The 72,089-nt window shown below is 37.5% G+C and overlaps 2 protein-coding genes across 2 annotated transcripts; both read left to right on the top strand.

Annotated features, from left to right (window-relative positions):
• Positions 1–15,830: 15,830 nt before the first annotated feature.
• LOC149848450 (Polyketide cyclase/dehydrase and lipid transport superfamily protein) lies at positions 15,831–17,326 on the top strand. Its single transcript, XM_090004366.1, has 4 exons — positions 15,831–16,139; positions 16,244–16,402; positions 16,903–17,049; positions 17,183–17,326. Exons 1-4 carry the CDS (start codon positions 15,831–15,833, stop codon positions 17,306–17,308), a joined length of 741 nt encoding a protein of 246 aa, XP_089860492.1. The 3' UTR covers positions 17,309–17,326.
• A 4,654-nt stretch (positions 17,327–21,980) lies between these two features.
• On the top strand, positions 21,981–65,689 carry LOC149848449 (E3 ubiquitin-protein ligase CHIP-like). The gene is made up of 8 exons (XM_090011573.1): positions 21,981–22,502; positions 22,619–22,686; positions 22,799–22,862; positions 33,942–34,013; positions 64,526–64,656; positions 64,815–64,968; positions 65,066–65,176; positions 65,268–65,689. The coding sequence occupies exons 1-8, from the start codon at positions 22,392–22,394 to the stop codon at positions 65,391–65,393; spliced, it is 837 nt and encodes a 278-aa protein (XP_089867699.1). The 5' UTR covers positions 21,981–22,391; the 3' UTR covers positions 65,394–65,689.
• The last annotated feature ends 6,400 nt before the right edge of the window (positions 65,690–72,089 follow it).

Here is a 72,089-nt window from a genome sequence, read left to right as displayed (position 1 = left end):
CCTATGAATATGAACCAAAATGAGAATTTTGTTGGGGCGTTCCCTACTGAGCGACGTGTTGTACTCTATAGGCCCGGAGGCAGTGATAAATGGGCAAGGGTTGCTTGGTCGTCGTCCAGAAGCGACGCGTCACACCGATGTCCGGGTGTGGTGTCAAATGGGCAAGGGTTCCCTCACTTTGTTAGACGGGTGGGGGTAAAGAAGTTAGTCCAAGACCATAAAATTAGGTTAGCTACTTGGAACATAGGGTCTTTAACTGGTAAGTTTGTAGATTTAGTAGATGTTATGTGTAGGAGAAAGATTGATATTTTATGTCTACAAGAGACCAAATGGGTAGGTGAGAAAGCAAAAGTGATAGAACCTTGGGAATATAAGATTTGGTATACAGGAATAAATAGAAATAGGAATGGAGTAGGGATTGTTATGAGTCGTGAGTTTATAGATAATGTAGTTGAGGTCCGTAGGAAGGGTGATAGGATTTTACTTATTAAATTAGTATTAGGTACGGATATTGTTAATATTATTAGTGTTTATGTACCTCAAGTAGGTTTAGATGATTCCATTAAGCATCAATTTTGGGAAGATTTAGATGGAGTAGTACAAGCGATATCTTATCGAGAAAAGCTTTTCATCGGTGGTGACCTTAATGGACATGTAGGCATTAGTAGGGATGAATTTGAGAGTATCCATGGAGGGTATGGTATAGGAGAAATAAACGAAAGTGGAGAAAGGATTATAGATTTTGGTTTGTCCTATGATCTAATCTTAGCAAACACTTGGTTTAGGAAGATGGTGTCTCACCTAGTAACATTTAAAAGTGGGGTTAATACGAGTCAGATAGATTTTTTCCTACTTAGAAAGAGAGATAGGGGTTGTTGCATCGATTGTAAGGTTATACCAGGAGAAAGTGTAGCTACACAATATAGAGTCTTAATTTTAGATCTTAGAATTAGACAATACCGCAAAAAGGATAGACATAGGATAGATCCTAGAATTAAGTGGTGGGCACTGAAAGGAGCTAAACAAGGAATGTTTGTAGAGCAGATAGTTAAGAAAGATGATTAGTGTCTCGAAGAGGATTTAGAATCAATATGGAATAGGATAGCGGGTGACATGAAAAAGGTGGCTAGGAAGGTATTGGGTGAGTCTAAAGGTGGTGCACCGCTAGGTAAGGATACATCATGGTGGAACAAAGATGTCAAATTAGCTATTAAGGTTAAAAGAGAGTGTTATAAAAATATTAGTAAGAGTTGTGATAATGAGAATTTGGAAAAGTATATGATAGCAAAACAGAAAGCTAAAAAACAGTTCGAAACGCGAGGGATAAGGTATATAAGGAGGTTTATGACAAGTTGGATACCAAAGAAAGCGAGAAGGATATTTATAGGCTTGCAAAGATGAGAGATCGATAATCGAGGGATCTGGGCATAGTTAGATGTATCAAAGATGAAACACAAAGGGTTTTAGTCAAAGATGAGGAGATTAAGGAAAAATGGAAATATTATTTTGATAATCTTTTTAATGGAAGTCATGCTCAGGATCTTGGAAACTTCTCCGTTCCTTTTCATGAGATGAATCATGACTTCATGCGCAAGATTCAAAAGAAAGAAATTGCAGAGGCTTTGAAGAAAATTAAATCAAGAAGGGCAGTTGGCTCAGATGGTACACCTATCGAGGCTTGGAAATGCTTGGGAGAGAAAGGTTTAGAATGGTTTACAAATCTTTTTAACAAGATTTAGCAGACAAATAAGATGCCTAATGAGTGGAGGAAGAGTACTTTGGTGCCTTTATATAAGAATAAGGGTGATATACAAGATTGCACAAACTATCGTGGTATAAAACTCATGAGTCATACTATGAAACTTTGGGAGAGGGTGATTGAGTCTAGGTTGAGGAAGGTTGTCATGATATCGGAGAATCAATTTGGTTTTATGCCTGGAAGATCAACTATGGAAGCTATACATCTTCTTAGACAACTTATTGAGAGAAATAGAGAGAGGAACAAAAATTTGCATATGGTTTTTATTGATTTGGAAAAGGCATATGATAAAGTACCTAGGGACGTTCTCTAGTGGACAATGATAGAGAAAGGTGTTTCTCTCAAGTACATTAGTATAATTAAAGATATGTATGAAGGAGTAGTAACCAATGTCCTCACTTGTGGAAGGGTGACAACCAATTTTCCTATAACGGTTGGGTTACATCAAGGATCTGCTTTAAGCCCTTTTCTATTTGCTATAGTGATGAATGAGCTTACGAGATCAATTCAAGAAAATGTGTCATGGTGTATGTTGTTTGTTGATGATATTGTTTTGATTGATGAGTCTAGAAATTGGGTTAATGCTAAGTTAGAATTATGGAGACAAACCTTGGAAGCAAGAGGTTTTAAGTTGAGTAAGAGTAAGACAGAATATATGGAATGTCGGTTTAGTAAACAACGAAGTAGTGATGGGAGTGTAGTGAAGCTTGGTGAGCAAGAAATATCGGTGGATGATTGTTTCAAATATTTGGGATTTATCATTCAAAAGTATGGAGAAATTGATGGAGATGTACATCATAGGATAAAGATTAGGTGGATGAAATGAAAAAGTGCAACTGGAGTGTTGTGCTATCGTAGAATGTCATTGTGGTTGAAGAGAAAGTTTTATAGGATGACTATTAGGCCCGCTTTACTATATGGTACGAAATGTTGAGCTGTCAAGAGACATCATATTCAAAAAATGAGTGTAACTGAGATCGTATGCTTAGATGGATGTGTGAAAATACAATAAAAGATAAGATTTAGAACGAGGAGATATGTAAGAAAGTATGCATTGCACCCATTGAAAATAAGATGAGAGAGAATCGTTTACGGTGGTTTGGACATATTCGACGAAGGCCTAATGATGCTCCAGTTAGAAGGATGGAGAAATGGGAAAATATATTAGTTAAAAGAGGTCGGGGTAGGCCTAGGAAGACATGGATGGAGATGATAGGAAAGGATATGAATGCTTTGAACCTCACCGAGGACATGGCATTGGATATAAATGATTTTAAGAGAAGGATTCATGTGGATGACCCAGAATGATTTTCTTTTTTGGTTCATATCGCCGACCCCAATTGTTTTGGGATGAAGGTGTAGTTGTTTGTTGTTGTTGTTGTTATTTGGCGCAGCTCTAGTGAAAACAGCCTGCGCAGCAAAGACATTGGCCAAATTTATGCAGCCCATCGTTGTAGGTTGGTTGCTGGAGAGCATCCTGGCAATGCATTACCAGCAAGTGTTGACCGATAGTGGGCTCGAAGTTCTCCAATCCAAGCTCGGGGGAGGAAGTGAGCCTCCCGGTTGGTGGTGGCTGTTCGACCGCTAGCCAAGGTATGGTCCCATCGGTTGTAAAACCACACCACAACGCCATCTGCTCCTAAAAAAAATTTGGCCATGGTGTCTGATTGCAACGCTCTGTGGCCGCCATGGGTAAGGCCATGGAACAATCATGCGGCCATGTTGAGTTGGTGATTAGGGATGGCAGTGGACCGGGGGAAAGCGGGGGCCCACCCCGCCTCGCCCCGTTTGGACCGGGGATGAAACGGGGATGGAGGTGGGGACGAAGGTTAGAATCCATCCCTGTCCGGGGTGGAGGCGGGGATGGACATGCACTTTTCCCCGCCCCGCCCCGCCTCATCCCCGTTTGAACCGGGATGGAGGACATGAAACGGGGATGAAGGCGGGGGTGGAGGATAAAATCCATCCCTGCCAGGGAGGCGGGGCGGGGGTGGAGACCTTGTCCCCCGCCCCGCCCCGCCCCACTGCCATCCCTATTGGTGATTGACTACCAAGGAAGCGGCGAATCTGGTGATACATCGGAGTAGCTGAAAGATGTGTGATCAATGGATGGTGATCTTCAGGTTATGCAGTTCATGATCTCAACACAACAGGATCGTTCGATCGAATGAATCAAAGGGTAGATCTTGCTCTGATATCAATTTTGATGCAACCCACACGAGGTTACCAAGACGATCTATCAACTACTACTATGATCTATGAGTTTAACTATTACCATCTAGATTGGGTTGGAAATCTCTGAACTGGATCAGTGTTCACATGGATCCGATGGATATTGGATTTGAATTTTCAGAAAATACGAATTAGAGTGATCATGGGTTGTAATCACGCTTTCTTTCTGCACCCTCTAGTTGCCCTGTTAGATCTATAGACAGTTTGTTCCACTTGACTTGATTCTGATCCAGTAATGAATCCATATGAGAATTCAGATTGCCTTGTTCATTTGGATCTAGAATGCAAGATTCATCTGGATCTTGGATGTAGCTATTTTAGATTGTCTCTGATTCAGTATGGTACGGAGTACCGATCACTAAAAGAGAGAGGGGCATCCCTCTTGCGGAGACACGTATGGAAAGAAACGTACCTCATGTACAAGCAGCAGAGCTTTTCTTTTGGGTTATTTACAAGAACATACCTGATTATTTCTTAATGCAAATTCATGCTTACAGACTTGTAATTTTGAAGTACCTAGTTTTACTCTTGCTATTCAAATTTGGATATATTTTTGCTATAATCGATTGTACCGGCAATCTAGCTTGGGATCTCGTAGCAAAGTTCTTTTCACTCAATTTAAGCTCGTAAATCTGTGTTGGGCATGATTGATTTAGAGTGAATAACCATTTGATCATGGTTTTTTGATGAAAATACATGTATTTTTGAATAAAATTTTAGTACATTTATGCTCATTGATCTTTGCATCATCGTAAAACCTTTGCACACATCAAATTTTAGTAAATCCAAATGTCAAATCTTACTAAACAGAATATGTAGATCAGGTTAGATTTAGTCCCCAAAAAATAAAATGATGGGTTATGCTAAGTTGATTGTAGGTATAATCAATTGTAGCAAAGCATATATCCTTCAAATTAATTTATACAGGTGGTAACTTGTATCCGTCATTTAATTTTGGTGTAGTTAATAAATGATGTATTGAACCAATTTTACCCTCATTAAAATTTTCTCTTTACCTACTTTACCAATATCTCTCTCTCATGTTGTATTGTTTTCTTGTCTAGACAATACAAGATGCTTCTTGAAACATGTTAAATGGTTTTTCCACTTTTTTGTTGCTTCTTTCACAATTCCGACCCCATAGATGTGTTTGACATGATCGATTTACTAAGAATCAATGCTCAAACCATGTGTTTTGGATGGAAAAAAAATGATATTTGAAGCCTAAAAAATTTACCAAGAATTTGGACCATTGGTTTTTTCAAACCATATAAAAACCCACCCATGTGTTGGAATAGAATTCTCCAAGAGCTTATCCCTATAAAATTGAGTACATAGGTCACATATGTATGTTTAAAATTTAAAAATAAAACAAGAAAATCCTAGAAAAACCCATTTAACATATTTCCCTCGCGCTATTGAAACCACATAACTATTGAGCTAAAAAATCATAGGTTCAAGCTTTATGAACTCAATCTGACCACGTAGATGTGTTCAACATATATAGTTTGTTTGCTAAAGATCAAACCTTGTATCTTGTTATTTGGATCTAAAATTATGATTTTTTGGGTGATAAAAAATGTATTGCATTTTAGGCCATTGATTTTATAAGCCCTTAAAATACTTGCTTACACATCATAAATTCAAAACTCATTTTTTTTATAAAAAAGACTTTGTAGATCACATCAATAAGGTTTAATCTACAAAACATCTAAAAATAAAAGTAGGTAATTTATACACAATAGTTTATGGTCTTCAATAACACTAAATATTAACCATATACACACACATGCATACAATCTCATGGATGAATCGACTATTGGATCGGTTTAAAAGTTTGGTGCATTGAATTTTTAACCCTCATAAAATCTAACGTATAGGTAAAAAAAAACGTGATGCAAAGATCAATTTCTACTAATTAAACTTATTACGTACATTACATTTGCAGGGTAAATGTTAAAAAAAGCAAAAATATTATTTTTTTACTAAGGAGTTCCTTAACCACTAGGGTAGCAAACACTAACCCATCCACACACGTGCGCATGCACACATATATATATATATGAATGATCTCTATGGTAAAAAAACCTAAGAACCAACTCTTGTAGCAATTTTTTTCACATGTACATTGAATTTTATAATGTGTTAAAATCAACGGATTGAAAATTTTGAAGTTTTCTAAATAATAAAACTCTGATTTATTTATAAAAAAAATACGCAATAAGAGTTGGTTCATAAGTTTTTCATTACGAGGATGATATCAGTACGGTCAGATTGGCCAAAAGGCTCAATTAAATATGATTTTTAAAAAATGGTTTGGACAGTTTTGTACATTCCTTTGGTTAGACGTGTTGTTGCCTGTCAGCCTGACATGTCCAGCCTGCCAAAAACGTACACGATAGGCTCCAAAAGGTCAGCTCAAGCTTAACCGAATCAGGCCATAAATAGTTGGCTCATGGGCTCAGCCCACCAAATCTGGGTAAGGGCTACTAGGTTTGGTTTGGATGAGGCCAGTTTCCAAAAGCTTGGGCTTTTGCCTCATGGTTTATGTCCCACGAATCACCCTGTCCAGTGTCCGCCCTACCTTTCTGCAACCTTACAGGCTTACACTATATTTGACAGAGGGCCCTCCAATAGCTAGAAAAGGGTCAGCTGTCTTTCCAGACAGGGTGGGGCCCACAATCACCCTGTCTGACGTGACCCATCTTTAAAAGCTATGGACACACCCATAAGCCAGCAGGGTTTGATCCGGTGCCTTCATCTCAGCAGGGCAGCCCCCACGGTGATATCATGGGGGGTGGGGCTCAGAGTGTTTCATAGGAGCTGTGACGTTGTAAGTTCAAAACCCACTGGTGGAGGTCTGCCTAAACCCCAGCTGGACTAAAAAAAACAAAAACAAAGTTAATAGATAGTCATCCAAAGTCCGAACAACAAGACCATATGCTTTCAGAATTTATACACATTAGGTCAAAAGCTAGGTTTTCAAAATCAAGTTTTACAACGTGTCATCCAAATGCCTTGCTAAAGTCTCACGTTACCTCGGTACCAAAGCATCCAATAAAGGGCACAAACCTTTGCTGCTCTCATCGAGGCAGGCAAGTGAAGAGGGGCTGCCCTCCATCTCTGAACTACAGCTTGTCAGCTGTGGGGCCCAACAAAAGATGGAGGGCAGATAAGGTGCAGCGGCCTACTAAAGTGTGCAAAAATGAGGGTTCATAAGACCGAGAACTGAGGTTTTAAAATCTGATCCTGCTGATGGGGATGAGACTTCTGAACCAGATATCTTTCCAGATTAGCGTTCACCTGATCACCTAGACTACTCGGCTCATGTCTGATATGCTGTAGCATGGGGCCTAGGTCTATCTGAATTGGGCCTAGGTCGATGGGAATTGGGCCAAGGCTTGTGCAGCAAAAAACAACAAGCTGGCCTATTTATGCAGTGATCAGGAGGATTGCTCTTGAGGCCCACAAAATCGATATCCTAGCACAACTATAAAATTATGGAACTAAGAAAAAATGAGAAAAATTATATAAAAATTAACTAAAAATCAATAATAATTCATCACCAAAGTTCTATTTCTCCTCTCTATAAAGAATATATATAACACTAAATAAACCTTAAAAATCTTAATTCTACTACGGATTTGAAATAGATCCAAAACTCAACTAAGATCTGAATATGATAAAAAAATCAACATCTAATTAGAATAATTAAAAAAAATACAAATAATTAAGATGAATTCAAATTGAAGAAAAACACAAATAATTAAATAGACCCTAAGGACCGACCCCTAAGGGCCTGGTAGTGTCTATCATCTTTGCACTTCAAATTAATTAAGGAGACCTTTTAAGTGAGAGTTCTGCAAGCTTATGGTGTTTTGCATTCTAACACTAACTTCGTGCAACTTTGTTGCTATGGTACCCTCTTAAGGATGGGAATGTATTGTACGTGAAAGTAAACCATTGGACTGAGATGTTGCTAGTGAGAGCAGCATTCCCTTGTAAATATAATCCGTAATTATTGTATATATACATGTTCTAGATATTTGTTGTCACCAAAAGAACGTGGCCTTCGCCCCAAGCTTTCCTATCAGAAAAAAAAGGAATTTTTTCATAATTGTTATGGATAATACCCTAAAACAACTCTACTTCAGTGTTGTGAGAGGCGTACGCCTCAGTACCTGAAGCATACACCTCAGAGGCGAGGTGCACGCTCAAGGTACTGAGGTGTGCTGTGATGCGCAAATTGCCCCTCATCAACCTCCAGAACCCCCCTCCTTCATCCCCAAGTCTTCCTCATCCGCCCGATTCGTTGGCTGTGTTAACCCCAAGTGCCGGTGGATCCACCGCCACGTGCCGGCCAACTGTTCCTCCGCCGCTCCCTGCCTCCCCTCCCACCGCTTCACTTCCATACCAGTTGTGAGAGGTGTGCGCCTCAGAGGCGAAGCGCAGGCTCAACGCCTCGCTTTGCCTCATCGCATTTAACAACCTTGCTCTACTTTATTTTATTTTATCATGATCATTACATTCTAAAATTGTTCGAACAGGTGCATTGTTCCCCTGCCCCAAGAGGGGTTGGCATATTGGAGTGAGGTCATGGCTGCTAGAGGGGCAGTGAAGGTTAGATTCTCATAAGCTTATCTTCTGTGAAAGTTGACTCCCAGCATAGGTTATAGGGGCAATGGTCTTAGCTTCGGAGTTTCACACAATCTGATCATTGTTCCGGGTGTAGTTTCTTTGGGTTATAAATTTTTTTGTCATAGTTGGCAGAAAGAGAGGAAAAATTACGAAAAGAATGAAGAGAAGGATGGTTTCAATTTGCCATATAAGGGAGGGACAGTTACGAAGAAAACTCAAAAATATGAAGGTAAGGATGGCCCCACCTAGGCACTTCCACTAGGGAAATAGGCAACCAATAGTTTTGTTCTTTTAACCAAGAATTATGTTCTTACTGTGCTTAGAGAAATGCGAAAATGCCTAGTGAGGAGGCAAACGGCCCCTTTGGATTGCTTATCCTCTCTCTCTCTCTCTCTCTCTCTCTCTCTCTCTCTCTCTCTCTCTCTCTACGGCCCTTGCTTATATATTCTCTTACCTTCTCTTTCTCCCTCCCTCCTTCCAGCTTCAGTCTACGGCATTTATTGATACGTAAAAAAAATAAACGCTGACATCACTTTTACGTGGCATTGGACTGATAAAAAGGGTTAGATTCAACGTGTTGAACTTAGTTTATGACTTAGGGTTACACTCACACAATGTTTAGGACTTTGAAAGACTATGGATGGTTGATGACTACCACTACAAGAAAAATATGGATTAGCAACGGACGCTATCCGTCGTTAATTCATCGCTAAACATCTTAACGACGGATTGATGACAGATTAACGACGGATAGCGTTCATCACATATTTTTCATCGCTAATTAGCGATAGAAATGATTTGTCGCAACTTTCGTTGCTAATTTGCGACAGATTAGCAACGAACATGATCCATCGCGAGTTCATCACTATTTAAAATTAGCGACGGATAATATCCATCGCGAGTCCATCGCTATTTTAAATTAGCGACGGATATTATCCGTCACTAAATTAAAAAAAAATTAAAACAATTTTTGCTTCCTACCGGACGATATTCCTGTAGCAATAGGCCAAACTTGTATCGCACCACACATGTGTTGCACCGAAGCGGCCCGGCCTTCCACTGCGAGGTCTTTTGCACAGAACCAGTGCGCTCTTCGACACGCTCTCCAGTGCCCTCCCAACCTGATGCCTTGCTTTTTCGGCCTGGCCTGCCATTGTGGGGTCTTCTGCACAATGCAGGAGAGTGCACCTCCGAACCGGTGCACTCTCATGCGTGCTCTCTGAGGCCCTCTCAACCTGGTTCCCCACTTGTCCGGCCTGGCCCGTCACTGCAGGGTGTTTTGCACAACGCAGTGGCTACACCTTTGAACTAGCGCACTCTCCGACGCCCTCCCAATCTGGTTCTCTCGCTTGTCCGTCGACCTGAAACCAGAACCCCCAACAGAATCATTAGGCCAGGAACAAAAAGCCATGCTTAGAAAAGAAAACCACTTACCAGACCGGAGAGGTCAGGCCGGCCTGGTCCACAAGTGCCGACGGGCGACTCTGACTCCTCTTCTTCCTCGCATTCCTCTGCCACGAAATCATCTTCGTTCAAGAAGTCAAAGAGGCTCTCCACGAAGTAGTGGGTTTAAATTTCACACGGGGAGAGAGAAAATTTTGTGCCTTAGATGGATCAGTTTAAATAAAAAGTAGCGACGAAATTTTTTCGTCGCTAATTAGGGACAAAAAAAATTCCTCGCTAATTAGCGACAAATTTGTGACAAAAATATTCCATCGTTAATTAGCATTTTTCTTGTAGTGTTTGGCAACGAAAAAATTCAATTTCTAATCCGTCGCTCATTAGCGATAAAATTAGCGAGAGAAAACTTTTCGTCGCTAATTTCGTAAATATTTTGAATGTTAGCGACAGATAGTTTTCGCTCGCTAATCTGGCGCAAAGTTGTGACATAAAAAATCTGTCGCAAATGCCTGTCGCTAATTAATATTTTTCTTGTAGTGACGTAGTATGAATCATATTGAGATTGAGAGCTTCACCTCTTGGCTAGCTACCGGTAGGGTCTCGATGATGGTTTCATTGCAGTGTCTGATGGACTGAGGATTACTGTGAGTGTATGATTCATTGTCTGACCAACATGTAGAATTGAAGTATTCTACACACGCGGGTTGTTACGCTCATAGACGACTATGATCGTTATAGCCGACCTAGTGATAGTTTATTGTGAGAGAGTTTTTGATAATGATAATGAGAGAAATTAAAATATATAAACTTGCGTAGTGTATCGAAAATTAAACTAAAATTAGGAGCTTAGAGCTCACTACAGTTGTAATTTAAGTGTTTATTTACTTATAATTATTTTTTACTATGTTATGGACTCATCCTCTTTATTTAATTATAACTGTAGGTTTCAAGGACACTAGCACAAACATGACTTGATCGATTTTTTTTTCGACAGAGTATTTGATAGTTTTTACTTTCATGTCATTGAACAATAATGTATTTGTTATTTGCTTTTATTACGAATGATGAATATTATAAAGAAAGTGAGTCGTTGAATGATAAAAAAAAAATAGCTATTTATTTTAAAAAATAATACTAACCGAACTCGAACTCCCAAGGTTCATATTGTCTCTTTGAATTATAAAAAGCAAAAATCATTCTCCCCTCGTATAATGGTTAGCCATATTAAAAGATGATTTTGTCGTAGTTGGGAGAAAGAGAGGAAAGATTAGGGAAGAATAAAGGGAAGGATGTTTTCTATTGGCCGTATAAGGGAGAGACAGTTACTAAGAAAACTCAAAAATATGAAGGTAAAGATGGCCCCACCTAGGCACTTCGGCTAGCCAAACAGGCAACCAATGATTCTGTTCTTTTAACCAAGAATTCGCGAAGCAGGTTATATGTTCCCCCTCTGAACAGGGCAGTTAGCTACATCTCATGATCGGGGGTCCCAAAGAGCACCACGTATGTAAGCATGTGCGTCTCGTATCCCCATGTTTGTCAGCATTAATTAGCGTTGGAGTTTGATAAGATTGTAAAGACTTAAGTACCCTTTCCTCCATTGGTGCAAAAAAAAATGACGGTTCTTGAAAAGGAGTGGTTGTAAAGACTTAAGTGCCCCGAAGATGATTATTTAAGACTCAGTCTCTGCACTGCAGGATTATCCGAGAAAGAAATCTCCCCTGGAGGAGGCCATGAACATCAACCCTCTCACTCTCTCTCTCCCTTCTATTTCTGCTTCTGTGCACATCCATTAGAAGATCATACATTGCTCCATCAAGCACCGACTGACCTGTACATTGACTCTTGTGAAGCCTGATTCAGAGTTTTTACCCTTACAGGAGGAGGGTTTGGGGGCTCCTCCCAGCGTGGGTATCATCATTCAACTAAATGAGTTGTAGATCCTGATTCAGAGTTTTTACCCTTACAAGAGAGGGGTAAAACCTCATCTCACTCTCTCTCCCTTCTCTCTCTACTTCTGTGCACATCCAACAAACGATCCAATATTTCTCCATCAAACACCGACTGACCTGCACACTAACTGTAGCATCGTTCAACTTGATGAGTTGTAGAGCCTGATTTAGAGTTTTTGCCCTTACAATAGGGGGGTTTGGGGGCTCCTCCCAGCGTGGGTAGCATCATTCAACTTGAAGAGTTGTGGAGTCTGATTCAAAGTTTTTATCCATTCATATTTTAAGGCATTAGATCTCATTTTTGAACATCCACGCATGTGCAGTTTGCTTTCATCATGTTCAGTTGCTTTCTAGATTATACTTTGAATTCTTGTGCATTTTAGATCTATCGATTTGTATGTAACCAGAGCTCATTTTAATTTGAATTTTTTACTGCAACTTCATGCATATATCTTCATGCTCTCCACCAAAAATCAGATCATTCTGAGTTTGTTTGACCCACTTTAAAAATCGAGATTTAAAACCTGTTATTTTGCACCGTCAGGATTTTAGCAGAATCAGGACCAACTTGCGGAAGTGATTTCTCCCTAACCAGAGATGATCTTTCCGATCCGTAAAAAGGGTTGTTTTCTAAATTGAATCTAGTTTGTTCATACCCAATTTCAGTGATATCTATGTGTTTTCATACCAGTTTCGGGTCAAAAACCATAACCCTGTCACCCTGTGTCATTTTAACGGCTCAGATTTTGATCCATTTTGTTTGAATTTTATTTTCCTAATGGAACATAATTTTTACATTCTGTAAAATGGGTTCTCTTCGTTTATGTGTCTAGTTCATTCCTGTAAATTTTCAGAATTTTTCATTGTCAATTACTATTTTATTTTGATTAAATATCAGAACCTTGTATCCAGATTTTATAAATGTTCTAATTTTGGCCCCCATATCATGACTGTTGTAGCACTTCTTCAACAAATCGTTATTTGATTGACAATATTCTTCAGCAAATTGATGTTATGATTTTTTTGAGTCTCTAATGAGTCCCTACTATGATTTGTAGTATTTTTGGGTCTCCAACGAGCCTCACAATGATTTATAGTGTTGTCCGATCTTTTAACTATGATTTATAGTGCTTTGGGGTCTCCAACGAGCCCCATAATGATTTGTAGTGTTTTTTGGTCTTTTAACTATGATTTATAGTATTTTCGGGTCTCTAACGAGACCCACAGCGATTTATAGTATTGTTGGACTTCGCTATAGCGATTTGTAGTATTTCTCGCTAAACACTACAGCGATTTGTGATACAAATCGCTATCCGAATGAGGACCAACTTGTCAGGGTCATATCTCCCTAACCAAAGATCGGATTTCAAATCTGTAAAAAGTGGTGTCTTCGTTATGAAGTCTAGTTTATTCTTGTAAATTTTCAGTGATTTCTATGGTCATTTGTTACCCCATTTAGATCTAAAATCAGACCCCTATTAGTCTGTCTTATTTGAGTGACATAGGTTTTTATTTCATTTTGTAAGAGTCATATCTCCCCAACGGAAGATCATTTTCCAAATCCGTAAAAAAGGTTTTCTTCCTCTATGTGTCTAGTTTATATTTGAAAAGTTTTATAACTTTTTATGATCATTTGATATTTCAAACTTGTTAAAAATCGAGACACATAGAGGAAGTTACAAACTTTTTAAGTTTTATAACATTTTATAACATGTCTCGGTTTTTAACAGGTTTGAAATATCAAATGAGCATAAAAACTTATAAAACTTTTCAGATATAAACTAGATACATAGAGGAAGAAAACCCTTTTTACGGATTTGAAAAATGATCTTCCGTTGGGGAGATATGACTCTTACAAAATGAAATAAAAACCTATGTCACTCAAAAATGGCAGACTGATAGGGGTCTGGTTTTAGATCCAAATGAGGTATCAAATGACCATAGAAATCGCTTAAATTTTACAGGAATAAACTAGACTTCATAACTAAGACACCACTTTTTACGGATTTGAAATCCGATCTCTGGTTAGGAATTTCGTCGCTAATTCGTCGCTAATTAGGGACAAAAAAAATTCCTCGCTAATTAGCGACAAATTTGTGACAAAAATATTCCATCGTTAATTAGCATTTTTCTTGTAGTGTTTGGCGACGAAAAAATTCAATTTCTAATCCGTCGCTCATTAGCGATAAAATTAGCGAGAGAAAACTTTTCGTTGCTAATTTCGTAAATATTTTGAATGTTAGCGACAGATAGTTTTCGCTCGCTAATCTGGCGCAATGTTGTGACATAAAAAATCTGTCGCAAATGCCTGTCGCTAATTAATATTTTTCTTGTAGTGACGTAGCATTAATCATATTGAGATTGAGAGCTTCACCTCTTGGCTAGCTACCGGTAGGGTCTCGATGATGGTTTCATTGCAGTGTCTGATGGACTGAGGATTACTGTGAGTGTATGATTCATTGTCTGACCAACATGTAGAATTGAAGTATTCTACACACGCGGGTTGTTACGCTCATAGACGACTATGATCGTTATAGCCGACCTAGTGATAGTTTATTGTGAGAGAGTTTTTGATAATGATAATGAGAGAAATTAAAATATATAAACTTGCGTAGTGTATCGAAAATTAAACTAAAATTAGGAGCTTAGAGCTCACTACAGTTGTAATTTAAGTGTTTATTTACTTATAATTATTTTTTACTATGTTATGGACTCATCCTCTTTATTTAACTATAACTGTAGGTTTCAAGGACACTAGCACAAACATGACTTGATCTATTTTTTTTTCGACAGAGTATTTGATAGTTTTTACTTTCATGTCATTGAACAATAATGTATTTGTTATTTGCTTTTGTTACGAATGATGAATATTATAAAGAAAGTGAGTCGTTGAATGATAAAAAAAAATAGCTATTCATTTTAAAAATAATACTAATAAAAGACCATTTTGTCCTAGTTGGGAGAAAGAGTGGAAAGATTAGGGAAGAATAAAGGGAAGGATGTTTTCTATTGGCCGTATAAGGGAGAGACAGTTACTAAGAAAACTCAAAAATATGAAGGTAAGGATGGCCCCACCTAGGCACTTCGGCTAGCCAAACAGGCAACCAATAATTCTGTTCTTTTAACCAAGAATTCGAGAAGGTGTTGCGTGTGCACCCCCGGAACATGCACTGTTCCTGGGGGAACATATAACCTGCCCGCCAAGAATTCTGATATTACTGTGCTTGGAGAAATGCGAAAATGCCTAATGAGGAGGCAAACGGCCCCTTTGGACCCCGCTCTACGGCCCCTTTGGATTGCTGCTTATATATTCTCTTATCTTATCCTCGCTCCCTCCCTCCCTCCAGCTCCAGTCTACGGCATCTGCTGACACGTGAAAAAAGCAGACGCTGACATCACTGTTGCGTGGCATTGAACTGAAAAAGGGGGTTAGATTTCAGTGAGGGATCATGCACCCATCATGTGCTTTTGGTTAAGCACAACTCATTTTAGTTCAGTTCATTTATTGGCCCTTGATCTCCATCATATAAGCAAAGAATATTTATCCCGTGGCCACCATCGGAAGAGGAGGGTTCTCTCTCTCTCTCAACGGTGATAGCGATACAATGTGAAGTCGTGCGGAGGTGGCGTTTGTGCACGTTACACATCCCCCGACTGCACGTGAATGTGCCGGAAGGAACAGAACGATTGACGCTGCACGTGCTTTGCTGCCTCTCTCTCTCTCTCTCAAAACTCTCCTTCTCTTTTTCTCCATGTCCAGTATCCACCACAGGAACAGCGTTTGATGCAGTGCCGAAACATGAGCAACCCTGACGCGTGCAGAAGGTGGTAAGATCCCGGCCGTCCCCATGTACCTGTCCCCTTCTTTTTCGTCGTTTTTTCTCTATCCGTTCACAGTTGTAGTGTTGCGCAGGTCCATAAGTGAGGACTCCCTGAGGAGGTACGTCCACTACGCCAGCGAGAGCTGCATACAGGAACTTCTATCGGCATCTGACCCATCCAAGGTGGACGGGTGGAAGGTGGTCGCTCTCGATACTGGAGTCGAGATTTCCAAGAGAGATTCGGGATCTCACCCAATCTTTCGCAGCCGCCGGTTGCTCAGATCGGTCTCTGCCCAGCAATTCATAACTGTAGCCAATGCCATCGACGCCGCAAAAGTAAGTCCAATGGTTCAACCCTTTCCTAATTCGTATTTTTGTCATTGCAAGGACTAAGGGAAAAGGACAGGATGTGATGTAACGAAAAAACTGCCTTGTTGCAGCAATGGGATCCTGATCTGGTGGAAGCCAAGTACATCAAGGATCTTAACGATAATCTCAGCATCATCGGTCTAAGATTCGGCGACGATTCCAAACCTCTCTTCAAGAATCGAGAGTTCATCGTCTACGAAAGGAGGGAGACCATGGCCGATGGTACCCTGGTGATTTTCTTTCCTGCTTAATCTCTCTCTTCTTCTAGATCTGTCGTTTTCTTTTTTCTTTTTCTTTTTTCTCTTTTTTTTCGGATCCCAAACATAACGAGGCATTAACTAATTCATTAATCTTCTCTCTCTCTAAAAAAAACTAATTCATTAATCAAAATTTCGTTGGTTAACCTTAACATAGGAAAGTTTCCAGTTTATTTTTAATTTTTAGATAATTTTTTGTTATTTTTTACAAATTTTAATTCTTTTTTTTAGATATTCTTAGATAATTAAGTAGTAACTGCGCATTCGAGTATCAAATCTGTAGGTTTCAAGAACGACCTTCCTGAACCGCTACTACGTTAGTTCCACAACCCTGTTTTTTTTTCAGAGCCATTTGTGCAGTAGATGAATGAAATCTAGTGCATCAAAATGGATGATTAAGAACTATCGCAAAACCATGGCATTTGGGGTGCCGACCTGATCCTCACTACTGCTTTGCTGATTCATGTGCGTAGGTTGTAGCTGTAGCTTCATTGCCAAAAGAGATAGCGGCTGGGTTGCAGCCCAAGAGGAGCAAAGCCATCAGGGGACTGCTCCTTCAGTCGGGATGGGTGGTGGAGAAGACCGACGATGACGCCTGCGCGGTCACTTACGTTGTTCAGGTACCTAAGCTGCTTGCCGTCTCTCCATGAATACACATAAAATCTTGCAAGGTAGTGGTTGATTTCTTTGTATAAAAAGAGATGGAGTAAAGAGTCACGAAGCGTGCCTTTGTGTGGTCTATGCGTTTGGCAGCTTGATCCTGCTGGTTGGTTGCCCAAATTTTTGGTGAATCGACTCAACACAAAGCTTGTTATGATCATCGACAACCTCAAGAAGCTGGCTCAAGCATGTCCCGTCGATGGTGCTGCTTCCCCTTGAGTTCACATGTGCAACTGCTTGTCGTCCTAGCCAATATATACATAGCATATATGTCTCTGTTGTAAAATACACAAACTATGACATCGTTCGCAAATCGTACAAGCCAATTTGCTGGAGCGAGTTCCCCCTACAGGTGTGTGCACCTCAGGCAAATTCGGCATCACTGTGCTACTTTTGTAGCCAAGCCATCTCTCTCTCTCTCTCTCTCGATCATTTTTTTTTATGATGAGCCGGGTCACTTAATGGGACAGCCTCAACGAAGCACGCTTTCCCATGTTCTATAATGCTTTCGTTTACCCTGGTACAGGCTGCGGTGGTCGAATTAGCTATATATAATTCAATGATAACAAAAGGAAAAAAAATTGAGAAAAAAGATATGTAATTTATCTAAAGCAGATTAACTTATTTATTTACAAAAGGTCACCCAATGTTGCCAACGTGGGTGACGGGCTTTTTTTATTATTATTAAACAAACTGATATTGGTGAAGATGGTGCTCACTTTTGTTTTGGCCAGACGAAAGAAGTGTGTCAAACATGATCAATTCACTATTAAAAATATCAAACATGGGACACTTGATTTTCTTTTTATGGTTTTACCCTTTTGTCCGTTGAACCACTTGTTTAATTAGTTGTCTCATGAAAAAATTAAGCACCATGTAAGAGAGCTTGTCTCGTAAAAACTCAGACGCTTAATTTTCAAGCGACAAAAGAAAAAAGCATTAAGTAAATAACAAATTGACTATGTTTGTTATGTTTTCTATCTTGCATTTAGTAATGGTATTTGCAATAAAAGCGGGACCCATCAACATAATTGCTCCAACGTACATAAGGTCACCAACTACCTACCTTATTTGAATGTAATCCAAATACTTGCCTAAGCCATAAAGAGTATATCATTTATAAGTGACTATTAGTTCTCTGATACAGTTCATCGTAGGATAGAATGACCTCTCACACTACAACAAATCTGTGTTTTTACTAGTGAAGATGCAGAAAGAGATTGCGTCAAAGAAAAGGCTTACACTAGTGCAGGAAAACCAATGCCAGTAAAAATATTTTTTCCAGCACAACTCTACACTGCGCCAGAAAAAGTAGTGTTTCGCTGGCTTAACATGGTTTTGAGATCATTTTCAGTTGTTCATTTTGTATGCTATAAAAAGAACATGTTGGTGGTGTTTTGGAGACTCTGCATCCTGTAGATGAACAGTATAAGAGGTAACGCTGAAGATTACCATCAAAGCTGTCCTTTTTTCCCCTTCTTTTTAGGGTGTTTTAGTTGCTTTTTTAACGTATTTTTTTTCAAGGAAATTTACTTTTAAGGGCCAACCTTTTGCCTTATTTAAAAAATGAGCCTCACATTTTTTTAATTTTCAGACATAGGTCATACTTCCTGAAAACAGCCAACATTCGTCACCTTGAAAAAGGTGATACCTTTTATGTTTCTTGTATAATTGTATTGTCCTTTGAAAATTAAAAGATATTCATTCATCCTTACAAAAAGACAAAGTAAACAGTTTGAAGTTTAAACTCTTAACGTCTGAGCTTACTACTGTAATTTAACCTGAATTAAAAGACGATAACAAATGCAAGCCCTTGTTTGGTCAAGAAGTTAAAAATTATGAGGCACATTTTTTAAATTAGGAATAAAAAGACGCCCCTTAAATGAAATTTTTTCTTTTTTTTTAATTTGCTTAGAAAACCACACCCATATAGTTTTTCGTTTGGCTTAAGCCTCATGGTACGCACTCCCAATATTTAACTCCCTACCTTCTCCAACTTGACGTGTATAGAGCCCTTTCAGTCTGACTAAGCTTATTTTTCAAACATGCATAGTAAAAATAAGTGGTTAAGTGTAATTAATCGAATGTCCAGTAGCCTTTCGTAAGTAGTGGACGTATGAGGGGGTCATTTGTAAAATACTCAAAATACAGTGTGGTGAGCTGTAAGGTCCACTGCCATAAAAGCAAAGTTGGGTCTTGAGAGGTGGCTCCCACCTTTTCTATCAGAGAATTAAAGAAAAAAAAAAGTAGGAAAAAGAGGTGATGAGCAGAATCCTGTTAGGGAAAAGGTCTAGTTGAACAGGATCAGGTCCAAGTAGGTTGTCAACCAGTGGGGTTTGATTCGGACCCAGGTGAAACCGGACTTGACCCTGATTTTCTATAATCAGACCCATCATAAGAGAAACCACACCCAGACCCGATAAGAACTACATGAACCAGACCTGTGCTACTAAATACTGTTTTTTATCATTTTTACATTGAAAATTTATGGGTCTTAATCGAAACTCGGGTCAGGCCTGAGTATGGTATAGAATTTCACAAACTATACCTGAATCCATGTATTAATTAGACCTTTGAGTCCGAACCGGGATCTTAGTCGGGTCTTCTTATTTATCACCATAAACTCGGACCTTACAGGGTTTGGTATGGGTTGGGTCGACCCGTTGACACCCCTACAAGAACAACAGCCGCCCCTTGTGGCAAAGGGATTCGATCCTGTGCCTTCAGCTTGGCACAGGACCCCGCTTACCACATCGGATACCACCTCGGTGGTATTAGGTTCTAAAGTTCATTAGTCCTTTTAAAGCACCTGTGGCTCTTGGCATTTTAGGAAAGGTTTCTTAGGTCCACTGTTTTAATTCAAGTTCAAATCACAAATAAGAACCAAATTCTAATGATGGTTGTTATCTAGTTTTGGATGTGTGTCTCTTGGGGTCAGACGTAGTTCACACACTAAATCAGACTCAGATTCTGACAATTATCCATAAGTGCCGGGTCAGGCTTAGATTTGGATGAATTAAGTCGGATTTAATTTGGTAAATGGATCCATTTGGACATTTCATCGATTCATTAACTTTTTTTTTCTTGTTTTTAAAGTGAGTTCATATATGAATTAAACTCAATTTTTAGGAAAATTTCCATTTAGGGGCCAACCTTTTGCTCCTGATGTAAAAAAAATGTGCCTCCCTTATTGGAAGTTCCTGATATAGGCCACAGGTTTCCTAGACACTGTCAAATGGGAACCTTAGGTCAACATTCATCACCTTGAGAAAGGTGATTCTTCTTTGGTTTTTTATAGTGTCCTTTGAAGAAATTGAAAAATACCCATTAGTCCTTATTAAAAAAATTAAACATTTGATTATAAAAATTATTATTGTAATTTGAGTTATGATTTCACCTGCACATTAGTCTTTATAAAAAAAAAAAAACAAATATTTGATTATAAAAATTATTATTGTAATTTGAGTTATGATTTCACCACCATGACAAAGGCCGTTCCACTTCCATCCCTAACAATGCTGCATTTGCATAGCCATGGTGGGCCCCACATAAACACATCCTGCTTCGTGCATTTCTACTACATACAAACACACCCTTTGAGTGGGGTCACCAACACCCAAGTTCTCACGAAGCCCACCAGTTAAAGCGGCACCTGCACATAAGGCTGTCAATGGATCGAGTATGACCAGATCCAGACCCTTAACAGATCCTATATTATCAGGGTTTGGTTGTAAATAAGGGTTCCCGATTAACTATCCAGGTCAGGCCCATGAGGTCTGATTATTAAATAGGTCGGTTATGGTGTACAAAATTTTATACCAAACGTTAGTATGATCCAAATTCCCATTAAGATCTGCAAATTTTCAAAGTAAAAAGCCTTTTTTTTTTGCTTTATAACTCGAAGAAACTGCACTCAGCATGAAGACCTGGTCATGATGACTCAGCCTACTGTCATCATGCCGACGGTGTAAAACTTCGAGTCTAGGACCCCCGCCCCCAGGGCCTATGTTGGGCATTAGCTTGCATTGAGAGAAGACACCCATGGGAATTGAAGTTTGACCTGGCTAGAGCCCCACCCTACTGTCAACTCTCTTTTGAGCCAATGTATATATATGATTTTACAGAATATGAACAGAATCTGGTTTATGTATTTTTTATCAGATCAGGGTATGATTTTTCTTATAAAAAATCTGATCGAATTTGAATCTGAATCTGATAGCTGCATCATTTGGTTGAATCCAGGTTTAAACCCACCTGTTTTAGCAGGGTTTTGAGCGGGGTCAGGTTTGGATCGCATCCAGGTGAAATCAGACTTGGACCAGATTTTCAGGTATGGTATCAGGTCTGGACTCGAGTTTAATCGAGTCTACTATAAGAGAAACCATACCAGGAGCCAATAAAAACTACATGAACCAGATCCCAATCATACCTGGTAAAATAATATTTTTTATCATTTTTACATTAAAAAATTGCTGGTCTTAATCAGAACTTGAATTGGGCCCGGGTACGGTAGAAAATTTCACAAACCATACCCGGGTCCATGTATGAATCGGACCTTCGAATCCGGACCCGGGTCTTAATCGGGTCTTCTTATTTATTACCATATCCGGACCCTATAGGGTTTAGTCCGGGTCGGGTCCTGGTAAAACCGACCCGTTGACTTCCCTACCCCTACCGCACACGGCACACTAGTGGAATCTGGGCACTGGGGCGACCCGAGCGGGTGCTTTGGAACCTTCCAAGTTGGAAGCAGATCAGGTCATGCTGAAAATGAGCTTTTTTGCTCATGCGGACATCGTGGCCGTCTGTTTGCATTTTGGATGAATGCCACGTGTTTTGTTGACTTTTGATCTTTTTTAAAAGGCAAATCGGATGGCCACGATGTCAGCATGAGCAAAAACGTTCATTTTCAGCATGACCTGATCTGCTTCCTTCCAAGTTAATCAATCGATGGGGGGCCGCCTGTGGAAGGATGACGGAGTCAGTACAGCACGTTCAAAGTTCCATTCCATTACCGGAAGGTAAACGAGAAGCCCGCGAATGCGTGTGATGATCTTATCAGCATCGGCGAAAGACAGAGGAGGAGGAGGAGGAGAGCCAGCACCAACAAACTGGATGCAATTAATTAGCGGCAGCGGCTCTAATAAAAACAAGGGAAACGCTGATTTGATTTCTTCTTCTTCTTCGTCCGTTTTACGCACTGGTTACGGACAAAGGGGTGTTGTAGTTTCTCTCCCTCGCCTCTCAGACAGACAAAACAAGGGAAAAAAAGGGAAAAGACCCAAAAAAGTAGAGGCACCCGATGGCTACGATGGTTGCGAGTGCTGAGAAACAGGCGGAGCTTCTGAAGCAGGACGGCAACACCTTCTTCAAGAAAGACCGCATCGGTGCTGCCATCGACGCCTACACGGAGGTATTGTATTAATACCCCCAACCCCCCATTTTCTCTCGAATTTGGTGCATCCGCTCTTTCTGTCTTTCTCCTGCGGCTTGGGAACGCCTGATTGGTTGTTTGGAATACCGTTGCAGGCCATTGTCCTCTGCCCTAACAGGCCAGTTTATTGGACCAACAGGGCAATTTGCTATCGAAAGCGCAAGTGGGTATCATGTGCATCCCTTCTTCTTCTTCTTCTTCTTCTTTTCTTTCTATTATTTTTTTCTCTTTTCTCAAGTAGCGTTTGTTCTTTTTTTCGGGGTATTATTGTACAGCGAATGGGATAAGGTGGAAAGGGATTGTAAAAGGGCGCTGGAGATTGATAGTAGCTCTGTTAAGGTTTGTTTGTCTCGCTTTTTGAATTGTTCAATACCAATCGTTGTCCTAATTGGGTAGCTGCCAGAGCGTTCTTTTGCTTTGTATGATTTTGTGTTTGTCGAAATTGATTGCCCATGATGGCTCTTCTTTCCCGATTATTATACCATTGGCCTGAATATTGTGACCCATCTATGGGTAAATTGATAATCATTTTATATTGGGATATGATTGGATTTGCTCGTAATCTCCATGATTCCTGTTCCGTTTCACTGTTTGCTCTCTCTCTCTCTCGAGTTTCCCAGTATAGTCGCACCTTTGCTTTCTTGAAAGTTGTAGCTGAAAAGAAAGCCTATCTCTTGCTTTTCCCTTTTCCGAATGATAATCGTCGAATAACAAATCCTCTGATTGTGGTTGTTAGTCATTCTGAGACGACTTGGGTCTGAAAGAATGTGAAGAAATATGTCTAGAATATGTGAAAAACTGGAGTGTTTTGTAACCAAGTGTGTATATTCAACAGTAGAAAAGAAGAAGTGAATGGGTCAATTGATATTCTCCAACTTGATCCTTGTTTCTCATGGCGCTTGGACATCAGAGAGTCTCACTACTTAAATATGCGTTGTACTGTTTGGAAGACATGCAACTTGAGGTTCATGCTAGGGTGCAATATTTCATGGTATAATTGTACATGGCAATGAGCTTCTTTACCATTTAGGTAGTTACATCATAAAATCCTAGGATGCTAGTGGGCTACTAGGTTTTTTAAGTTAAAATTACTCCCTAAACCATTGGTTTCCTATGGAGCCATAACCTTGTCTAAGACAAACTCAAACTCTAGAAAACTAGAATTTATGTATTGAGAATTGTAAATTAGATGTTCATAGTAATATATAGTTATTAGCATATTCACCAGTGACCCATGACAGATCTTGAGCCTCGTGTAGGAAGCTGTAGACTTCGTTGAGGCATTATCTTATAGTTGGTGTCCCTTCGTGTTTAATGGGCCCACCATTCAGATTTGGATCAACCTATATCAGACTCAATTGGATTAGGCTGTCAGCTTTATGAATGTTGTGTGAGCTTTCATGTGCTAACATGCTTAGTGTCATGCTCCTTTCTTGTATAATTGTACCAAGGCTCTCTGGTTATTCTGCAAGGCTTATGATTTGGTCCTAATTAGGATGACAAAAAACAAATCTCACCCTTGGCATTCAGAAGAAATGGTTCAATCCTCTTATTTCTTGAATTGAAAAATCCATGAATGGTAATCCTAATGCATATAAATACAAATGGTCCAAGGGGACCAAGGATTTCCATGAGTGTTTAGAACATTTTGTTTCCAAGTAGAACTGTTTTCAAGTAGTGTTTGATTGGTTACGTAATAATGAACATTCTATTGATTGATTCAAGGTTATTGACAGATAAGATTTGTCCAAGTCACTTATCTGTATGTCTAAATCAATTACTTTTTTCTGTCAGTGTTGGGAGTATACCCATTCATAAGGATTTATGGTATATTTTCTAGAGAAGGGTTTAAGTTGGAAAACATCAGAAAATTTAAGGAAAAAAGAGAGAAGGAAAACTTAAAATTTTCAATCTTGGAAATATGAGAAACATGTTTTGGTAATATTCAAATGAAATACTAGAACCATCATAATCGATCCTACCTTGTCCCCTTTGCATATGGTTGTCTTTGCTGGTCCTATTTTTCATCCTTTCCTATTAAAGCTGAAGGATGAGTCAAGCCATAGTGTTCCATTTCTCTATGTATTGTCATCCCATCACACTGGTGTAGTTTTAGGCCTTATCATAGCATGCCTATGCCATTACATACAAACACCCTTTGGGGGTCTTGATATGTTAGATATGGGTTGGATCTCCATTTTAGGGTTCATGTCTCATATAGGATCCGTTTGGGATATTATGTTGTATCTTGTAGTGTTTTGGGTCATTGTATTGGGTTGGGTTTACTTGTATGGGTTGGAATTCTTTGTATTGGGTCCATACCCCTCTTGGACTAGATAGGGTAATTTGGGAAAAAGTTTATTCATCTGACTTATTTGAGCTTGCGCCCAATCTGTTAGTGAAAATTCACTGAATTTGGTGTGAAACTACCTTGAGGTGTCTTTTTTCAAACAAATCAGGGGGCACGTGATTTGGTTTCCATTAACTCCATATGCAGCCATTTTTGCAGAACCTGTTTTCTATAACTTGCATAAACTACATTGTGTTCACTACAGATACTTTTGGAGAATCAGTCCATTTCGGCAGGGAAATGAGGTTGAAAAATTCTGAAATTTGGTGCAGAGCTTGGTAGCATCCTATACAAAGTAGCCACAATAAGTTTTGAACTTTTTGGAGTGATAATAATGAGTTTTGCTCTCTTGAATTATGGTTATTGCAAAGTAGTGCAGAAATATTTTCCGTACCTAATACTTTTCCAAGTTCCCACCTAGTTCAAGGAAGTACTGGATTTTTATCACATTTTCAGCTAACATGATGGAAGCATAAAACTGGTATAATGGAAGAAATTAGGAAGGAATTTGCAAGCTGAGAAGAGATTGGAAGGCCAGAGCTGACAAGGCCAATGAACTCATTAAAATTAATTGCCCAAGAAGAAGAAATTGGAGAATTGGATTAAATTTTCAAGGATGCTGATCTTGCAACATTTTGTACAGGTCCATGTGTGGTGTGTTTGGTCATGGACCAACTTTTAATGTTGTGAATCTTGCAGAATTCTTCACCGAACTTAATGCTTTACAATCAGCTGCTGCTATTGGAAGACAACACAGTTGCAAATGGGATAGTTGGCATTAATCAACTCCTAGACAGAGTGGATCTTGTTTCTTTCTTTGCCAAGACAAGTGCTATACATGTGGTTATGGATGTAGATCTAACCCATATGAGACTTGTTGATCTTTTTCACAAAATTGATGATAGACTGTAACGACCCCAACTCCTACCTTTGAAAAATGCGGAATATATATATATATATATATTTTTTTTAAAGAGTCGCGGAAAACTTCCCAGAGACCTGGGGTCCCTACAGTTCCAATTTCAGTTGGATAACCACACACCACAAAGCAACTTACATTTATCAATCATAACCAATCCACTGAATTCTTTTATTAATGAATCAATAAGAGTAATATGTTCCATGTCAAAAATGAAATATCAAACTGCAGGAAATCAGAAGAACTAAAAGAAAATAACAGTAGAGTCACTCTGTCCGTAAGTGAAGTCGTCTGAAACAAATGTGACCCTCGTATCTCTCAGAAGCTAATCGACTTCACTGATCACCTGTGCCTGAGAAAAACCAATAAAATAAGAGGGTCAGAAATCCGAAGAATTCTGCGTACAGGTTTTCCTAATGAATCAAATAAGAAAAAGAGCATAAATAAGATCCATGTAATATTTTGAGGAATACAATTATACTCAATTCTTAAGTCAATTAACCATTCATGCATAATTAAACAGTTAACAGGAGGGAACACGAAATATGCAACATTGATCATAACTTAATCAATAAGGCAATTAAATGTAAAATAGATCAACATCATACAATGATCAACATAAACAACTAAGTGAACAGGTAAATATGCATGAACTAATGCATAGCAGGAATATGCATGATTTGTGTGCAATGCATGAACCATTTATTATCTTCCATTTAAGTTTTCCTCTTTCCATATGCGTGTCCTATTAAATGCACACATCCTTAAGTTCCTCTTTTTAATTACAGTGGCCCGCGGATACACCAAACGGGTACAATCCCCGAGGTTAAGTAGGGTTCCCGGGGTAGCTTCACACACAATTTGTATTTTGTTACCGGGTTCCAAACTTAGCCCTCGACCGATATCAGTAAACAACACCATCCATCGGAACCTTGGAAAACAGCATCCAAAGTCGGGGACACCAGGGAAAACAGCATCCACTGGCGCCACTTTCTTGGTATACCAAAACAAACTCACAGCTGTGACTAACACACCACTCCCGGGTAAAGTGGCGGACTCTCCCTAAAACCGTGGCCAGGAGAAGAACCTCAATATCGGGTTCAGGGGCAACAAAATGCACACGGAGTTTTTGTATCCTCACGGTTTCCCCTAAACCGCAATATCCAAGACTCCCATGCTAGAGCAGGGACATCAAGGAGAAAGTGAATTACACTGTTCTTTACTTTCTTTTATCTAGTTATTAATTCATTTCATTTACATTTGCAAATTTTACATGCAGAATTAATAACATACGTTTGCACATCAGCATGCTAAGCTTTTCACGGGACCACAGCCCGTGACAACATAGAACAGTGCGGTAAAACAACAATATCACATTTGATTTGTTGCAATGCATCACAAACAATTAAAACGGAGAACAACTAGTTCTCGAAGCTCACCCAGCCCCTGATGATCCAATTTATCATCGATGCACCACATGCAAAAACCATGAATAGCATACCACAAAGCATCACTTTTGAATGTTTCACAATGTACATTTATGCATGCCAATTAAAAATGCGCACTAAACAATGATAAGCATATGCATGCATATGAATTCGCAGTCTCATATTTATTGCATGTGTCCCTCGGATTTGCATATTCATGTCAACGACATGATTTCATTGAGTATTTGTATGCATGCTTTCCCTGCAATACACACGTACAACGGCTATGTGCACACTCATACAACCACTCGCATGTAGACATACTTCAATTCCATGTAGACTCATGCATGAGAAAACAGCCAAGTGTTACCATTAGTAACGCAGCATAAGCTATCCTACGTATCTTGATCAACATGTAAATGGGCATGAACAAAATACATAAACATAAATCAAGATAGATTTGGTGTCCTAAGATTTCTTTTTATTATGATAAAAATGCACAACCCTTGCACCAAAACTTTTTCCAAGAATTTTGAAGGTTGACAATTAATATGAATATTAGGCATATGGTCTAAGTAGCACTGGTGAACACTGGGCGGCCTGGACCAAGACCATGTTGGCTTACCAAACAGAAGCTTCTAGCACTGGTTACTGGACCCAAAAGAGTTATGTAGAAAAGTCACCCAAAACACGAGTCAACAATTCACCAATCATACACCACAATCTTAGTAAACCATGTACAATCTTTCTAGGACACTGAACTTGGAAACATATTTTTGCAAAGGTAGTCACATTCATATATATATTGTTCACGAGATAAAGTATAACCAGAACATTTACATATGTTGAACATAAAGTAGCATATAACAAGAAACCATTATACACATGTTGGTCATGAGATAAAATATAACCAGGGTAACACTATAAAATCGGTATAACTGTTGTGTGTGTGTGTACAATAATGAGGTAATCATAGATGCAGCCCCCCTACATAACCAACCGAGCATGTATGCATATGTTGCAGTCAGACAATCTGGACATATGTTAAGTCTGGTCCCCCAATTAAAATTTGTTTGGCCTTCATATAAAGAATGACTATTATGCACTTTACAATTAAATAGGGGTATTTCTACTTACAAGAAAATAACATAACATGATGTATATTAACTGGATGGGTGGAATGTAATGTACAGGTTACATGGTCTAATCTAGCATCCCAAAAACAGACTGGTTTAGACTTCCAGACCCAACAAGCATATAAGAGTATTTGATAAGAATGAGCATTAGCATACCAAAAAGGTTTTCAGTTCACAGGCATAATAAGCATAACTTCTAAGTTATTTTTATTCATCTCTTCACTGACAGCAGCTAAAACAAAACACAGAAATACAGCCTACTCAAAACAACAGAATATGCAAGACCAAAAAAAAAAGATCAAGTAATCGATATTATTAATAAAAGACCAGATAACTTGGATCATTACAATATATATATATATATATATATATATATATATATATATATATATATATATATATATATATATATATATATATGCAGGATAATAAAAATAACACACCCCTTTTTAGTATAGACAAAGCAGAATTTCTAATCCCCATTTCATATCTAAATGAACTGGTCTATTGAAAAATGAATGAATGTGGCCAAAACCATAAAAGATCTGGACAACTTTTGATTTCAGCAAGCACATGTCTAATTATATACTACACAAGGTCATATACATTCCAATAGAATAGACAAACTCTTAAAAGAATTGGGATTCCTAAAATCAGTACCTACGAAAAAACCTTTTATGATATTCAGCATACACACAGAACTAAGGTTTTGCAATGATTTAGTCCACTCATAGGGAGTGTATTGCAAACCCTTACACATTTTTGGAACAAGTACCCCACAAAATCACGATAGACCCCACTTATGCTAAACAATACCAAACCAGCCACACAATCTCAACATGTGCAACTCGAATCCTAAAAAAAAACTGAAAATCAGATTACTAGACTATCGGTCGTGGAGAAAACTTCTGCTAGACAAACCTATCAGCCACAAAACTAATTTCGATAGCATCCTCAACCCACCCAATAAGGTACCAGTATAACCCATAGCCTCAAATTTCACAAACCTGACGATTTGGGGTTCCAACGACTCAAACCCCCAAATCTGCCCCTCTAACGATTTTCCTAAAATATTCCATGGAAACAAAATTTGCACCCTCTTTCCCACTCGAAATCAAGAGGAAAAACCCATACCTTTTTCGCTGGTTTTCCGGCGATCGGAGACTGGAGGCACGGTCGGCTGGGCTGCTCCTTGTTGCTGCCTTCCGGTGATCTACCACCCTCCGGCGCACGCACACAGATCGAAAGAGAGAGGGAAGAGGGAAGAGGGAAGAGAGAAACGAGGGAGACGAGGGAGAGACCCCTCTCCCTACCCTTTTATCGGCTGATTCCCCCCCTTTTTCCTTGCCGAGATTGGTGGGGATCGGTTACGCCAGCCGACCCCCCCCCCCCCCCCCTTCCTTCCTTCCTCTTTAGAAACAGCAGCTCTTCCCCAAATTTTTTTTTTTTTAAAAGGCTGCAACTCGATATAGGGTTTTAAAAACCCTATCGGGTTATGGATCCGGGTCGGGTCCGACCCGGGTCCAAGAGTTCACTTTTTTTTTTGTTACTTACCTGCTAAGGGGGAGGCGCGGCCCGGGTCCGGGACTGAGACCCGAGATCCTATCACTATCAGGGCCAATGGATCCTTTGCCGATTTGGGTCTGTGAATTGGATCCATGACTTACTCGAAAAGGTGGATCCACAGGTTGGATCCAACTGTGGATCCCTGCACTAACCTTTTATTTTTTTATTTCTTTTTATCTACATATATGATATTAACTATATATATACTCCCCCTTATGGGTCCTGGATCCGAAATACGGATCCTTAGGCCCATTCGCACATTTCGCATTATTTTATAAATGAAAATTCATGAAAATTTCTGGTTATTACATAGACTCTCACCATTGGTTTAGATAATTATCAAATTCAAAGAGTTCAATTCTCTTAACCAACCCGATTTGAAAGAAAAAAAGATAACTTGACAGTCCAGAATGCTTCCCATAAGTATATGGTGTTTAAAGATAAAGTTGAAGGCAACCTAATTGTGAAGACAAATGTATTCACATATATTCCATTGATTTTCACCATGGAAGGAGGTGTGAAACTTGGGGAAGAAGGGGATGAGGTGATCTTCTAATTTTGACATTGCAAATAGTAGTTTAGATTTAGGGTTGGACAACATGCGGGTAACACTGACATACATGTATATCAGTCTGCGATTTTGAGTGTGTGTGTATATATATATATATATATATATATATATATAAATGTCTGTAATTTTGACAACACTTAATATATATATACTTGTGTCTGAGACCTTAATAGAGTTCACAGTAGAAATATATTATGAACAGTTATTCATTTGTGATTTTTTAACTGTTTTGACTTTTTGACAATACGGTAAAACTGTTATACATGGTTCAATATGCGTTCAATAGATTTCTGTGATTGTACCTTGAATTGTGTTATGAACATGAAAATTTGATTATTTATGTATTTCATGTTTACTGAAAAATCTTGCAATGCTATCTGATTGTGGTAATGCCTGAATCACTGATGAGCCTTTTGAGGCCATGAGCATGTGTTTCTCATGAAATGTAAATTGTAATTTGCATTGCAAAGATTTTGTTGAAATTTTTTGGTTTTGAACTAATTACACTCTTGATGTGGCAGGGCAAGTGCCCAAAATTGTTATTGCATGTGGATTTGCATAACGATTCTTGTGTGAAAAACTTTGAATTAATTAAGATAGTAAAAAAGACCAAAAAGTGTAATAATTTTTTTCCTAATGTCTCTCTTGAAGGGTGAGAACCTTGGATGACGGTCATGAAGAATCGTGAGGATACTAAACACCGAGGGCATTTGTTGTCGTCAAGAACCCGATGTGTGGTTCATGCTTCTGACTATAGTTGTAGAGAACTTTCAACCACTTTGTCTGGGGGTGGTGGTGTTGAATTAACTGTAGTTATTGATATACCAATAAAGTAGCATCAATGGATGTGGATTTCTTTGATGTCCCGACATTAGGTGTAGATTCCTAATGTTTTGATTGATGGTGTGGATTCCTGATATCGATCGAAGAACAAGTATACAACCCAGTAATTAAAATACAAATTGTGTGTTAAGCTACGATTGAAAACTGACTTGAACCTTGAGAACTTTACCTGTTTTGAATATCTGCGAGTTTGTAAGAAAGTGAAAATTAAATTTGTGTGCATATGCATGTAAAAGAAATTATGATAATTTAACTTAAAAAGTTATTCATGCATGTTGCAATGTTTTATGCATCCCTAAAGGTTTAACATTGATTTCGTACAATCCTAAATATTTAATTTAGCATGAAATTATTGATTGCTTGCTTGAACTGCTTAAATTGTAAGTTGTTTTGAATATGTGTTATTTGTGATCTCTCTTAAAATTGTGCTTGATTTACTTTATGTTATTTTCTTATTCTTGCGAATTTAGAGGGTCTTGTACAAGAACTTCGGTTCTTTACCTATTTCTAAAAATATTTTTGAGGTACTGAGACTTCGTGATGAAGGGACTAACTAGCTGAAGGACACGAGGATTATGGTCTGATGGTCCGGGTTCCGACGTGCACTGGATAGCTAGATTTGATTTTGAAACTATTTGAAACTTTATTGACAATATTTAATTAAATAAATGAAATTTTAGTTCATGGTTTAAATTTATTCTCTGTCTCAAATGGTTGATGGGTTATGAATATTAAATATGTAGTGTGCCCTTGGTCCTTGAGAGGTTTTTTGCAATTGTTTAAAAAAAAAGAAATTGTTCCTCATTTTTCGAGAGTCAGTTTGGGGTCGTTACAACATATGGTTGGGATAAAATCACGACCCACTCTAAGGGAACCTGATCCGATTCAGGCAAGTTGAAGGTTTTGAGTAGGCTTGGTTCAGGTAGGATTGGTTTAAGTTGTTTTTGGATTTGGATATATGATGTGTCTTGAGGATATCCACTACAATCCAAAACTAGATGGTGTTGGGTAACATGACATTGGGTATGGGTAGTGGGTTCACTTGGGATTGGGTCTAATTAGGTTTGGTTAGGGTTTAGTTGAGGTTGAGTTGGAGTTTGGGTAAAGGATTCTAAAATGCATTTGGATGGATCCAATAAATTGGTTTTGGACTCATAAAATATTTTGGATCCAAATCTAAAATAATTGGATCTTGGGCATTTGAAAGGTTTTGGAGTGGATTTGTTTGGGTTAGGTTCTAATAGGCCATTATCTAATTGGGTATGGGTATGTTTTGGATCCACAATGAAAGGTGGATGTTTTGTGAACCTGACCCACATCAATTGCCTTGAAGACAAGGGAACACACCCTTTGGAGGTCCTGATTATAATTGGGTTAGATATGGGTTGTATCTCCATTTTAAGTTTCATGTCTCATATAAGGTCCATTTGGGATATTATGTTGTATTTTGTAGTGTTTTGGGTCATTGTATTATATCGAGTTTGTATTAGGTTGGGTCTACTTGTGTTGGCTTGTATGGGTTTGAATTCTTTGTATTGGGTCCATGCCCAATTTTGGGCTAGATAGGGGTACTTTCAGTAATAACTAGGGGTATTTTGGGGCATTCAGTGATTGTAAATATTCCCTTTTGAAGGAAGCTAATGAGCTTCTTGGGAAGCAAGCCACACCTATAAATAGGTGGATTTTGTAGTCTTGTTAGATATCCATCTAATACAGTTCTTTGAGAGTTCTTTCTGACCTACTCTCCTTCCATCAACCGAATCTTAGATCCTACTTCTAGATCCACATCTCTACCCTGTCCACTTCTTTCTTCCCTCCATTTTCTTTTCTCTCTCAATTCTAAAATCCTAAAAAAATCGTCCTAAGATTTAGATTTATGAAAAATGCAATCCTTTATTTTATTAAAATTAAAACTTTAAAATATTGTGGCCATTTCAATTTTGTGCAAGTTCTTATATAAAATCACTATCAAATCTTTTGCCCATAAAATCATGTGGAATGGGAATTCCTACTGATGCATGTGCATGGTATCGGTCAAACTGATCTTGTAGGCCAACTTTAAGGTTTAAGTTATTGTGTATCATTTAGTTTTATTTATTTTATTTTTGTTATTATTGTTATTAAAAACTCAAATGATGGTAACGACAGCAACTATAATAATGCAAATAACATCAAGAAAAACAAGGGAATATAATAAAATAGGAAATGTAAAGAGATGCAATTACTAGTATCATAATAATTAATAAAAAATAACAACCTATGGAAACATCTTTCGTAGTAGGGAAACAAACATGTCTGTACGATCCAGCAAAAAAAACTGCATGGCCATAACTAGCTCTTACCCAGGTTCAGTGAACAAACTTTTATTTTCCTTTCAGTCTGTGGTGTCTTGTACTAGTTTGGTAGCTCTTTGTTCCCTTTTTTAGGGAAATATTATGAATTTTGAAATTCTAGCTTAATTCAGTAAGTAATGGTTGCAGAATTGAATCTTACCACTTTTAACTACATTCATTTACTTGACTTCTTTATATGTATAGTCTTACCATGTTTTGACATCAGTATTTTACTTTACCTGACTTTGATGATAAGTGTTAAATGCTTGACAGGCTCATTATATGCTTGGGCTTGCATTATTACAACGAGATGAATGTGAAATAGGTCTTATGGAATTGGAAAAGGTAAAAATGCTATTGTTCTGGTTAAACTTTATAAACAAAATAGTACATTTTGGATTTTTTGCTTCTTCCTTGGATTTCACATTTTAAACAGTAGGTAGAAGTGATTGTTGTGCTTGTGAAACCTCCTTTGATGAAATAGAAGATTATTTTTATAATTTTGTTCTTTGGGAAGTATTTTCCATACAGCCCCAGCTTGCCTTTCAGAAAAAAAAATCATACAAGCAGCACTGTGGTATTAAATGTTTGAAGTTCTTTCTTTTACTTGGATCACCGTGATTCTCTTCTTGGTATTGTTTTGTATATCTTAACCAGTCATAGTATCAGAAATATAACATGCTTTCCCCTTGGTTGTTTGCTGGTAGGTAGTTGTTATTATTGTTCCAAAGCACCTATGTCACATGGGTGCGGGGGTGCGGCACTTTCAAAAAACTTGGATGCGGGGGTGTGGCCAAAATATAAAAAATTATATATATGTATAATATAAAGTCCAAAAGTTGGACATAAATGACCCTGGGTGCGTTGACTGCACCTAGGGTCAGGTTGACCGCATCGGGTGCGGGTGCGACACCTAGTTTGAGAGTCCCTGTGACATAGCAAAGCACATTATACAGTGTCTTTTTTTTTTTCTTTTGTTCCTTTAAGTTCATGTTACTCCTTTTTTGGCTACATTTTACTATTGATGATTTATTGCCTGCAAATTAAGGAAACATCCTGTTGAATTACTCACGTGCCTCTGTCATTCATTTTATTTTCTTATGATGAAATGTTGTCATTATTGGTTTCTATTTTTCTTAAATAACAAACAGTCCTATATTATGTGGAATTCTTTGTAGAGACTGCAAGTTTATCCTGTGCTTGGTGCATGCAAGATGTGATACAAGGTCCTATAATAGAGGTTAAAGCTCATTATTTCTGAGCTTGTCTCGCATGGCCCATCGGGCCATATATAGGCTTGCTTATAGGAGGATGCTGCTATTTTTACATTGAAAGTGGACTTGGAGGAAGCTATGATAGAGCAGAGTGCACCATCCATATATGTTTGGGAGTAGATTGAAAGATTTAGGAAAGTAAAACTCGTCAGCTTATAAATGGCAGCAAGTGGGTTCTCCTCATAAAAGGCCAAATTGTGAAGCTGGTTCAAGAAACAAGATAGGACTAGGCTTGAAATGCTATAAGGTTTGAACTTCTGTAGCTTAACATAGTTTGTGCTTGACATTCTTGTGGATTAGAGAGTATGTACATATGTCTTGGAGCAGATTAAATTAGGAAAATAGAATATTTGTAAGCTTTCAAATGAAAGAAAGTAAGCATTCCTCATAACAAGCAAAGCTCCAAAGGCTGGCAGAAGACATAAGATGGATGCCTATGCTTGGAACATGCTAGAGGCTTTAAAGAGCTTTAGAAGAGAACTGTTTGTGTTGATTTTCAAGATCTTTGTATATTAGAAACAAAAATGGTGGCTATTGACAAGGAAATAATCAGTTAGCTATAAGGAGCAAGAGCCAATCCCAAAATCTAAATGAAGTCTTGTCATGTGGAAGATCCATTTGTGTGTGAGTAATTCAAGGGGTTGGATGTTTTGTTCAAACCAAAATTTTTGTTTCAAGAAATGGTGGATGATGATGCAAGGTCTGATCTATGTCACATGGGTGCGGATACGGGTACGGGTGCGACACGGGTGCGGGGCAATTTAAAAAATTTTGGACACGGGGACACGGCTATATATATATATATATAACAATAATAAGACTCGGTCAAAGTTGTGCCCATTAGGGGACACGACTATATATATAACAATAATAAGACTCGGCTACATATATATATTAAAAAATATAAAAAATGTTTTTTTAGTTTTTATAAGTCTTTTGCCCTAAAAAATGGACAAAAATAGACTTGGTCAAAGTTGACCGAGTCCAAAATGTGGACGGACTCGGCCCTAGTGCATTGACCGAGTCCGACACTTGGTTGACCATGTCTGCCCCGTGTCGGGTACGGGCGACACGGGTGCATCGACCTTTTAGCCGAGTCCATGTGACTTAGGGTCTGATTGACCGATGGTGGAAACAGCCGGTGATGAGTAGGTGGGTGGGCTTTTGACTCTCTGTCAAGCTTAATAGAATGAGATCTCATTTGAAAGAGTGGCAAAGGCAACAAGGGGAGTCCAAGTTCCATTTGATTCACAGCTGGGGGACAACTTCTTAAACTACAATCTCCTAGTGAGTTTGCAAACAGGGATGAGAGGTCAGGCTTATAATTGAAGATTAAGGAGTTTATTTTTCAGATCAAAGAGTGGTAGATCAGAGTTGAAATTAGATGGAAACAAAGGTCTAGAGTACACTGTTGAGAGAGGCTGATATCAACACAAGGTTTGTCCATCAATATGCATCACACAGGAAGGAAATTAATCGAATTTCTCAAATGACTATTGAGGGGGCAACGATTCAGCAAGAAGGTTTATTGCCGAAGATCTTTAACTACTTTGAAAGGCAATTACGCCCTTGGAGGGTGGGAGCAAGCTGATTAACTTGCTAACAAGGCCAATCACCGAAGATGAAAATGCATTGTTATATAATAGTTCATAGAAGCAGAAAATCAAGCAGCATTTGGGCTTTGGCAAAGGAGAAAGCTTCTTGGCCGAACAGTTGATTTTTTTTTAAATGGCTTTGAGACCTGTACAAGCCTAATCTTTTCTAATATTTCAAAAAATTTATGTAAATGTTTAGTTGTTTACTTGTTAAGCGACATTACTGTTGGTTCCCAAACACTATGGAGCCAATGTAATTACAGGCCGATTTCCCTACTGGGATCAGTTGACATAATTCTAGTGGAAGTCCTTTGAACCTGACCTGTACCTATTCTCAGCGGCTGTATTAGCTGTGCTCAGTGTGTCTTCTTGTAGGGTCATCACATTCAATGATTCAAGAGTGTGTTGCTCTTGTAAATGAGATGATGAACTCTTTCCTTCAGTCCAAGAGGCTGCTTTTTATGTAAAAAAAATAAAAAGGCATCTGATTCAGTTCTCTACGGGCTTTTATTAGATAAGGCAAATGCTCTTAGGTTTTGTGAATATTTTGCACAAGAAGATGAGAGGATGTTAGGGCTGAGAGCCTGAGAGACATGATTTCCAACACGGAATCATGTCTTGTATTGGCTCTTATATATTAATAACAAAATCAGAATATTACAAATCTCCCACCACTAGGGCTGGTAAATGAGCTGAAGGCTTCAAGCCCATCTTGTTCAGGCTTGGCTCATTTAACATTTAACTCAGCTCGTGCTCCTCTCATGTTTGTAACTAGACGAGCCAAGCTCGAGTCAGCTGAGCAGAGCCACAAGCTGACTTGTAAAAAATACATGTAATTTGACATTGACAACAATGAAATTTGAATTGCAAACCTCTCTTTCACATCATGTGTTCTAACCAACAGTACAAAAATACCTTTTGTGACAAATATTGCACTAAAATTCTATACCTTATATTCTTATGAGTTTACACGAGCCGAGCTGAGCTGAGCACCATTTTTTTGTGCTCAGCTCGTTTTTGGTTAATGAGCTGCTCATGACTAGGCTCGCCAGCTACATGAACCGAACATGAACAAGTTCTTGACGAGCCAAACCACAAGCTGCTTGGCTTGTTTCCCAGCCCTACCCACCACCTATTATAAAGTGTCTCGAAACAGACAAAAATACCCTTTTATGTTACATATACGTGCAAACCAAAAGAGAGATAAAAACCAATAGTACAAAGAATAACATATACAAACATTATATCCTAATAGTCTCCCTTAAGTTGTACATGGGACATCATCATGGACAATGAGCTTCAAATACCAAGATCCTCTTGTCAAGCCCTTTTTAAATAAATTTTTTGCTTATTTTATTCATGCCAGTAAACTTTGCCTATGACTCTTGATCTTCAATCTTTTGCCTAATAAAGTGCTGATCAATCTCAAGATGCTTGGTCTTTCTATATTGTATTGGATTGGATGAAATTATGATGGCACTTTTATTATCACAAAAAATACAGATTTTGTAATTTCTCACCTAATTCATTTAACAAATGTATGATCTATGTGAATTCTAATGTCGCTGTTGTCATTGATCGATATTTTGCCTCTATACTTGATTGTGCCGTTGTCTTTCTCTTTTGACTACTACTCCAAGACACCAAATTTCTACCAGTGAACACACAATATCCAAAAACTGATCTCCTTTCATTTAGATCTTCAGCCTAATCTGCATTAGAGAATGACATTACAATTAGCATATCTTAACCTCAAGACTTTTTTCTATAAACCAAACCATCTCCAATGGTGGCTTTCAAATATCTCAAAAATATTTTGTATTGCTTCCTTACGATCAACCATTTGTTCATATGTATAAATTGAGATACCTGATTTACAAGTTACAACATAAACTATATTAGGTTTTGTGAAGGTGACATGTTGAAGCCTGTCTGATATTTTTTAATATCTTGTAGGATCATCACATAAGTCACCATCATTTGCATTCAATCTTTAATGTGTGAGGACATGCATCAACAACAGTTTATAATCCTTAATGCCAGTATGCATCAACAACGGTTTATAATCCTTCATGCCAGTTTTGCTTTAATAAATATACAAATATTTAGGTTGAGTCAGCACAAGCTTTTCATTCATTTTTGTCTACTTCCGCTCCTAGAAAATACTTAAGCCTTCCTAAATTTTGCATATGAAATGTCTTACTCAATGGTGTTTTGATTTCCTTAATGTCTTCTAGAATTGTTTGTAACAATTATATCTTCAACATGAGTAAAAGTGTGACACAACCTTTACCTTTATATATGAAAAGTGAGAGGCCAATAGGACATTGATAAAAGCCATGCTTTTGAATTTCTAAAGAAAAACTTTCAAACCAGGACTTGGATAGTTTTTTCAAACCAAATATTGTTATTCTTAACTTGCGAACATAGGAACTTGGGTCATTATTATATTATGCAAATTGTTCCATATAAACTTCTTTGAGATGCTAATGTGAAAAGATAATCTTTACATCTAATTGATTTGGAGATCATTCATGATCAACAACAAAGGGTTGACGTATCTTCATAATGAAGACTATATCCTTGAGTATAGCCTTTTGCAACAAATCTAGCCTTGTATCTTTCTAAGCAAACACTTTGGTTTATATTTTGTGTTAGGTGATGTAACGACCCCAACTTATCCTCGTGAAAAGTGATTTTTTTTTTAAAAATTTGTGAAAACCAAACCCAAGAATCCAGGGCCTCACATACTTAATAATTACCAAACCATAAGTTATCTTGCATTAAAGCAACCAAAGAAATAACCAACTTTATTAACCAATAAAATGAATCTCATAGAACATAAATAAATAAAGTATGCAACACAGAGCCACACTCTCAAGAATATCAAAAACCGGTCACGCAACTCACGAGCTCTATGTGGCAGTCACCCCCATCATTGAGCTCCTGGTTCTAAAAAATATTTTGAAATACTGGGTAAGAACCGGAGATTCTTTATACGAATTTCTCTAAAAATCTAAATAGAAAGGAAAGATCATAAATCAAATTCATGCATAAATTCAGAGGAATATCACAACAATTTCATAATCAATTTATCATTCAAGCATTTAGAACAAATATCATGCAATAACAATTTTCATATGAGACAAAATGAGTAAGAATGCATGAACTAACGAAGAACAGTAAAGTTGCATAATTCAATGCACATGCACGAATAATTTATTAAGATATTAACAGAGTTTTCCTTTTTTCATGCATGTCCTTATTAAATGTACACAATTTTAGTTTCACTTTTTATTAAACCCGTGAATACTCAAAACGAGCACAACAATTTTCGAGGTCCAAGTTAGGTTCTTAGTTGTAGCTTAACATACAATTTATATTTTATTACTGAGTTTTACACTTGTTCCTCGACCGATATCAAGAATCAAGACCATCCATCGAAACATTAGAAATCAACAACTAATGTCGGGACATTAGGAAAATCAACATCTACTGATGCCACTTCCTTAGTATACCAATAATAACAGTTGTGTCAACAACACCACTCTCAGGCAAAGTGGTTGAAAACTCCTTAAAACCGTGGCTGAGAGGTGAACCATCATATCAGGTTTAAGGGCACAAACACACACAAAGTTTTTTTATCCTCACGATTTCTCCAGGATTTTCACTATGTGGAAGGGACATACAGGACGAAAATTAATTACATTGTTCATTTCTTTTAACTTTTTAACAAAAATCAAGTTCTTTACACAAGAACTCTTTTGCAAATCAACATGTAAAACCCAACTCGGGACCTGACCCGCTATCATTTTAACAATGCAATTAAATTAGAAGGCCAATAATTCCAGAATGAATTTTGCAATGCATAAAAACAAATCTTGGAGCAACACATACTCCTAGCTCACATGGCCTACAGTGATTCACATCTAACCACAAATATATTTTATGCAAAATTCTTAGTGAACATGCACACACAGTTGTTCGAAACATGTCTACAATGCACATTCGATCACACACAACAAGAGTGTACATTTAAAACAATTTGCATATGCATGCGAACAAATGCTTGCAACGTTTTTCATGATCCATTTTATACATAAGCTCTCAAACGTGCACATGATCATATTCATGCATACAATAAAATACACTTCATAGTTTCCCATGCATATGACATAAGAATATGCAACATGATGATTGAATGAATACATATTCAACAAGGTACCTACATTTGCCAGACCAAACTCCAACCGACAAGCCATGCCTATGCCGCAGCACAACACGCAAGACAACTTGTTGCCGCAAGGCATTGGCATGTTGTAGGCAGCATGTTCTTACTATAGAAACATGCAGCTACATGCTGTGGACAACGGACAGTGTTTGCACAAAAATGTACAACACTATCCTGCCCTACAGCAGTCCAAACAATTCATAAATATAACACATTTAACAACATTATAACATATCATATGGAAGCATTAAAATCAGTTTAGTATTCAACCAAATCATGACAGCATAAAGAAAATATTCGAGTATAGTACTGATCAAGGTCGTCAACCACGACCTCAAAGTTGTTTCGATGCTAATCCATATGGCAGCATCAAACAGCTTGGATGTCGACCATATCATAGACAAAACAGAACATGAACAACCTGCTCATGACCCTCACAAGGGTCGGTTTATGAGCTTGGGCAATAAAACATGTTTAGGGAAAACAACACTAACCAAGTATAAACAGATTTCGTTTCTTTTTTTTTTATCTCTTTTCCTTTATTAACATCAAACTGATTTTTCTATATATAAAATTTCTAGGCAGCCTTTACACAAGATTCCGTTTCTTTTTTTTTTCTCTTTTCCTTTATTAACAGCAAACTGATTTTTCTATATATAAAATTTCTAGGCAGCCTTCACACAGGAAAAGGCAGTGATCAACTCAGATTTGATTTCAAAACAAATTAGATCTAAGGACCAACACACTATAACAGTTGGCGAGACATCAGATTTAACAAAATCTTATTGAATTTGATATCAGCTGATGTTAAGACCAGAAATGAGTCCAATGACAGCCCAAAAACAGTTTAGCAGTCCCTAAAGACAAAACAGAATTTTAACAATTCATGTGTCAATGTCAAGAACAGTTTTGACCAGTCTAATAGCATCAAATACAGATTTGATATTAATAGTTAGTAGTTGCAAAATAAACAGGATTACAGCAGCCCATATGTAGATATTCAAAACTGTTTTTGACAAGCCTAACTACATCAAATACAATTTGGTATTAAGCAGTTATGACACCCTCAAAACAGCATTGATATGAAACCATGAGAATGCTAGAAAAAAATATAAATATGCTATTCATCTTAACAAAAATTGGATCTACTTTTATTTTTTTAACAGCCAATGATTTCAGCGCATGTACACGTCTTAACGGCTGATTTAATCGCAGTCTTGTAACAGTTTATAAACAGCATACTGGGACCTACGACAGGTCTGGTTTGAATCAGATCTGATCTCAAACCAGACCTCGATGGGTCATCCATATACATGCTCAGTCCCCATGTATATACATATATATATATACATATATATATATATATATACATATATATATACATATATATATATATATATATATATATATATATATATATATATATTCAGCATGTTCTTGCTATGAAATCAACAGTTTAAACATAGAGTTATACATGAATAAACAGGAAAAACACAACATGCTTTCATTCAAAATCGAGTTACATGCAATGGTACATGTTGAATGTGCTTTAAAAATCAGGTTCATTATTTTTTCTGCTAGAATCTCACATGAATCTGATTTAGAACTATTTCTCCCCATTCGAATCAAAAGAGGAACTCGTATCTTGGATTAGAAACGGAAAGGGACCGAAAAAGATGTCGTCAGACAATCGGCACGGGAGATGGACTCCCTCCTCTCCTTTTTCTTCCTCTTTCTTTCCTTTTTTCTTCTCTCTTTTCTCTCTCTCTCACGAGTTTCACTCTCTCTCTAGAATATTGATTCTAGAGAGGGCAAAAAATCCAGCCCTTAAATAGACTTCTAGATTTTTATTTTTATTTTTCTTTCTTTTTTTTTGTGTGTTATATTTTTAGTGGGATCCTCTAGAGGGTGACACTCCCTCTAGAGTCCATATTCAATAGAGAATAGAGTTCTACAAGTGTATAACTCTATCTCTAACTACTTCCCATAATCTTTTATATATCCTTTTTTATTTATTTATTTATCTTAACTACATTTTGGGATCTTTCTAGAGGGTTGATGCTCCCTCTAGAATCCCCTTATTAGGTAGAGTTCTACAATGTAGTGTAAAAGTATTTCCAACAAGATACCAAGAACAATATTCTTGGAAATAAATGTGAGCACACACGCACAACAAGAACACTTGTGCACAAAGCGCACAATACAAACTCACAAATGTGCAAATGTGAACCCAAAAGTCATAAGCTTCACTAGAACAAGCTTGGGCTATAATCCCAAAGCCATTAGAATACACAAGGGGAGAGCCCCTTTAAATAGAGGAGGTGGAGTCCTTGGAGAGGCTCCACCTCTAGCCGTTGGAGCCCCTCCAACGGTCACAAATGTGACCGTTGGAAGGGGCCCAACGACTAGATGGTGGGCCCCTCCAAGATACTTTCCACCTTTTAGAAAAAGAAACAAAATTAAATAATAAAAAAGAAAAAGAATTATAAAACATATTCCAAAAATAATGTGTAAAAAGACTAAACTACCCCTATGGCTAAACAATTAGAAATATATATTTTATATATAATAAGTAGATACATATAGATATATATTAATATATGTATATGTATTACCTTATATATATAAAATATAGATATTACATTACATGATTGATTACATAATTTAACACCCCCCCCCCTCAAACTTAAGGCAGGATGACCAAGAGTTTGCTAAGAAGGAAGTTGAAGCGCGGAGCACACAAAGCTTTAGTGAAGAAATCCTCCAACTGATATTCTGACATAACATATGAAAGGTCAATGACTCCTTTGAGGTATGCCTCACGAACATAGTGACAATCCATCTCTATGTGTTTGGTCCGCTCATGATGTAAAAACAAAAAAATTTCGCTAATAAATATATTACGAAATATGCAATTTGGGCCTCAGATCCACATTTCGAATCTAGGACCCATAAAGTGGTCTTTATATCCACAATTATAATAAAACTAATATTAAAAATATAAATAATAAATATTTAAAGCAAATAAATACATATATATATATGTATATATAAACCTAATACAAGGATCCACAGTTGGATCCATATGGTAGGGGTAAAGCACGAACCCCACTCGGGGTCGGTTACCGGGTCTCGGGTCCGGACCCGGGCCACACCCGATGTAACAGGTATAAGAGAAAAGAAAAGGTAAGGGTTGCCCGATAAGTCAGTAGCAGAACAAAAAAGGAAAGGGGCAGGGGGGGTTACGCAGAGCGTAACTGACCCCGTGCCTCTCGGCAAGGGAGGGGGTTTGGGCCGATAAAGGGGGGAGTGGAGAGGGGGTCTCGCCCTCTTCACTCTCTCTCTCTCTCTCTCTCAGTGTGAGCACGCCGGAGTGAGGGTTCTGTCGCTGGCGAACTTCGGCTACCCGCAACCATCACCGACCTCGAACTTCGGCTACCCGCAACCATCACCGACCTCCAGCGAGCACCCTCCACGGCAGTGAAGAGGGGCGACACCAGCTTGCATCATCCCCACACGGCAGCACTAACAAGCTCAGCCGACCCTTCTCTCGTAGCGACGACAGTCTTCGATCGCCGGGTCTTCTTGGAATCGGGGTGAGGGATCGAACAGGGGTTCGATTCCATGTGTGGGTTTGAGGGGAGGATTTGGGGTTTCTGTCAACCCTAAACCTAAAACCCCAAATCTATGATTTGGGGGTTTCTTGTTTTTATGTAAGAGGAGGAACCGAAGACCATCGGGAACCTCAAATTTGCCTTAGTTGGGGAGGGTTCAGGTGTCGAAAATCCAAAAATTTTCGATTTGAGAATATCGAACTTTCGACAGTGAGGTATGATGCATGTTAAATTCCGTTTGGGGATCTCGTTTGGGTGGAATCCCAAACCCAGAATCACTGTAAGACATTACTGCAAGTTTGTCACTGTGCTACTCTGCTCCTAAAACTGATTATTTGCTAAGTATGTTAACTCGGGTGTGAATGTCGACTGTTAGTCCATGGTTGATTTTTTTTGTTTTTCTCGTAAAATCCAGGGAAAAAGCTAATGTGAAATAGGGTCGCTAACGATATTATATCGATCGACTGACATGGTGATGGTCTCTTGTTGGGTTATCTTATAGAATCGGTTTTTAGTTTTTATAAAATTTGAAATAAGTAATCTGTAAGGTATAGTAACAAGTGTAGCATCTTGTAATGCCTGAGTATTATGAGTTCTGCTTATCTCTTCTGATCTTCATCGGAGCAACAGATGTCTAGAGACTTCCCTATCAGGCATATATCTTAAACCTGCTCGTGTTTTCCTGTTTCTTAAGTCCTGCTTATTCCTATTGGTAATCATCTGAATAACAAATATCTGATTGTGCTTGAGTTTGTTTTCTTTTTCCTTGATGTTAAATCTGAATATGCATCTATATAGTTTAGCCCAACAGTATGGATTAAACTAGAATGGGCACTGAAAAGTTTAAAGGGTTATGACTGCTGCGAAAGAATATATAGTCACCTATGTCACACGGACTCGGCTAAGGAGGTGCCGCACCCGAGTCGACACGCCCCGACACGGGTGCGGACTCGGGTGCGGCTTCGGACTCGTCCCGAACTTGGTCAACGCCGAGTCAGACTCGGTCAACGAGTCCAGGCCGAGTCCGTCTACATTTTGGACTCGGTCAACTTTGACCGAGTCCAAAAATGTCCATTTCGACTTTTAAATTACATTTTGGATCTAGGTCGGGTCGGGTCTGGACCCGACCCAGATCCAATTTTTTTTGCAGCCGAACCCTAAAAGGGGTTTATCGACAGGGGGAGGGGCTTACCCTCTCGATTTTGCTTCTCCCCTTCAGCCCCTGCAGCTTTCTCCTCCACCCGCGCCGGCGATCCAGACTCCGGCGACGGTACGCACAGGCAGCCACCGTCTCCCCCTCCGTCAACACTCAATAGGTACGTCGATTAACCCTCCCTCTGCTCGCAGCCTCCCTTGCACCGCCTGCTCGCAAAAGAGGGGCTCGACCCCTCTCTGTGCCTCCTATTCACAGAGGAGGGGCTTGGCCCCTCTCTGTGCCTCCTATTCATAGAGGAGGGGCTTGGCCCCTCCTCGTTTTGCTTATGACAGGCAGCCCCCCCCCCCCCCCCCCGTACCCTCTGCTCGCAGAAGAGGGGCTCGCCCCCCCTCCCTGCACCCTCTGCTCGCAGAAGAGGGGCTCGGCCCCTCCCTGTGCGTCTGATTCATAGAGGAGGGGCTCAACCCCTCATCGTTTCCCTTTTATTGAAAAAGTTTAAAGTAGGAGTGGGGGAAGGAGGGGGCTCGGCTGACAGGCCGAGCCTTGCCACGCCGAACAACAGGGGAAACGAGGAGGGGCCGAGCCCCTCCTCGTTTTCCTTTTGTTCGGCAGGGGTAAGAAGGAGTGGGGGGAGGAGGTCCGGTAGCCCCCCACCCATCCCCCCTCCCTGCACCCTCTGCTCGCAGAAGAGGGGCTTGGACCCTCCCTTTGCCTTCGATTCACAGAAGAGGGGCTCGACCCCTCATTTCCCTTCTGTCCGGCGTGGCAAGGCTCGGCCTATCAGCCGAACCCCCTCCTTCCCCCACTCCCTTCTTACCCCTGCCGAACAAAAGGAAAACGAGGAGAGGCTCGGCCCCTCCTCGTTTCCTCTGCTGCCTTTGGCTTTTTTGCAAGGGCGAAGCCCCCGACACGGATAAGGTTCAGCAGGGGCTTGCCCTGCCCCTCCTTTTTTGCGTTAGATAGGGGGTAGGTCCTATTACTATTATTTTGAAGTGTTTATTAACTTTATTTTATTTACTTATTTTCTTTTTAGTTTTCACTTTTCAGATATAATGGCGAGTTCTAGCTGTAGTGTCAATACATTTGGTTCAAGTTCTAACCCTGAATTAGAAGTTTCTCAACCACTTTGGAGGCTTATGACAAAAGGGGTAAAAGCTAGTAGTGGTGGTGGTGGGAATGTGCAGTTTCATTGTAATCTATGTAAGACTGTTTTCACAGGTTCTTATACGCGTGTGAAAGCACATCTTTTGCATATTCGTAGTCAAGGAATTAGATCATGTTTTGGGGTTGACAAAGATATGTTAAAGCAATTAAAAAAAGAACAAGAGGAAGCTGAAAAGAAGAAAATTGCAGAGATGAGAAGCGATTCGATTAATTTGTCTTTTCCTACTGCTAGTGATATACAAGAAGAGCTTTTAAAGAAAAGAAAGATGGAAAGCAATAAAACAATACAAGCGTCATTCAAAAACATGGCAAGAGCAGAAATTGATAAAAAGATTGGTCGATTCTTTTACTCAAGCTCAATTCCTTTTAATGTAGCTAGAAGTCCATACTGGAAAGATATGATTACATCTTTGGCTAATTGCAATTTGAGTGGTTATGTGCCTCCTAGTTCAGAAAAACTAAGAACAGTCATTCTTGCAGAGGAAAAAAATAGAATTGAAGACTTGTTAGAGACTCAAAAATTTGCATGGAAACGACATGGAGTGTCGATTGTTTCTGATGGGTGGACTGATATACAAAGGCGACCACTGATAAACTTCATTGCTTACTCACTTAAAGGGCCAATCTTTTTTAAGACTGTTGATGCATTTGGAGAGTATAAAGATGTTGAATATTTAAAGAGATTATTTGTCGAAGTGATAAAAGAAGTGGGTGAAGAAAGTGTGGTGCAAATCATTATTGACAATGCTCTAGTTTGCAGTCGTGCAGGAATGAATTTGGCAAGTGAAGATACATATTCACATATTTTTTGGACTCCTTGTGCAACACAGTTTAAATTTGGCACTTAAGAGTATATGCAATCCATCAAAAGATGATACACATGCACATGAAATGTGCTTATGGATTGAGGAAATAGAACATGATGTTCGCAATATTAGAAATTTTGTTGTAAACCATCATCATGCCCTTTCTATATTTAATAGGCATTCTGATCTCAAGTTACTGAAAGTTACTGAAACTCGTTTTGCTTCTCTCATTGTTATGATAAAAAGAATTAAGCAACTCAAGAATGCATTGATGATGATGGTGGCTGATCAAGATTGAGATTTTTATCGTACTGAAGATGATGTCAAGGCTCAAGCTATCAAAAAATGCATCTGTGATGATTTTTGGTGGGATAAAATTACATATTTTGTTGAATTTACAGAGCCTATTTGGGAAATGTTGAGAGAAGTTGACAGAGATGTACCCATGCTTCATAGAATTTATGAAATGTGGGACAATATGATTGAAAAAGTTCAAAGTATCATTTTTAAACATGAGAAGAAAGATATTGCACTTGATGATTCAGAATTTTACAATCATGTACATTCAGTTTTAGTGAGAAGATGGGATAAAAGCAATACACCTTTGCATTGCATGTCACACTCTCTCAATCCAAAATACTACGCAAAAAAATGGTTGACAGCAGGTGTTGGTCGTGTTTCTTCAAATGAAGATCCTGAGATATCAAGAAATAGAATGATATATTTGGGAAGACTTTTTAATGATCCTCACATGTTTAAGGTTATAAATAGTGAGTTTGGCAAGTTTTCTACTGGGAGATTTGATTCTTTAGCAGCACTTGTGGCAAGGGACGAGGAAGATCCCCTTAATTGGTGGGCAACATATGGATCAGAGACACCAAATCTGCAACGTCTTGCAATGAAGTTGTTATCCCAACCTATTACATCATCTTGTTGTGAAAGAAATTGAAGTACATATGCTCAAATTCACAACATTAAAAGAAACAAACTCACTAGTAAAAGAGTAGAGGATTTGGTTTATGTTCACTTAAATCTACGATTAATTTCTCGCCGTACCAAAGAAGAGTATAAGTACTTTTTTTTTGTATTCAAAGTTTGTATTTAAATATGTGCATTCAAAGTTTTAAGTTAGATACTAATATAGTCATTTTTTGATGCAGTTGTGGACCATCCAAGAATTGGGATGTAAATCCAGAAGATTTTGACTTGGAGGGAGAACATAATTTACATACTCTCAACATGGACTACCTCGATCCTGTTCTTCCCTCTAATTCAGACGATGAGGCAGATTTATGATAAGTTTTGTTGTTTATCACACTCACAAGCTTCTTTATGTGTTATATTTTGGTAAGTTTGTGTTGTTAAGAATTGATTTTTTTATTTTTGCTTTAAAATTTACAATCTTTATGTGTTAATTTATTGTTATATATAATTATATATATTTAAAATATATATATATATAGCCGAGTCCCCGTGTCCAAATTTTTTGGAATTGCGCCGCACCCGTGTCGCACCCGCACCCGCACCCGCACCCATGTGACATAGATAGTCACATATATAGGGGTTGTTGATTCCCTTCTAATGTTAATAGCATGCCTCGTTAATCAGTTTGGGTCAATTAAATACCTTGGTGTATGCATATCAGTTAATAGAATTGTATACCCTGTGACATTCTGATTATCATACCCCCTTATACTAGCATACCTCGTTATCCTCTGATTAGATACAGTTGAACTGTATTGCAACAGTATGGCCGCTTTCGCCATACTGATTTTTTTTATTGCACCATTATAAATTGCTTTCACAACTCTGATTTTCTTGAAACCGTAGGAATTGACTTCACTTGATTAAAGTAACATTGACTATTGGTTTTTGTATTAGGTTACACTAGATCGTTTACCTTTCCCTAATTATGAATAATCGAGATACCTTCTCTTGAAGGTCTTGTTCCGTTAATATGTTTTTGCAAAGTTTGTTTGGTGGAGGTGCATACATGATATGAATGCGTGCAGCCCTGAAATATCAATTTCTTGATCCGGTTTATGTGCATGTGTGTGGATGATAACTCATGTTATGAATGGAAGGTTTCATGTATCTACATTATGGGACATGTTTAATTATCATGCATGTATGATTTGGTTTCAAGTGCATGTGCATATATGGGATCGAGGTGTATTGGCATGTATAATCATGTATAAATATTCTCATATACTTATGGAATTTTGGATGAATGCGAGTGCGTTAAGTGAATACATGAAAGCACTTGCACATGGATGTTGAACGCATGTATTTGGCAATTTGGCTCAGTGTTAGGAATAAAACACTATTTTGGTTTTGTTATGGGATGCATCGATGGCCTAAATGGACCATCATCGGCCTGGAGAGCCGTGGGTATAGTTTTCTTTCACATATGTTTTTAATCGCATCATTTGAACCACATAAGATGGTTTGACACATTACTACACTGTTCTAGTTGTTTATACGGGCTGGAGTTCCGTAAGGGTCCCCGCAAGGGAGGATGCGGGTTTTCACTTTACTTTTGCATATGGTGTTGCAAACTTAAAAAATTAACTTTAATAAAAATATAATGAATAAGAACAGTGTAATATACGTTCTGGGATATCTCATCTGGAGTATGAGAATCTTAGAGATCCGGTCTTGGGGAGACTGTGACGATACAAAAACTCTGTGTGCTGTAATCTTGTCCCCTGAACCCGATATTGAGGTTCTTTCTCCTGGCCACCGTTTTAGGGAGAGTCCGCTACTTTACCCGGGAGTGGTGTGTTTGACACAATTGTTGTTTATGGTACCAAGGAAGTGACACTTATGGGCGTGGGGTGTCCCTTGTGTCCCCGACATTAGATGTGGAGGTCTAATGTTCCGAAGGTGATTCGGTCGAGGGCTAAGTTGAAACCCAGTAATAAAATACAAATTGTGTGTTAAGCTACTATGGGAACCTACTTGACTTCGGAGATTATACCTGTTTGGTGTATCCGCGGGCAACAGTAATTAAAAAGAGAAACTTAAAGTTGTGTGCATTTAATAGGGCATGCATATGGAAAGATGAAACTTAAATGAAAGATAACAAAAAAAGGAATCATGCATTTTCCTGATATGCACTAGATTATGCATGAATTGTTCTATAAATCATGATAGAATGATGGATGTATGTTATTTACTTTCTAAGAAGCATGCTGAAAGATTTTATTACTTCGTTCTTGTCTATTCTTTCTGCTTAGCATATGTAACTGGTTGCATGCATGGTTGTTTAGATTGTGTAAATTTTTATATTTGCACTCACTCAAATCATTACATGAAATCTTATCCATGTTCTTTGTCTTACCTGGTTTCTTTAGAAGTAGCTGTGCTCAGAATTTCGATTCTGACACCCTACTTTGTTGGTTTCTCACAGGATATGGTGAACAGTGAGGTTGGACTAGCTACTGGGGGTGGATAAGAGTCATACTTGGGCTTGTCAGCTTCAGCAGGGGACATAGTGACTCTTTCTTCAATCCTTCTTGCTTTTTTTTAGTTGTTACTTTACTTTCAGTCAAATAAAACATTGTCTCTACAATTTACTCTTACTCATAAATAAAAAAATTGTTTTGGTTCTTATGGATGATGGTTGCAAGTTCGTTTGTAGTGATTGGGCTATCCAATGAAATTGGAACTGTGAGGACCCCAGATCTCTTGGAAGGTTTCCGTATTGAAAAAAAAAATTATTTCGCATTTTCAAAGGGTATAATTTGAGGTCGTTACACATGAAAAGTGTGATTCTTAGCAATATAAATCGCACTTTTGTTGTCACCCTTCGATTGTGATCCCCATATCTTATAGCAACTGATGAATCCATACAATTTCCATGGTAGTAGTTGCCATGGCACGATATTCGGTTTCAGTTGATGATAGGGACATTTTTTGTTGTTTCTTGCATCTCCATGAAATCAATGAGTCTCCTAAGATCACACAAAAACCAGTGGTGGAGTGATGGTTAGTTGTCTGTAGAGAGTAGGATCTGAAAGGGGAACACCGTCATCAATCTTCATTTTAGCTCCTACTATGGCAGGAGTTTCACAAACCTTTTCATCTGTAATAACTGACCTGTCAATGATCTCAGAAGCAAGCTTAGTTTGAAATAAAAAATACCCTCTATGAGAGTATGCTACTTCAATTCCCAAAAAATAAGTTAGAAAACTCAAATCAGACATTTCAAATTTATCTTTTAAAATTGATTTTATACTCTTAACCCCATTAGAATCACTTCCGGTGATGAGCATATCATCCACATACAACAGTAAAATCACAATCCATGTATTGGATTTTCTAACAAACAAAGCAGTGCCAGTAAAACAAGAAGAAAATCCATTTTTCAACATTACTGAGTTAAACCTATCATACTAAGCCTTAGGGGCTTGCTTTAGGCCATAGAGTGTTTTCCTAAGACGCATCACTTTCCCTTTGGGAGTCTCCATTCTAGGTGGGGCATCCATATAAACTTCCTCATTCAAATCACCATTCAGGAAGGCATTCTTATTAACATCCATTTGATAGATGTTCCAATTATTAATGGATGCAACAGTGATGAGACATCGAACAGTGATCATTCGGGCCACAGGCGCAAAAGTTTCTTCATAGTCAATCCCATACTCTTGACTATAACCCTTGACAACTAATCGAGCCTTATATCTCTCAATAGATCTATCGCTCTTAGTTTTAACCTTAAAAACCCATCTACATCCTATTGTTTTTTTACCCTTAGGAAGATCTTGAAATGCCCATGTCTTAGCTTTTTTCAGAGCTCCGAGTTCATTCTCCATCGCAACTATCCATTCAGGACTTTTACTAGCTTCCGTAAAGTTTCTATGTTCTACATAAGAATGAATGACACTAAGACAGGCTCTATATCTGGGTGAAAAAGAGTCATACAATATGAACTTAGATGGAGCTTTTATGTGTCTTTCGGTTCTACGAAGGTTTTTCTCTCCATGAGGAATAGTCAGACTATCATCATATCTTTCAAGAGCACTTCTAAAGGTGCTTCTATGTCTATGAATATAGGTGATGGGATCTCTAGATGGTCCTTCATTGATAGGTTGGTGTGAGAAGATTTCCTCAATATCAATATCACTTGAGTCATTCTGATTTGACTCATCATCACTAGAATCATCATCTTTGGCTAATAGTTCAAATAAAAAAGAATAGTCAACATTTTCATTATGTGATTCTGAACTTTCAAAACCACTAAGATTTTCTAAAAAACTCACATTTCTGGAAACATATAATGTGTCATTTTTAATGTCATAACATCGAAAACTCTTATGGGTTTCTGAATACTCAAGAAAGGCACAAGGGATGGTCTTTGGGGAAAGCTTATCATTTCTATTTGTAAGGACAAAGCACTTACATCCAAACACCCTTAATCTGCTATAATCAGGTTCTTTTTCATATAACTTTTCAAAAGGAGAAATTTTACTCAAATTTTTTTATGGAAGTCTATTTATGAGATATACCGAGGTAAGGGCGGCCTCAGCCCAAAGTTTCTTTGGAATGTTTTGCGAAATAAGCAAGGTTTTAGTTGCTTCTATAATATGTCTGCTTTCGTTCGGCTAACCCATTTTGTTGTGGGGTTTTGGACAAGATTTCTGATGGAGAATACCATAACTTTCAAGATAACTCTTGAATTCATTTGAAAGGTATTCATCACCAGAGTCAGATCTAAGAATTTTTAAACTTCTATTAAATTGATTTAAAATCATCATATGAAAAGTTTTAATTGTTGAAAAAACTTCATGTTTATATTCAAGAAAGTATATCCAACAAAACCTAGTGTAATCATCCACGAAAATAACATAATACGAGAATCCTCCTTTAGATATCATAGGAACGGGACCCCATACATCAGAATGAACAATTTTAAAGGATTTTGTTGAAACATGGATCTTTGAGAAAAATGTAGACTTTTCATTTTCCCAAGAATACAATCATTACAAATAAAATCTCCTTTACAAAGATGTTTAACAAAAGGCAAATAAGAGATTTTAACAATGTTGGGATGTCCCAGTCTCTTATGCCATACATGAATATTTTTGTTTTGAACAGCATTACAAAATTGATTCTTGGGAACTTGAAGAAAGTCAATGTAGGGGAGGTCACCTCTCCTAGAGTCTTCCCCAATCAATCTCTCGGACTGGCGATCCTGAATCCAATATTTATCAGAAGTGAATTTTACATCGCAACTATGATCCGAGAGTTGAGAGACCGAAAGTAAATTTAAATTTAGTTTAGGTATATGACGGATTTTAGGGATAAAAAAATCTTGCTTCTCAAAATTTCCTATTTCTTTAATTTCAAGAGGTGTTCCATCCGCCGTTGAGACAAAAGATGGAAGAGGATTTTTAGAAAATTCGGAAAGGGAACAAACACTTGGGGTCATATGAAAAGATGCGTCGGAATCTAAAAGCCAAGATATCTTACCGGAAGGAGAAGAGGTAGACATAGCGGTTTCGGAAGTTCCTCCCTTAAGGAAAGGTTGCAAAGCTTCTATAATTTGATGAAGAGAAAGAGACCCATTTGATGTTGATGGTTGTTCCTCCGGTTGAGATGTCATGGTCATAGCAAGAATTTTCTTCCATTTAGGACATATAGGTTTGATGTGCCCCCGATTTTTTACAAAAATAACATGTAAGCTTGCTATAGTCCTTCTTCACTCCTTGACCACTTGAGTTTTGATTCTTGAAGTGAGGACTCTTGTAGGTCTTTAAATTACTCTCCGGTCTTAATACGGCATTAGCACCTTCATGTTCTTCAATGTGAGGAGTAGCAATATCACTTGGATGGTTCTTGCTAATTCTCATGCGAGTCTCTTCCCCACTAAGTTTAGTAATTACATCTTCAAGAGAAGGTGAAGTGAAAGCGGATAAAAGGGAAGACCAGATTTGTTCAAATTCGGGCTTAAGCCCATTCAAAAAATTGAAGAACCTATCTTCTTCCAATTGTTTGTGGCGAAGCTCTATTGCTTCTCCACTCCATTTTGGTTCGAGCATAGCAAGCTCGTCCCAAATAGAACAGAGCTCGGCAAAGTACTCTCTTATAGACATTTCCCCTTGTTGAAGAGTTAACGCCTTCTTTTGAAGATAATATTTATGGGATAAATCTCTAGACGTGTACATCTTCTCAAGATATTCCCAAGCTTGAAAGGCCTTCTTGAACTTGATGATATTTGCATTGATTTTTGTTTCTACGGAGGAAAAAATCCAAGAGAGGATTTTAAAATTCCTCATTTCTCATGCTTTTTTGAATACTCTTTAAGAGATTTGGTTCTTTCTTCTCTATCGAGAATTTTGATTTCACCCCCATTAACAATGATAATTTTTGTTCCAGTTCGGGGATTGTGCCTTGCACATAACCCCATAGACCCTTCCCCTTTATGTGAGCCTCCATGTTCCCGGTCCAAACATGATAGTTGGATCCATTTAGCTTAAAGCCGAGAGCAAAATGAAACTCTTTTTCACCCATTAAGGAGTAAAGAAAGAGGGAGAAATACGCACCAACACAAGATTTTAAGCTCTTACTTGCACAATATTCTTCCAAAATATTTGAGAAGCAAGCGCCACTATTTCAATCTTTAAATATCCGAAGACACGCTTTTCGTGGCACTCGAACAACAAATAAATCCACGATCCTTTATCACCAACGTGGCTCTCATACCATGTAAAAGTATTTCCAACAAGATACCAAGAACAATATTCTTGGAAATAAATGTGAGCACACACGCACAACAAGAGCACTTGTGCACAAAGCGCACAATATAAACTCACAAATGCGCAAATGCGAACCCAAAAGTCATAAGCTTCACTAGAACGAGCTTGGGCTATAATCCCAAAGCCATTAGAATACACAAGGGGAGAGCCCCTTTAAATAGAGGAGGTGGAGTCCTTGGAGAGGCTCCACCTCTAGCCGTTGGAGCCCCTCCAACGGTCACAAATGTGACCGTTGAAAGGGTCCCAATGACTAGATGGTGGGCCCCTCCAAGGTACTTTCCACCTTTTACAAAAAGAAACAAAAATAAATAATAAAAAATAAAAAGAAAAAAATTATAAAATATATTCCAAAAAGAATATATGTAAAAAGACTAAACTACCCCTATGGCTAAACAATTAGAAATATATATTTTATATATATATATAATAAGTAGATACATATACATATATATTACATCACATGATCGATTACATAATTTAACATGTAGAACTCCACTCTAACCAGATAATTAAAATTCGAAAATCATTAATTAATATATTTTATTAATTATTAAATAATAAATTTTAAGAATATTTCAGAGGGTGTCTTCTCATGAATTTAACCTTTAAATTGATTTTAAAGCTTTACATTGGTTATTATTAGTTTTTGGATTCGAATTTGGATCTAAGATCCAAATCCATATTCAAAATCCATATGGATCTCAACCTGGATCAGATCCTAGTTAATATGGGTCTTGGACTGGGTCCAGATCCATATCAACTCGGATCAAACGGATCGGATCCAGTCTGATCCAATCCAAAAAATGGTAAAATAGAGGCGGGTCGTTTTTGAAAAATGCGATTTTTGTGCCAACTGTAACTCGATTTCAAAAAAATGGAATATCAATGTTCTCAAAATTACGAGATGCATCTAATAGTATACTTACCTAATTTTTGCCTCCGAATGTTGCTTTATTTTTGCTTGATTTTAAAGGTTAAATACAAAAAGTTTCTCAAATATTATTCACCTTGTTTTGGTCTTGTCAATGGGTCCTGGGCCCAGACCCAGCTGACGTTACCTAAAATTGAGGATATTTTTCATGATTTTTATCAACTTTATAAAACATAGCCAAAATTTCAGAATTTAAAGGTAAAATAGCAGTCACCTCAAGTGGAAGCTTGGTTTCTTCATTTGGGGACAAGCAATCATGTTAGGAGAAGCGGGTAAGGTTTCTAATCTCAAAATTTATGCAAACCATGGTAAAATAGTCTCTGGAGATGGGGACACCTCACTCTATTACTCACACGGAGAACACTCAAATTTCATAAATTACCAGTCATTTGTCTTTACCCATACTTTTGTTGTCCCTGGCATTAAAGAGAACTTAATTTCAGTCTCAGTTATGTAATCAAGTTAATTTGTATATTGTCTTTACCCCTTCTCCTATGTTCTTGAAGGACTTTTGAACGAACTACAAACAAAATGTACAGTTTTGAAGGGGTGAGGCACGGGAGTCTTTATCAGTTTATCTCATCAAGGGCGCTCCTGTTTGTGGTCTGTCCAAGTCCGATTCTGAGGTCTGGTATTTCTAGAGTCTCCAAATCAGAGTTGTTGGTTTTTGAAGTTGATTCGAATAGGAAGATAGTTGACCTGTGGCATCATTGATTAGCTCATTGTAGGTTTCCTTTCTTAAAGACTTTGTTCAATAAAGGTCTTTTGTCAAAGTTTTCATGTAATAAAGAATTGGTGACTAAGTCTTTGTTTTCGAGTTGTCAAATTTATAAGTCACCAATTGCCCTTTAATTCCATTAATAAAAGAGCTTCACTTCATTTTGAAATTATCCACAAAGATGTTTGAGGGCTTCATTTTCAACCAATAAATATTGTGTTTCATTTATCGATGATTACAGTTGATTTACATAGATATTCTTTATGAAACACAAATAAAAAGTTTTTAGCTTGTTTCAGCAGTTTCATTTATATGTTAAGAGTTAACTTGGGCTTCCCATTGTTTACTTTCAAGGTGATGGTGGAGGTGATTTTTGTTCCCATCCATTCAAGGGTTATTTAATTTAATGATAGAATTCATCATAGAAAATCTTGCCAACATGCTCCTGAACAGAACAGCGTAACAGAGAGAAAACACAAACATATTATTGAGATTTCCTTGAGCATGAAGCATATGAGTACAGTGCCACTTGGGTTATGGCTTAAAGCTTTTCACACTGCCATTCATAACATTAATCGATTTCCTATGAGAATTCTTCAAAATAATTCATCATATTATGCTTTATATGGTAAGCATCAGCAGTATGATGATTTTAAGGTATGGAGCTGCATGTGCTTTGTTCATGTTGATGATTCACAAAGAAATAAGTTTGCTTTTAAGTCGCAGGTGTGTAGATTTGTGGAATATGTTGACAGCTATAAAAAAGACATACCAAGCGATGCATCGCTATAAATTGGCATGTGATATTTGATGAAGGAAATTTTGATATTATAAAGAATAGAAGGGAGGTATAATTACCCAAATAGTCATCGATCAGCACCTATTAATGACATTGGTCGTTGGATGAGTTTATCTTTATTACAGGAGTTGGTGGATCATGTGAAGTACATAATAATCAGCCTAATTAAGATGACTGTGATCCAACCCAAGATGATGGTCATAATACCATTCATCCTATTGCAGCAGCTGCATCCACAAATAACCAGTCAGATCATCAGCATGAAAGTCCCAATAGTTGCCTTGAATCTGCAAATAAAAATGAGCAGCAAGTCGTTAGTAGAGGAGGTGTTGACAAGTACAATGGTTAAGTGTATCAAAGAAGAAAATTTGTTAATGCAGCCACAAGTCAGCCTAAAAGCAACAATGTTGGATCATCAAATATGCCATTGTATGACCCCATGAATGATTCACATAATGCTGCCCACATAGATCACATGTCCTTGTTAATGATTCAAAGAGTTTTGCCGAGTTCTCAAAGAGTTCTACCGAGTTTCACAGAAATTTTATCAGTTTGAAGGAGCGAGCAACACTTGTACAACTCTTGGTGGATGTCCATGAAATGAAATGGGGATCTTCGAAACACGAGCTTAGATTAACAAGGGCAAGTGTCAAGAATGACACTAAAGCATAACCCTTAAAAAGGGTATAACTGGAAACAAAATAAAAATAAAAATGTATTCTTTATTGATATGAAAAACCAATTGCTTAAGAAGCATTGGAATAAAATACAAGAGGGGCTGCACCCCTTTATATACACAGCTGAAAGAGGACTCAATAGAGCTGTTGGGCACAGTCCAACAGCTCTATTTAGAGCTGTTGGAATGTGTCAGTCCAACAGCTCTATTAAGAGTTGTTGGACTGTGTCAGCTCTATTGCTAGTCAAGTCTGGACAGGATTTGACTAGCAACAGTCATTCTAGTTCAAACTGAACTAGATGACATAAAGACAAAAAATAAAAATAAAGGAAAAAAAATTACAGAAAAGAAAGAAATGAAAAATGTATTTATATATATATAATAATATAATATTATTATATATACATATATGTACAGTTTTACATTTTAACACTCCCCCTCAAACTTACGGTATAATGAGCGAAAGTTTGTCTAAGAGAAAGTGAAATCGGGGAGCAGCGAGAGGCTTTGTAAAGAAGTCTGCTAACTGATATTCTGAAGTGACATATGGCAGATCAATTATCCCGTGTAGATATTCCTCTCTGACGTAGTGACAATCCATTTCGATGTGTTTGGTGCGTTCGTGGAATGTTCTGTTACTGGCAATGTAGATCGCACTTTTGTTGTCACAACACATTTGTGAAGCCTTTGTTGCTTCAGCTCCCATGTCAACAAGCAGTCGTCGGAGCCAAACTACTTCCATGGTCGTGGTTGTCATGGCTTTGTATTCAGCTTCGGTGGATGAGAGAGATACCTTCTGCTGCTTTTTACACCTCCACGAGATTAATGATTCCCCTAAAAAGACACAAAAGTCAGTGGTTGAGTGTCTATTATTGGGATCACCTCCCCAATCAGCATAGTATATGCAATTAAATCAAGAGAAGAGGAGGAAGATAAGAAAAGTCCTCGTGAAAGAGAGGACTTGATGTATCTGATAATACGCATGACTGCTCCCATATGAACAGAAGTAGGAGCATGTTGAAATTGACTTGCTGTATGAACAACATGTGCTATATCTGGTCTGATAATGGATAGATAGGAAAGTGCCCCGACAAGCTGTCTGTAAGGAGTAGGGTCTGCAAGAAGTTCTCCATCATCAATCTTCATTTTAACATTAACAACTTCTGGAGTGTCAACTTTCTTATCATCAGTAATACCAGACCTGAAAACAATATCAAAAGCAAATTTAGTCTGAGATAATAAATATCCTCTAGGAGAATAAACAACTTCAATGCCTAAAAAATATCTCAACAAGCCCAAATCAGTCATTTCAAAATGAGATTTAAGAAGTTTTTTGATTGTTTCAACTCCCTGTTTATCGCTTCCGGTGATGATCATATCATCCACATAGAGAAGAAGCACAATGATCCCTGCATCAGAATTCTTAATAAACAAAGCAGTGTCAGTTAAATAGAATTGAAAACCAATATCAATCATAACACGACTAAACCTATCATACCAAGCTTTTGGTGCTTGTTTAAGTCCATAAAGAGCTTTTTCTAAGCGAAGGACTTTACCCTTAGGAATACTTAGACCAGGAGGGGGTTCCATATATACTTCTTCAACTAGCTTTCCATTTAAAAAAGCATTTTTGACATCCATTTGAAAAATAGACCATTTTTTTATAGAAGCTAAGGCAATTAAAGTTCAGACAATAGTCATACAAGCCACCGGAGCAAAGGTTTCTTCATAATCAATCCCATATTCTTGGGCATAACCTTTGGCTACTAAACGGGCTTTATATCTTTCAAGAGTACCATCACTCTTGGTTTTAATTTTATAAACCCATCGACATCCTATAGTTTTCTTCCCTGGAGGAAGATCTTGAATATTCCATGTAGAAGCCTTTTCAAGTGCATCTAATTTAGCTTTCATGGCTTCTATCCATTTGATATCATTTTTTGCTTGAAAATGTGGATGGTTCTTCATATGAGTGAATTAATGCAATAACTGCCCTATATGTGGGTGAGAAAGACTCGTATGATACAAACTTTCCTGGAGGCCTCGAGATTCGGGTTGATTGTCTAGTTGGAATGTTAGAATATTTCTCAAGTGCACATGGAGGATTAGACTCTTGTCGCCTGGAATATTGAATACTAGTATCTCTATGAACTTCATTTTCAACATTAAGATCAATAATTCTTTGATCATCATCAAAGTTACAGTCAAGGTCATATTCATCAGATGTTGATGTTAGATCTAGCAAAAAGGAGTACTCAGTGACGTCTTTTAATTTTCTAAAATCAAAGAAGCTCTCCTTTTCAAGAAAGGAAACATTTCTAGACACATATAGTTTATTATTTTTGAAGTCAAAACATCTATAACCTTTCTGGTTTTCAGCATATCCTAAAAAGGCACAGGGAATCGCACGAGGGGAAAGTTTATCATTTTTGTCAGTAAATATGAAACATTTGCACCCAAATATTCTTAGTCTAGAGTAGTCTGGAGAAATGTTCATAAGTTTTTCAATGGGAGTGATATTTTGTAACGAAGAAGATGGCATCCTATTAATGAGATAGGTGGCAGTTAAGGCAGCTTCTGCCCAAAAGTCTTTCGGGACTTGATTTGGTATTAATAAAGTCCTAGTGGTTTCTATAATATGGCGATGTTTTCGTTCTGCCAGTCCATTTTGTTGAGGTGTATAAGGACAAGATCTTTGATGTGTGATGCCATGCAATTTAAGATAATTTTGAAAATCTGTGGATAAAAACTCTCCTCCTGAATCTGTGCGAAAAATAGTAATATCATTTTGAAACTTGTTTTTAACCATATTATGAAAAGTTTGAAAGTATGAAAATACTTCAGACTTATGTTTGAGAAAGTACATCCACGTATGTCGGGAGAAATCATCGACAAAAATAACATAGTAAACAAATCCTCCTTTAGAAATTACTGGTGCAGGACCCCAAACATCCGAGTGTATTAATTCAAGTGGTCTTGAAGAAAAAAAGGTTCTGTTCTGAAATGGTAATCTTTTCATTTTGCCGAGAATACAATCTTTACAATCAAATGATTCAGAGTTACAAAATTTCCCTAGATTTGGAAAATGTTGGATTTTGGCTATATGTGGGTGACCAAGTCTCTTATGCCACAGTTTCAACTCTATTTTTTGAATATTATAACAAAAAGCTTTCTTCGGCATTTCCAAAAAATCCATGTAATAGAGTCATCCTTCTCTATGGCCTTCCCCAATCAGCTTGCCTGACTGGCGATCCTGTACCCAACAACAATGAGAAGAAAAAGAAATATTACACCCATAATCAGAAATTTGAGATACAGATAAAAGATTTAAATTTAATTTGGGAACATGTCTAATTTCTGGAATAAAAAATTTTTTTGTTTTATAAATTTTTTCAAAATTTCCTATTCCTTCTATTTCAAGAGAAGTCCCATCAGCAGTAAAGACCTTTGACACATTTGTTTTATTTTTAACACATTTGGATAGACTTTGATTATTTGGGGTCATATGAAAAGATGCACCAGAGTCAAGAAATTTTACCTAGATCAGAAAAAGATGAGGCTGCTGCGCCGGTTGAAGCTTCAGATGAGGAAGAGGCACCTTTGATGAGAGGCTGAAGAATCTCCATTAGTTGGGCCAGGGAAACTGGTGCATCCTGATCTTTAGGCTCCGATCCAGCAATTGCAGCTCTTTTTTCTCTCAGCTTCTTAAGTTTGGGACATTATGGCTTGTAGTGTCTCGGTTCATGACAGTGATGACAAATAACTTTCTTCTTATCATAGTCACCATTTTGTCGGTTAAAGTGAGGAGGCCTATATGATCGAACATGATTCCCTGGTCTAGACACGGCTAAAACGAAATCATCTTCAATTTTTAAAGAACCTTTCTGAAGACGATTTTCTTCCATTGTTAACTCTTCAATAGTTTCAACAATAGAAGGAATTTTTCCCCGGTGAAGTAGGGCCGATTTAGTGGTTTCAAATTCCAGCCTTAATCCAGTGATAAACTGGTAAAAATGTTCAGCATCGAGTTATTTCTGACGAAGCTCGATGTCTTCGGCACAATGCCACTTTGGTTCTAAAAGGGAAAGTTCTTCCCAAAGTTCGGACAACCCATTGTAATATTCACGAATAGTTTTGTCTTCTTGTGTCATCATTCGAACTTTTTCTTGGAGGTTGTACACGTGTGCAATATCTTTAAGGGAATACATATTCTTAAGGTATTCCCATGCCTTATCGGCATGATCAAATTTGGCAAGACTTGAGCATTTTTTAATGTCAACGCTATTGATAAGCCATAACATTATCTTCGCATGAGATATTCTCCATTCTTTCCATTTCTTCTCGTATGAGGCAATAACCTTGATTTTCTCTTCTTCCGATAGAGGGACCTCTTTATCTCTCTCCTTTTTAGTAAGAGATAGCTTAGGTTCCGAATCGGAACCATCCACAATCCCCCATAAGCCTTTTCCCCATATATGGTGCTTCATGATTGAAGCCCATGTTACATAGTTCGTATCGCTTAGTTTCATAGGCATGATGGTGACTTTATCATTGTCATCCATCGATTACAAGGAGAGAAAGAATAGGGATAGAAGAGAAACAAGAAGGAAAATGAAAAAGAAAGAAAAAAAAAACAATACAACAAGATGTGAAATCTTCTCCAATGAAGTGATAAAACACTTCTCTTCAAGTGGCGAACACTTTTGCAAACGGGCACGGAAACCGAGACAGCTTTTCCTCAAGATTTAGTACTTCCGCGGCTCTGATACCATGAAATGAAATGGGGATATTCGAAACACGAGCTTAGATTAACAAGGGCAAGTGTCAAGAATGACACTAAAGCATAACCCTTAAAAAGGGTATAACTAAAAACAAAATAAAAATAAAAATGTATTCTTTATTAATATGAAAAACCAATTGCTTAAGAAGCATTGGAATAAAATACAAGAGGGGTTGCACCCCTTTATATACACAGCTGAAAGAGGACTCAATAGAGCCGTTGGGCACAGTCCAACAGCTCTATTGCTAGTCAAGTCTGGACAGGATTTGACTAGCAACAGTCATTCTAGTTCAAACTGAACTAGATGACATAAAGACAAAAAATAAAAATAAAGGAAAAAAATTACAGAAAAGAAAGAAATGAAAAATGTATTTATATATATATATATAATAATATAATATTATTATATATACATATATGTACAGTTTTACATTTTAACAGTCCATACTCTGATACGACAACATTATTACAAGATATGGATTTAAAGCTGTACTAAATTCTGAAATTTAAAGACCTAGCTGAAAAATCTCTGTATGCTTCCTTTTGCATGCAATGACCTTCTATACTACTGATTGCCCACTTGATAGTCTTTTCATCTATACTGTGCAATTTTTCAAAATTGAATCATGGGGATTAAAAATATCTGACCATTTAAGGTGCTCATGAATGAGAGTTTAATGGTTGAGAACGACAACAGACAACAATCATATTCTGATAATCTTTCTATATCTAGTTTTCGGGACACCCTTATATGCGTGTAGACACTTGCAGATAGTCTAATTCCCATTAGATTAGGTGCCATAGTCTAACGAGGTTGCACTTGAATCTGTTATACTTGTTTGCAGTAATGGTAGTAGATAACATGGCAATGCAATCAAAACAGATTTTTCAGCTGAAAGTTCATTCCTGTTCTTTTACTTTCAACATTCTGCAAAAATTAGATTTTTACAATATTTTTTTTTATTTTAGTCTTTCTTTTCACAAATTTCATAGTTATACATTCTCATTCTCTTGTTCTGGATTAATGCAACATATTTACATTTCTATAAAAGAACCTTGTTTTCTTTATAAACCCTAGAAAACATGTCTAAGAATTTTATGCTCCAACATTTCCTGAACAGAGCAAGTGCTTATGTGAAAAAATACACATATAACCTGCGAGTACCCCTATTCATTAGGTATGCTATGTCTATCACCACTTGTATTTAGTTGCGATTTCATGAGAAGTTGGGAAAAACTTTTTGTCGTTGACTGAAGCTCTGGGGCTTCTTTAGTATTATTTGATACACTGCTGGGCTTTCTCATCCATGGTGTGCTGGCTCTCAATTATTAATTGTTCTCTATGTGATACAGGCTCTGGGTCTTGGTAGAGTTGCAAATCCTGTTGGCATGGTTGAGGAAATATGGCGTGAACTTGCCAAAGCAAGATATAGGGAGTGGGTGCATATTTCTACCAGAGAGCTTGAGAGCCTTGAACAAATAAGGCATGTTTCTGTGGATTAATGGAAGTTCAAATTAGTTTTGAAGATCTTTTATGTCCTTTTGTTTCTTTATTGTAACAATATGCTGCGGTGATTGCATTTGTGGAAATTGGAGCACAATTTTAAAGTTTTAGTCCTTTGTTCTGTGGCTTGTATTATAGAAAAGCTTGTGAGAATGCTTTGGCAGAGCAGTACGCACACAGTGTTTCTGTAGCCGGTGGAGGATCTGTGGAGAGTGCAACTATCTATGATGAACAGGTAAAAAGCCTTGCCCAAGTGTTCAGTAAAGCAGCTGAGCGCAACATCCCAGCTGAGGTCAGTTCTTGGAATCTGCAGTTTTACATTCCATGCTGCTTATCTTTTGTAAGTTAGATTGTCGATGGCTGAGAAAATTTTATGGAAACTTCAATAGGTGCCAGATTATCTTTGCTGTAAAATCACCTTGGATATCTTTCATGATCCCATCATTACACCTTCTGGAGTTACATATGAGAGAGCCGTGATTCTTGAGCATCTTCAGAAGGTAGATGTATGATCAAAGTTCATTGCTTTTTTGGCCATCTACAGTGTTTGTTGATGAAGCCTCTATTAAATCCAAATTCATCATGATCTAGGTTGGTAAATTTGATCCAATCACTGGGGAACCTCTTGATGAGAAGCACCTGGTACCAAACCTGGCACTTAAGGAAGCTGTACATGATTATTTGGACAAGCATGGATGGGCTTACCAAACAAGCTGAAGCTAGCTTGCTGCTAAAGTAGGGCTTTTGCTTTTATTAGTTGGTCGACTCTCAGTCGACTCTTGTTGTCGCAGAATCTTGCTATTGGGCATGGTCTGCTTTTATATGATTGGCTTTGTATTTCTTTTCTGCTATCATCCTAAGTCTGATCATGATGTGTATAGTACAGTGAAACTACAACTGTTTTCTTTTTTTAAACCTGAATTTGTACAGTGGTGCTTTGATTTGCAAAGGATTGGGTATTGGATAATTTGTACAGTTCAGCATTTATTTGCAAAGATTGGTTATTTGGTTTAGTAATGAGTCTCCGTTTATGCTCACATACTTCTTAAGATTGGTATCGTAGGGCTTGGACTTATTTTTAGAATCTCTTTCTTTCTGGTGGTTGTGACTATAGCTACCGGTTCAAGAAATGGATGTAAAAAGGAACGCGTGAAACATAAGAAAAGGAGCGAAAAGTTCTGAAAAGTAGGGGATGCGTGAAGCATGGATCATTTTATAATGCATTATGGAAGTGTTTAAGAAGCAATGAAAGAAACAGAAGCAGCAAGGTGAAAGCGCTGAAAAGAGAAGGAAAAGAAGAAAAGTAGAACTTAAAAGAAAATATAAAAAACAAAGTATATCTTACAAAAAAAGACATAAAAAACAAAGTAGAAACAAAATAAATATATCTAAGCAGGGAAAACAAGTAATAAAGATTTCATGAAACAAAATGTTGGGATTTTAGATATTTGAAACAGTCCTGCGTTCTTTCCCTAGTTAGTTTGCATAAGTAACAGGAATCCAAAATGAGAGTCAGTTATAATATGTAACAACGACATAAACATGCCAATCATTATTACCATTCTCATAAGGGAAACCATTGGCTAAGCTTAAGTGTGCCCAACCTTCTAGTAGAAATCACTTTTTCTTCTATTTTTTGTGGATCAATCCCTATGAATATGATCTATATGGTTTATTTTAGTGAAACGTTTTAGATCATCCTATTGTGTTCTGTAAGCAAAACTTTAAGAGCTTCAAAAATCAATAGTCCATGATGCATTAAAATTTATGGTATGAGCTCATGTTTTCACATCAAGCTCAATCGAAAGTGTATTTACTCATGCATGGACCATGTTGAATGCATCTGTGGGTCAGATTGATCGAATAAAGCTTGCAACTATGAGTTTTCAACTAGAAGGTTCGTCACTCTAAGAGTATAGCCATTAGTTTTCCTTAAAGAGACAAACTTAATTAATGATACCTATGACAAACTATTTTTTCCTATGAATCTAAAGTATACAATAATACATAAGATAGTAGCTATGTCACGGACATATTCTTTACGCCCTTCTATCTAGGTGTCACATCATGACACGTTCCATACTACTTAGTATCATTTTAATACTTTTAATAATATGTTTGATGATAAATCTATTTTTGCACATTGAAATATCAAACAAATATTTCTATCAATTAAAATATAAAAAAAATCCATGTCTGCATGTTTTAGTTTTCTTGTTTTTTCAAAAAAAAAAAATTATTCATAGGCGGTGTCAGTCTGTGCGTGTGTTTGTGTCCTTGTGACAGCATGATAGCAGAAAGTACATCTCAATTATAATGCGCAATTATTTACCTGAATGTTGACAACAATTTTCATAACTTAAACTGTGCTGTGTGATATTTCAGGTTTGTAGCGTTTTTTGTTTAAATTTCTGTCAAATTAAGCCCACAAGGGGGAGAGAGAGAGAGAGAGATAGGCTCTTTTCTGCTTGAGAAAAACTGAGAGAGAGGCCAAAAAAGAGTCGGTCTTGACCCTTTTCCCACCAATGGTAGTTGGAAAAACAACAACTTTAAGGCCCTTTTCTGGTCAAAGAGAGAATCAGGGAGAGACGTAGCAAAAAGGGGTCAGTCTCAACCCTTTGCTGACAATATATATACATGTGTGTGTGAAAAGTATTTTCTACTCTTATGGGTAAGGAACCCAGTATTTGGAATTCACAAAGATTGTTTTGACAAAATCTAATCCCATAAAAATTATAGTAGGCCTGGGGCCATCGATCAATTTTTTTATGGAAAAACATGGGTTTTTGAGGGTTTCAGTATATTGTGGGCTGTTGATTGTTCAACTTCTATAAAATCTGACATGTACATTGGGGAAAGATGATTCAAGGGTTGGTTTCTACCAAGTCAAACACGTAGATTACTTGAAGAGGGTCAAATGTGCAAAAATAATAAAAATTTTGCAGTCTTTTGCTATAAGTTCCTTACCTACAATATATATATATAGGTAGGTAGGTAGGTGCTTAATGATATGTGCTTAATGGGTTTTTCGTCTCTTCGGGTATTTTTTCGCAGTTCCGATAAATTCACACCTGGACCATGTGTTTTTTATTAAAAATGATATTTGGATCTTAAAAAATTTACAAAGATTTTGGACAGTTGATTTTTTGAATCTTATAAAAACCCACCCATGTGTCTCAATGGAACACTTCAAGAGCTAATCCCTATAAACTCAAATACATAGATCACATCCATAATTTAAAAATAAAATGAAAAAAAAACTAAAAAACCGTTAAGCATGTATCATTAAGCACTTATATATATATATATATACAGAGAGAGAGAGAGAAATGAAAACCTACAAGATAGATAACATATTAACTCTACCTAGTAAGAATTTTTTCGCTATTTTTTCAAAATTCTGACCTTACAGATGTGTTCAACATGATTATTTTACTAGAAATTGATACTTGGATCATGCATTTTAGATGAAAAAATGGTATTTTAAGCCTCCAAAATTTATGAAAATTGTAGACTATTGATTTTTTAACCTTATAAAAACCTATCCATGCATCAAATTAAATGATCTAAGTGTCAATTTCTAGTAAATCAAACATGATAAATACATCTATAAAGTCAGAATTTCGAAAAAACACTAAAAATTGACGGTCTCAAGCAATCAGGTACCATCTAGTAGCGTAATACCCACATTTTTTTTGAGATTTTAATGAGAATTATTCAGGTATTTTCTGGATAATTAATTGGCGATTAATTATTGATAATATCTTGATATTTAATTAAGATTATTTGATCATTGATTTTATAGAAATCAGTGAATTTCAAATATTTAGCAATTATGTATATTTAAACATTTAATTCAAGAATTTACGAGATTTCAAATGAAGTATCGGAATTTGGATTTCAGGAAAGATCTAAATTGATCAACCCAAGTGTTCAAGATTGGATCTAGCTGGTGAACCTAATCCAAAATTCAATTTTTAAGTTTGGATTTGGGAGAGGATCCAAATTCAAACAAATCCTTTGTGAGTTTAGAGATTCTGGATTTGCTCTATATGGATCTTGGTATGATTCGGATCAACCCAAATAAGTCTAGGTAAGGTTTAGACCCATATCAGGGTTTAAACCAGACATTGGAGGGATTCAGATCCATTTGAAACCCAAATGGATCTCACCATGTAGAATAAATTTTGGAATCATTTGGAAGACCCAGATGGATCTAGCTAAATAAAGGATATTTTGGATCCAGGGAGAAGGTCTGAACTCAAACATATTTGTATTGGCTTACAAGACTCTGATCCACATTAGTTGGATCTTTGAATGAGTCAATTCAACCCAGTTGGATTCAAGTAAGGATTAGACCCATATCAGGGTTTAAACTGGACTTATGATGAATTTGGATCTATTTGCAAGATTCAAATGGATCCCACTATGAAACAAATATTTTTGATCCATTTAAAAACTCAAATGGATCTCACTAAATAAGAATTGTTGTGGATCTATTTGGAAACCCAAATGGATCCCATAAAATAAAAAGACAATTTGGATCCATTTGAAACCCCAATGGATCTTGCTAAATAAGGAGTGTTGTGGATCCATTTGGGAACCCAAATGGATCTCATAAAAAAGGTATTTTGGATCCATTTTGAAAACTCAAATAGATCCGGCTAAATAAAAAGTGTTATGGAACCCAAACGGATCTCACAAAATAAAAAGATAATTCAGATCTATTTAAAAACTCAAATGTATCCCACTAAGAGGGATAGATTGTTGGATCCATTTAGAGAGCTACTAAGCGAGATAAGGTTTAGAACCAATTTGGGAAAACCCAAATGGATCCCACTAAGAAAACAAAAATATCTGAGCTACTTGGGGACCCAATTGGATCCCACTAAATGAATAAAGTTTTTAGATCCATTTGAGACCCAAATGGATCTCATTATAGTAAAAAGGTTGTTCAGATCTACTTAAGATCCAAATAGATCTCATTATAGTAAAAAGGTTGTTCAGATCTACTTAAGATCCAAATAGATCTCTTCTAAGGAAGAAGCATTTTGAATCCATTTGGAATATCCAAATGGATCCCGCTAAAAAAACAAGGGTGTGTATTCGTTTGAGTCCCAAATGAATCCCGTATAACAAAAAGAAGAACATATAATAATATATGTAAGTGGGTTCGAACTTGAAAATGTCTCAACAAATCCTGCCCGAAAACCCAAAGCACTTGGACTGGGCAGGGATCCAATCGGACCCACGCCCAATCTGAAACCCAATTGGTAATTTCATTACAAACATTAGGAAATTCCATCATTTCCTAAGGTTTGATGGGTTTTTTTAACTCGGCCCCCCTGCAAAAGCAGGGGGCAGGGGTCACTTCCCTTGCCACCCGCATCACGTATAGGAAGTGGGCAGAGGTCGCCTCCCCCGCCACCCTCAACTGGACCGAAAGAGGGGTGGGGATCACCTCCCCCGCCGCCTCCCTCTTTCCTAGAATAGCGCATGGGTGGGGGTCACTTCCCCTGCCACTCGCTCGTCTTCACCCCCTCTCTTATAAAAGGGGGGCTCAGCCCCCTTCCCTCAGCCTCACAGCCCTATTGCTCCCTCTCTTTGATCTCTGAAGCTTCCTTCTCTCGAACTCGATTCTCTCTCCCGTCTTCTCTCTTTGATCTCCGAAGCCCACCCCCTCCTTCTTTCTGTCTTCTGGCAACCACAACAGCCCCAGCCACTTGGGACACCACCTCTTGCGGCTGTCGGCAGTGAGAGGGAAAGAAAAGAAAAAGAAGAAAAAGGTCCATGCACCTTGGGATGTGCACTCCTCATGTTGTACCTTAGAATTTATACACCTCAGGGTCTATGCACCGTCTCAAGACCTGTGCATCATCTCGGGAACCGAACCACCTTAGCTTTACACACGTGTTGCCCTGCTTTACGCTTGACACATAGTACGAGGTAGGGTAAATATACTCTCGTTTCTAATCATGCGAGTGTACAGGCTGTGTGGATCGTTTTTTTTTATAATTATATAATATATAATTATATTTAATTTTTAAGCTAAATATTTATGAGCTTTTCTAATAAAATTATAAGCTTTTGTAAGCTTTTAAAATGTTCATAGACTTTAGCATGTTTAGAAAAAATGTTTAAAAGTTTTTTTAATAAATTATGAGCTTTTACAAGCTTTTTGAATGTTCATAGACTTTCTCATGTTTTAAAAAAATATTTACAAGCTTTTGTTAGCTTTTAAAATATTTATAAGATCTTGCATAATCACAAACTTTGAAAATGTTTATGAGCTCTTAAAATGTTTACCAGCTTTGAAATAATAATGAGCTTTAGAAATAATTATGAACTTTGAAAATAGTTAAGAGCTTTTTACAAGCTTTGAAAATACTCACGAACCTTGAAAATGTTTATGAGCTTTTGAAATGTTAACGAGCTTTAAAAATAATCATGAACTTTGAAAATAGTTATGAGCTTTTTACAAGCTTTGAAAATACACACGAACCTGAGAAATGTTTATGAGCTTTTGCAATGTTTACAAACTTTGAAAATAATCATGAACTTTGGAAATAGTTACGAACTTTTGAAATAATTATGAGTTTTGAAAATAGTTACGAGCTTTAAAATATTTTTGAGCTTTTTGAGAGCTCTTTGAATAATTATGAGTTTTTCACACATTTACGTACTCTTGCATAATTACGAACTTTTGCATGTCTATAAACTCTCAGATGAACTTTCACATGGTTAAGAGCTTTTGTAGTTTCACAAGCTTTAATGATGCATGCATAATATTTTTTATGACTGAAATCACACATCATTTTATGAGAAATACTATAATGTTAATGCATGTGATAATGCACTTTTTGAAATGCCACAATATATGGATGCAATGAATGTTCAAACTCAAATATTAAAGCTATAGATAATAGAATCTTGTTAGTTACAATGCATGTAATAATTTACTTTTTGAATATCTGTGGCACATAATATATGCACAGCTCTTAATGGAGCTAAGGGTTTATGGAACCTGTTAGGATAGGTGAAACATGATTTTATGTCCTTTCTTTTTGACACATGAAATGATGCATGATTTGCATGTATATTGGCTCATATCAGAGCCTAGGATTCAAAGAACTTGTATAGTGCCATTGGGCACATGGTGTGTATAACATGTGATATATGTGATGTCAAAATATTATATGATACATGCAATAACTGTTTATGGTTCATGATGGTGCTCAGGGTTCATGAAACCTGTCTGGACATATGGAGTATATTCTTATATGTTTTTATGTTACGCCATATAAAATGATGTGTGATTTGCATGAATAATAGCTTCTACCATACCTTGTGGTTCAAGAAACTCTTATGGTGTCAATTGCACACATCGGCATGTATGCCATATGAACTGTGTTG

The sequence above is a fragment of the Nuphar pumila genome, chromosome 1, assembly GCF_984573655.1.
Source record: "Nuphar pumila chromosome 1, dmNupPumi1.hap1.1, whole genome shotgun sequence".
Classification (NCBI taxonomy): Eukaryota; Viridiplantae; Streptophyta; class Magnoliopsida; order Nymphaeales; family Nymphaeaceae; genus Nuphar; species Nuphar pumila.
This window is presented reverse-complemented; position numbering and strand designations above follow the sequence as displayed.

What these genes read in the sequence shown, in the direction of transcription:
- LOC149848450 (XM_090004366.1), top strand. Translation starts at nt 15,831, where the DNA reads ATGTACCTGTCCCCTTCTTTTTCGTCGTTTTTTCTCTATCCGTTCACA. An exon ending in CCATGGCCGATGGTACCCTG is followed by an intron (nt 16,403 to 16,902) that starts GTGATTTTCTTT and finishes TCATGTGCGTAG; the next exon opens with GTTGTAGCTGTAGCTTCATT. An exon ending in CGGTCACTTACGTTGTTCAG is followed by an intron (nt 17,050 to 17,182) that starts GTACCTAAGCTG and finishes TGCGTTTGGCAG; the next exon opens with CTTGATCCTGCTGGTTGGTT.
- LOC149848449 (XM_090011573.1), top strand. Translation starts at nt 22,392, where the DNA reads ATGGCTACGATGGTTGCGAGTGCTGAGAAACAGGCGGAGCTTCTGAAG. An exon ending in AGCGCAACATCCCAGCTGAG is followed by an intron (nt 64,969 to 65,065) that starts GTCAGTTCTTGG and finishes AAACTTCAATAG; the next exon opens with GTGCCAGATTATCTTTGCTG. An exon ending in TTCTTGAGCATCTTCAGAAG is followed by an intron (nt 65,177 to 65,267) that starts GTAGATGTATGA and finishes ATCATGATCTAG; the next exon opens with GTTGGTAAATTTGATCCAAT.